At 42.7% G+C, this 72089-nt stretch overlaps 1 protein-coding gene across 1 annotated transcript; it reads left to right on the forward strand.

The window, feature by feature from the left end:
• The first annotated feature begins 10744 nt into the window (after window positions 1-10744).
• Window positions 10745-29050, forward strand: lmo4b (LIM domain only 4b). Its single transcript, XM_072438283.1, has 5 exons — window positions 10745-10839; window positions 14335-14572; window positions 21817-21913; window positions 24200-24355; window positions 28219-29050. Exons 2-5 carry the CDS (start codon window positions 14340-14342, stop codon window positions 28225-28227), a joined length of 495 nt encoding a protein of 164 aa, XP_072294384.1. The 5' UTR covers window positions 10745-10839; window positions 14335-14339; the 3' UTR covers window positions 28228-29050.
• The last annotated feature ends 43039 nt before the right edge of the window (window positions 29051-72089 follow it).

Raw genomic sequence — 72089 nt, forward strand, 5'->3', positions numbered from 1 at the left:
AACGTGCCTGTGCCAGTCCAACTACACATTGCCTGAGTGCAGCCTGCCGTAACAATAAACGAGAGCGTATTGATTTACAATGTATTGAGCCAAATGTGCTCTTACAGTGTGTACATAAACAAACTTCTGTAAGAGGGAAAGTGATCGACCTCGTTCAAACCTTGAGGAGGACTATTCAAAATAAAGACATTGCCCTCATTAACTCCAGGCAAAAGTTTATAATGTGGTTGTAAAATGAGTTAAACAGATGTCTATAAAAACCTTTTGACCTGTTTCCAGTGGCCAAAATCATCTGCTTTTAGTGTACAGTAATTGCATATTAATTTGGTGTAGGTTTACCCAGATGCCCTTCCCTGTACAACTCTCTGACCCAGATGTATTTTGTGGGTTTGTTTCGGAAAAACAAAAGCAAAAACTATAAACTAGTCACTGCATACACGTGGAATTTGTAGTGTGCTTAACAACCAAACTCATTTTATTTATTTGTGATGTTGTATTTATTTAACCTTTATTTAACCAGTGGATTCCCATTGAGATTAAAAGGCAGCATATGCACAGTTAGAGCAAACAACATTAACATTAAAATAACTTGGAAAAAAAAAAACATTTGCACATATTTGATGCCATCTCCAATGCTTTCAACTTGGTTTTTAAAGCATGTTGTGCCAGTCTACATGCAAACAGGGGCTGAGACGTTCAGGTGCAGCCAGTGATTTAGCTATAATTGCAAACAAAATGATTCTTCCATACATCTACCCCTTTTGGCAAACATAGATGAGCGACATCTCATTTAAGTTGAGCAAGAACTGCATAGCTCAAGTAAATTGCTCTCCTCAGTGCAATTTAACTCAAGCTCTGGTAGTTTTTACTTTATTTTTAACACAGCGGACCAAATCCAAACAACACGTGCTAGCATGCCTGGCAGTTAAATGCTCAACATAAATGAGTAGTCGCTTAACTGTCTGGTTCAATGTATGATAGCCGTTTTTATTCGAAATCATAACCACAAAATGTTGGGACTAGTGAAAAATGACTAGATACACATGAACGTTTGCACCTACTTGGTTTTGTAGCCCGGGACGAGAGAGAGATCTGTTTTGGGGCAAAGACGTATTGAGCTGGGTTGTTTAGCGCAGTCCAAGTTCAACGTAGTGGCAGACTTCTCCACATGTGCTATTGGGATCTTTGAAATTCGTAGTTGCCGGGTTTACGTGCATTTTGAAAAACTTCAATTGGACTCGGCCGTTCTCCAGTTCCTGTTATGCATGTAAACGGTGACTGCAGCTTAGTTAGGGCGCTGTTCTAGTTCTTGTTTGGTCCTGATCTAGTCCAGGTTTAGGCTCTGGTTTAGACTGATTTAGTGAAGTGAGCAGTATGTGAAAAATGAAATGATAAATACACACTCATGAAAATGAATGGTTAATAGCATTGCACATAGACATTAGTGAAAGTGATTGATACTCCGTTATAAGTCTGAGATGTTTCTAAATCATAGAGTGAAAACTTTTCTGTGAATGCACTTGTGGAGAGGGCGACGGCCACTGTTGTCAGACCAACCGCTCTCTTAACACAGCCTGGCTCACAACTTCAACTGCCCTTTGTCCTCATTGACTGGAATCTATTGAAAAGAGCATAGAAATGTGCCCATTTACTTTTTCCAAATTATTACACATTTAATTTCTGAAAATACTTGAGCTATTTTCTGAAAAGATGTCTTTGCTACCTCTTTACTATTGATTTTACATTTAGATTCCATTTGGTACGCCTCAAGCTGTGGCGATAAAGACAACTTGAATGGCCTGAATTGCAGCATAATTTCATCAAGCGTTTAAAGCTCTGTTAGTTGGGTACCTCCAGTCATTTAATAGATTTCATTTGGAGATCTGTCTTGTGATGAACGCGCACAACCTGGTTATCTCTATCTGCAGATAATCTGGGCCTCCTCCTGGGTTTGGCCGGGCTAAGTGAATACGACTGTTTAAATACCAGTGGATGTGAGCTGCGTCGTGCTCGAGGCGGACAAGGCCACTGCAAACTGCGGTAAACAATCCAGTATTAGGAGAAAATGAGCACAGATCCACCTTTCGATTGAGCACTCTAGAACGGTGCTTCAATCGACAATAAGCTCCTGTCTGAGGTGGCTGACTGGGAACTCGGTGTCAAAACAGGAAATCAGTCAAACATTTTATACAAGTTAAGAAATGGCGTTGATATGACTGGATAAATAACATGGTAAAAGGTGATTTATAACCCTACCCCAAATAAATTGTCTGTTTGCTGTAACCCGACCCAACATTTTTCAAGTGTGTCGGTCGGTAGGTAAATTCTTATTTTTTTTACTTTGAAGGCAAAAAAAAATATCCAAATTTGGTCATTTTTTGACTCGGAGTGACCGCCAGGGGTCAGGCTTTAACAGTCAATGACGGAAAACGTCTCGATTTTAAGATATTTCAATCGAACTTTTGTACGTCGTTGTCCTTTATTTTGGTAGCGAAGGCGAGCGGGGGGAACATGCGGTGGACACGGGCGCCACCATGTTTGTTGTGATGACGCTGCTGGGCATGTTTCCCACCCAGAATGCAAGTCAAATTTAAATGAAGCCACACCATGACGCAGAACGATATGTGCGGTGGCCAGGACAGTGGCGCTGACAGAGCCAAATCAACAAGTAAAAGACAATCTAGATTCCCTCCTGCAGGTCTGTTTATATGCGTTGCGCAATGCGTTATTTGTCCCTTGGGATGAAAGAAAGGATCACCAGCGGTATAAAATTATTCTATACGGCGCTTTAGGAAAGATTGGTCGGTGAGTCGGCAAAATATTTGAAAAATAAAAGAATTTGGTGGTTTTTTTAACAAAATGCTGATATTTTTTTTCAGTCGGCTAGTTTTATACCGGGTCGGTCGGGTTACGACAAACAGACATATTATTTTGCTCAGCCTAACATAGTGTTATTTGTTTACCAAATGGAATAGGGGATTTTTTACTAAATGATATGTGTGAAAACAACAGACATTTAGAACGATATTCTTATTTCAAACAAATTTACAGACAAAACCAATAGTACTATTTTAAAAAGTTAAAGGTGCCATAACATGCTTTTTTTCACATTTCGTAGTCTATCCTAAGTGTATAATTGATAATAATAAGGGTTGTGCAACACCCTTAACATAATAGTTAAGAAATATCACCCAGACCTTGGACCCCCTCACCAACCCGGAAATGCAGACGGCTTGGTTTGATAGTCGCCCCCACCCTTGCGAAGAGCGATCTGGCTCCCCCGCCCAACCCGTGACGTAGTCTCAGAGCGTGTGTGTGCCCCGCCCACCCGTGACGTAGTGTGTGCCCCACAGCTGTCTGCTCCGCGCTGCGCCGCTCCACGCGAGTGAGTGAGAAAGATAGAACTTCAGATCAACACTACTTTGAGCCTAAATAAATCTGGTGTTTATTCTACAGCGTGCGCAGAACATATATATCTATAGATCTATTTATATCTATATATATAAAAGTCTTATGTCCATCGCACTCTTATTTCCTGGTTTTTCGGTATCGGATAGAACTTCTCTCCGTTTATTTTCCTGGTTGCTGCATCAACTGCCACATAAACCTTCACCATTGTGATAATAGTAAAGAGTGCGATATCATTAATGACGTTTTGGGCCTCTTTGAACCGTGTTTTGTCGTAAATCGAAGCAGAAAAACTCCGGGGCTTGTATGGGGAGACGAGCCTGGAGCCAGCGCGGAGCCGGGGGGAAGGGGGCGGGAGGCGGCAGACGGGAGGGGGAGGGGGGTGGAGAGGGGGGAGGGTGAGGGGGGATGATGACGCATGCCTGTGGTTATGACGCGGTCTTGCAACCACCGCCCGTCAGTTTGGAGATTCGAGGAAAGGAGATAGTCTGTAATATAGCTAAACACTGCGGGAATCAATCAAAAAAACACTCTGGGTACATATATGAAGCACAAATAGCAATGTAAGAAGGTTAAAAGCTCTGAAAAGTCGATTTTGCATGTTATGGGACCTTTAAGGACTGTAAATTGGTACATACAACTATTTGTATGTGTCCAATTAGGTAATTCAAAATAACATTAATTATTAGTATTATTATTAAATAGACCAATGACAAAAACATAATAGATCCATGTTTTAGGTTGAGCCAAAACATTTCTACAAACTGTGCTTTACTTTAAAATCATTAAATCATGCACACGCATTCTTATTTTATGACATAATTTTAATTATCAAACAATAAACCGTATTTCTTAAATCTGTACGATACCACAGTCATGCTATTTTACCCTTCTCTTTTTGTTACTAATGTGAATAAACACTTTTTTTCATGAATTATTATTAAAAGCTAAAGTCCAAGTGCAGTTGCCGAATGTGAGATAAATATAATTCGATCTCATCTTGAGACTTTTGCCTTCACTTGGTTTAATTCTGACATCCTTGCTGACAACGAATACACTGCCAAAGGAAAAACATAATCTTTGTCAAAAATTCTCAAGGACGCTGACATTATTGTCCTAAGATTGTTTGCGAACGTGCATAATTGCGAGTCTCGCTGCCTCAGTGTCGCACAATGGGCCGTTAATAGACTGGCTGGCTGTGAGTGGCTTTTTCCCACTGGACCAGTGGATTCATTAGGAGCCCCACAGCCTCCTTTTCAGGCAGCGGAGATCAGCCCAGTGGGGAGCATCAACACTGGGTACCATGTGACGCTCTTGTGGCTGTTTAAACATGGCCTCCGCCTTCCACCAGAGCCTTGTGTGGATCCTCTTCACAAAACAGCTGCCGGGGACGTGCCACAAGTCTGAACTATCTGTGAGCAAAATGGGTTTGATTAGTTTGACGGTAACTTATCCCATGAATGTGAGACCCACAAAATTATGAAGATTGTTTTCACTTTTGGAAATCTGATAATATGATTGTTTATAGTGTGCCACAATGTTGATTTAAAACAAGTTAAAGAACAAATATTATCCAAGTTGAATTTTTGGAGCTTTTTAATCATGTTATAACGTTTTGTATTTAGCTAAAATGCTGTTTTTGAGGTCATCTTCCTTCTCTGAGCCTCACAAAACACTCAGTTTCAAATGTCCCAGATTTTTAAGTCCATAAATCACTGGCAGATTTATTCTGAGCATTTCTGCCATCAAATAATAAATTAACCTGCGTGTTTAAATTTGGATGTCGGGCGGTCAGTCAGTAGATGGCATGAGCAACACCAGTCCTGATGATGGATCACTTTACTAGGCATATACAGTAGTAGTAGAGGCCAGAGCTGGTTTTACAGTCACGGTAAAGCACAAAGAAGCATGCTAACAGTGCACTTCCATTCAATTCAAAATCACAACAGCTTCAATGGGCAACAATGAAAGCGAGAAGCAGATCAAATAAAATGTTCACAGGGAGTGAGCAGATGGAAAACTGTCCCAGCATCCCCTGTCCTTAGACCCAAGGAAAAACTATAGAAACTACGCACTTCCTGGTTTATAAAATATAACATTGGGTACACATCCTCTTTAACATAGTTTCCATTTACACAAGCAGGATTGACCGTCATCTCAGGTTTGATTTTAGAGTGATTTGATTGGTTCCAACACTATGGTAGGACTAGTTTGGCAGTAGAAAGCTTTCCAATATTTTCTCTACATCCACCTTCTGAATGTATAGTATTTTGCACAGTTTTAATTCGATTCCAGATGTAAACAAGGTTCTAAAACACATTTAATTGCACCGTGATGTTGTTGCTGCTCACGATAAAGGCACTTTACACTAGAGAATGTCAATACTTCTGACAATAAACCTAACTCTGATCAGAAAAAGAGTTCAATCATTTTCTTCAACAAAAATAAAAGCTTTTGTCGCATAGTTTGGTCTAAAGAGCTTAAAACAATCAGTTGTAGAATAATGCATGACATTTAAGTTTAAGCACAAAGAGAATGTCCCCTTTGTAAATCTAAGAGGGTGCGTTGAGCCAGCACCTGGGACTCTCCACTTCCTCCTCTTTCCTGCGTTTCAACCACCAGCTATTAATTCCTCCAAAAAGCCAACGTGCAGAATAATTCCTGCTGCCCATTAATGAAAAGCTCATTAAAACCGACCAGCAACAAACAATGCCGCTCCTGTGAGGCCCCTTTTCAAATCCATTTCATAATTTCCCTCTGTTTTAATCATTTATATCAATTAATCATTCCTTGGTGGAAAAGACATTCTTCCCCATCTTGCGTGTTTTTTGTTCGAGCGAGTGCGGCGCTTGATGAGAGCGTCAAAAGAAAGTGTTTGAGACCAAGGGGGCGCTCCTGTGTTTGCCAAAAGGGAAATCAGCTTGACGCCGTTCAATCTCCTCGGAGCTGCAAGAATAATTAAACAATTAACGTCAAGAAAAAGATTATCTTTATACATCTGATGTCTTTCTAATGAAGCCTGGGGCGCCTCATAATCACACTGTTTTGTCATGTAAAACCATGCAGTCTGGTGAATCCTAAATAAGTTTCAGCAACTTCTCACCAATGGCAACTTGTTGGTTCAAAGTGGTATTTGGAAACGCTGAATGATTGACAGTCATATTTACACTTTGTCACCAACACTACTGTTGGTGTTTAGTTCTCACTCTCACACGATTGAATTAGAAAATAATAATAATGTGAGACTTTTAAATGGCGATGACCTTGTTAATTCCATCACTTTAATGCCTCAAAATGCCTATATATGATTCAACAGAATACAAAAACCTACAGTTTCATTTAAAATCTGTTTCTGGAACATTATAAAACAGTAAGTACCTGTAATTAAAAAATGTCACCGAATTTTTTTTTGGGATTGGACATAACTTTAATTTGGACATTAATTACCACATGGTCAGTCTTTCTCATGCCATTTAACTGCCGTATTTTCCGGACTATAAGTCGCACCAGAGAAGAAAAAACATATATAAGTCGCACCTAAGTCGCATTTTTGGGGGAAACTTATTTGATAAAATTCAAGAATAGACCTTTAATCTTGAAATGCAATTTAAAATAATAACAGATTAGAGAACATGGTGAATAGGTGTACGTATGCTAACGCTAACACCTTCAGCTACATGAGGCACAGACAGAACTGTGGTAAGTGTCTGGTATGTTAACCTAACATATGAACAGTTATTCAGATAACTATAGCATAAAGAACATGCTAACAAGTTTACCAAAGCATCAGTTTTACCCCAAATCACTAAATCCATTGAATTCTTCTTCCTCTGTGTCACTTCTGAACAACTCCACAAACTCCAGAGGAAGAGGAAGTGCAGATTCTTCTTCTGCGTCGCTGAGAGCCTAGAGCGCCCTCTTGTGGCTGCCAGTGTGAAAATGATGAATGATATCACATATAAGTCGTTTCAGATAATAAGTCGCACTTATAGTCCGGAAAATACAATATTAATATTCAAATTTTTCAAAAAGTCAATTAGAAAAAAAGAATGGGAATTTGACCAGTAATGGGCTCCATATCACTGCTTTATTTATTCCATTGGTAAAATATTATTATGCTGATCGATATACAAATACATAGTGATGGGTACTAATGTCAGTATTGGTAATATCATCTATATATCGGACCAATATTCGTTTCATAGATCTAGAATGCAAAAAGAAGAGTAATGACACTAAACACATGCAGTTTTACAAAAGAGAAAAGTAGATTTGTGAATTTTACTGCAACAATTTTTGAAATACTGCTGTCACGAAACGACCGCCAGACAAATAAGCTGAAAAAGATCAACCATAAACATATTTGAATACAGATTGTAAGATTATGCGCTTAGTTGAGTCATATCCCTTTGTCTGTAAAGCAAAATAAACAATAAACAATACAGTGTAATGTGAAATGTACTTGACGATCATTTCAGTAATCGATAAGTTGCAGTTTTAACGAGTAATGCCCAAAATAACACCACAGATATTTGATGATCCGTCCCTTTGCAGTGACCATGGTCTATCCTTCAGTTTGGACTAAAAGAGAGTCATAAATAATTAGGTTACAGCAGGTTTGTGAAATAAAATGACTTATTCCCTTTGAAGTAATGCTGTTTGTTGATTTACTTGTAATTGCTTTGCTTACTGTCCTTTTGTTCTCTTTGATGTGATTTCATTTTTTGGGGGTTTATTTCTCCCATTGCGTTGCGAGTCTCCTTTGATGCCAGTCTCGCTTTAATGTTATTGCAACTAATTAGCGCCAACGGCACAAAACGGAAACGTCCAGTCGCCCAGTTTTACCGTTCAAACATCCCCAAATCGACAACCGCCACAAAAACCCGCCAACCCAAACACATCCAAATATCCTTCCAATATCAAACATCTTTCCATCCTTTTGTCCTATTTTAACCTCCACGACTTTCCATTTATCTCGTGCCTCCATCGTTTCTCCTGTGCAAATCTGTGCGACTAAATGAATTAGAGGATGTGAGCCAAATCAAGGTCTGGCAGATTAGCCTTAATAGGTGTTGAAACCAATGACCTGGAGCTTAATGGGGTTGTAAACGACACAAGGCCACGCTGCGATTTCCTTCGGTGACAGACGATGGCGCCACTACGCAGCTTTCGGGGCCCCTGGATATTTCCCAGAGGTTGCAGTCACCCTCGGTAAACCAAGTACTTATTGAATGTCAACTAATTAAAATGAGACGTGAGGTGCATGTAAGGCGGTTAATGTTACCGAGCAGCTTGCTTTCTTAAATAGCACCGTCTTATCTGAGCACGGTCAAGTACAATCACGCTACAGCATGCAGTTTGACTTAGAAAAGATCATGTAAATTGGAATCTTTGGGTATTTTAGAGCAATTGACTTTAAATTTAGATGTTAAACACTTATGTGTTTACAAAATTCTGGAATGGAGGCAAATGTGAAGTAGAAAATAATGTGATTTCAAAGGAGAAACTCGAATTAGCCACAGAATATCACAAATAAAGTCTAATTAAACCACTCAGATACATCATGTCAAGTGATGCTTTATAGACATTTACAGTTGTACTTTATAATATGTATTGTTAATTTAATAGGAGTTTATGATAGACACTTTGCATTTGCATTAGTGGAGGCAAAAGCAGTAGTTTGAGGTCAATTCTTGCAAGAATGTTGATAGTTTTTCATATGTACTGACAACTTTACGAGGAATTGTACTTTTTGCGAAGCATCGAAATTGGAGTTTGAACATTTGTATTGTTTCCCATTCTTGTTAAGGAAAATCAAACTAACTGACATTTCTACCCTGGAAATTAAAAAAAATGTTGTTTGTAGTTGAAAATAATATAAACCGTGTTGAAAATGTGTTGCCCCCAGTTGTCAACATTCTGATAACAGAGCATTTTAAAGGGTCTATTTCACTCATTTGTCCATGGATAAAATGGGTTGAATGAAAGTAAAACCTGTTAATGTTAAAAGATAAATGTTTAGATTGAAGTTTACTTAAGAGTGTGGCCTTGAATGTGGCTAAATTTACCACCATTTCAGATGTATTCAGAAACAATGTAAAAACAAATACGTAGTAATTTAACATCCAGTAACCAACAATTATCATGTTTTAAACTGAGTCCAGATGACTACAACTGAAGCTTTTTTCTACTATGGAACACGCCTGGACGAATGAAGGATTACACCAACATGTTTTAAAATGCTTTTCTTTAGACTTTTATGCGCGTTAACAATTATTTTAGCAGCCGACAAACCAGATGATTTCACGTTTACATTTTTAACCACGAAAAGGTTGATAAATGATAACTTTGATTTAAACGCATCCTTTACAAAAGAAGCTGACATGTTTGAAATCACCTTTTGACATTTTGATTAAAAATTGCCACTATCTGTGTGTTTTAGTCCAGATAACATTACGATTACCCAAACGCAACTGCGCCAATCGTCGACTAATCGTTGAGCATACCCCCTCCAACCTCAGTAAAAGAAGAAAAAAAAAACGGTTATAGCATTTTAATCACCTAATCATGTCCATTTACAGAACAGAACGCTGCAGAGTCTGAATGAGACGCTGCGTAATAAACGTCTCATAAAAGTCTTTGAATGCCCTTTTTCCTCCTTCTTTTTTCTAACTTGTTTGGGTCCCTCTGAGTGCACATTCAGCAGCTGCACCCGCACACATCCCTCTCTCTTTAGTCTACTTCATTGCCGTGTCTCCATCCCTCTTTCCCCCTGCGCCGCGTCCGAGTCAATTACGCCTCTCCGTGATTGGCTGGATCTGTTATTCCCCCCGAACGGAGCGCGCGCCCATTGGCTGCCGCCGCGTCGCCGTCACGCGTATATAAAAGCTATTTACTGGAGGTTTCTTTTCCTGTCAGCGCAGCAGCGACACATGTAGAAGCAGCAGAAGCAGCAGCAGCAGCAGCAGCAGCAGCAGCAGCAGCAAAACGAGACCGAGAGACAAGACAACGCAGAGGCGAGAGACGCGGACGCGGCACAGGACGCACGGGACGCTCCATCGCGGCTTCCGTCACGCGCGCGAGCTGTCATCCCACTGCTATGGACTTTCAAGCGATAGCGACGCGAAGAGTGACGAGGGGACGCGTCCAGTAGTGGAAATACTATCTGATCACTCCATTTGCAGCAGCGGAACGATCTCAAAACGCCCGGGCTTGAGCTTTTCTTTCCCTTTTTTTATCTTCCCCCCTCCCCACGTCTTTTTTGTTCGCGATTGCTTTCTTTTTTGTGCGTGTCTTTTTTTACGCACGGGACGCCGCGGTAGTTTACGGACGTTTTCGCGGCCAGATCGCACTTTTTCTGGACTCTTTGAAGCCCCGACGTCGTCCGGATCGTCAACTTTGCCACAGTCTCCGGTTTGACTCGAGAACAAGGTGGGTTTTGGTGGAAGTTTTGCGCCGCGTTTGTCGTCCCCACGTTTTATGGTCGTTTTGGTCCGAACGCGCAGTCGCTAATCCGTCTTTATCCCCTCTTTATCAGATAATTACCCGCTAATGTTTACAGCCTGCTTTGCCATCACGTCCCAAAGTGCACGCGATTTCACATCACAGACATGTTTTGATCTCTTTTTTTTTTTGTTGCGTCTCGACTCCAAAATTGCCTCTTCGTGTAATGACTTCCATTTAAGTTGAAAGAAAGCCCCCTCTTCCCTCTTCCCCTCATCACTCCTTGTCCCCCGTCTCCTCTCCGGGATCAAACTTGACCACGGATCGTTTAGTTTCAATCCACACATACACGAGTCGATTACAACCACGCGTTTTGATTCATCTCCACCGTTTCCACCTCTTTTTTGTTGTTGTTTTTTGCTGTTTATTCCAAAGGTTCCGCGGTCCGTCGCTAAGAGCCGTCGCTAATGGGCTTAAACTGAATGCATTTGTGCGTGTGCAGACCCCCTCCTCCTCCTCCTCCTCCTCCTCCTCCTCCTCCTCCTCCTCTCCCGTGCGTAACCCGGCTCTAATTAGCTCTACCTGCCTCTCAACAAAGATTTAAGCGTGATCCGGGCTCGCGTTTGTCTGCGGCTGACCACCAAATTGAAAAAAAAAAAAGGTGAAAGACATTCATTTTGCGGGCGAAACAACACATGCCACAGCGCGGTGCGTGATGGATTAGGAAAGAGAAATAAAAAATAAAAAAAATACAAATAAAACACTTCACGTCATTAGCGGTGACGTGACGTGACGTAAAGCGCGCGGGTTGTTTTTGCACTTATTACGCTGGATCGTTGGAGCGGACGCGCGGGAAGAACGCTGCGTAATTGCTGCGTAATTGCGCGTGTTTTTTTGTTTTTTTTGGGTTGCGCTCCGTTATCGTTTCCGCGCAGATTCATCCGCGCAGAGGTCCAAACGGAGCAGCAGAGGCGCAGATCAAGGGCGCAGATTAGTGCGCTAAATGACTCGTTGCTCCGTTGTAGCGGAACAGCGCGCGCCTCTGAACAGTTCCCCCCATAATGAGATCGGCTATTGTGCTTCGGTGCAATTTGCAGTCTGCAGCTGTTCAAAGACTACGACGACCAGTCAGAGCAATGAGAGGCTGAGAGGGAGAAGAAGAGGGAGAAGAGGGAGGAGAGGGAGAGAAGTGATAATTGAGAATAGCCTGGGCTGTCCTTGATGGGGTCGTGCGGTGTCGGGGAAGTCAACACATGACCTAAAAACACCCTGTGCAAAGTGCTGCTGCTGCTGTGGTGGAGGTGCAACGTGGGAATCTGGACCGGGCAGGGCAAAAAGTGCTGGAAATCAGGCTCGAGAACTAGTTTTGGAGCTAGATACTCGTTTGATTTGGAAAAAAAAGCGCATTATTATGACACAGTTTGGCCTTTCATGAGCAGTTTTGAAACCCTTCTGAGCTTTATCAGAGCATAACATCACACGAGGTAATGTAAAGATGAGTTCAGTTGCAAAAACAGGCTACATTTTGAGAAATTAACAAACAAGTAGGCTGTTTTTCTTGAGGTTACAGTCTTCTACAGGTATTTTATCAATGAACATAACGTAAACATTTGGCTTTTACACAAAGAGTAAAAGTAAAACTCTCTGATGACTTTATAAAATGTCACTTACGGTTGAACGACAATGAGAAAAATGATTGTCTCGAGTTTTTTTGTTGGAGTTTCTCGATAACAATAGTTAAAGAATGATCAGTCCAACAAAACTGTGTTAAAACATGTCTTTGAACATATTTGTTAAAGGTTTAATTATCAGAAACATGTGAAAAGTATTTGAAAGTTTTCACATTACAACAAAAGTTCACTTTTTAATCAGTTCTTTCAATAACATTACTTTATTTTATTTTAAACGATATACTCGATTTTCAAATGTTGCACATCTTCAAAACAACATTCACAATAAGCCTGAGTGAAGATGTGGCTGTTTACTGTGTTGACCTTTATTCTGTCACCCCTAGCAACGCCTATGTTCCAAAATGCGGCCCTCGCTGAACAAAGTTTGAACACTCCTTTTCTAAAATACCGAAAGCGCCGAAATCGGTCCAAGCCGACAGTATTTTTCGTATTCGTGACAACGCTAATGAAACTAAAGTAAGTGTTAGATGTTTCTCTGTTAGAAGGTGCTTCGTGATGCCACAAAAACAACTTTTCAGCTCACTGTTTTGGCTAAAAACTTTGCCTGAAGCTTAGCAAATCAGCAAATATATGTTTTTACTAGAAACATGCTCGTCCAGGTTACATAAAAACCTGTCGAGCTGCTTTGTATTTTGACATTGAGCATGTTCTAAGCTCTAAATCTAAAAACAAACATCATTATATGCGTTCAAATGCATATATAAGTACTGTATTCATGATTTTTGACAAATAGGACGACATATTCTCACCGTGTATCTTATTTGACACGGTTTAAGTTGTACAATCTCATGAAAACACAGAGTAAGACGAGCGTATCCGTTGTGCACTGTTTTCCTGGACTTGTTTTGTCCAAAAGAGGTAAAAAAATACAAAAAACATGTGCATTAGAAACACATAAGGAAAGGCAAACACAGGATGACTTAAGTTAGTGAAACTGTTTGTTCTTTTTGAAATAAAGTAAGACACTATAGAATAAGACGGATGTGATCAAGTTTTTGGAGCTAATTCAAAGTGAAGCTTGGTGAGTTTGCTCAGAATCTGTTGATTTCAAGAAAGAAGAAAAAAAAGCTAGAACTACCACTATTTCAATTACGACTCTGACTTTATAGATCAACAAGTTTAATTACAAGATCAAAGTTACTGGCATTGGGAAAGATCAAATAAGACATGCAACTGTAATAACAGAAAGTTAATTAAAACAACAAAAAATGTATAATGAAAAAAATAAAATTGACTAAAACGTGCTATTTTGACACAACAACACAAACACAATTTTAATTAAAACACTCTTACAATGGAACATTTTGTCAATTTCAACACAAAATATTTGTCTTTTCTTTCATAGTATTTTGTGGCCTCTTAATAGTTCTGAAATACTTCTTACTTACTGTTGTTTTGTAGATATGTTGACATCAACCCGCCAAGGGACTGAAGCCACGATTGGCTATAATCTTTACATATTTACATGCATAATGTTCATTAATGTGTGTTAATAAAATACAAATAGTTGCAGATCATTCTTAGATGATTCAGCAAAAGTCAAACTATTTATGTCCGTTCTTCAGTATCGATACGAGCTCAAATGAGTATGTAGTGTTAGTTCTAGTATTGATCAGTACCCGGGTAAGTCCAGATATACAAGTCACACGTCTACAGTATAAAACAAAGTACAATAAAAGTCAATAGAAAGGGTTAGAAATAGAGATGAACTCAACTGTGTAACGATTCCTGTCTAAAGTTTGTCCCGCACGACTCCTCTGACTGTCCCTGTCCTCCCCGTGTTGGTCCCCAGGCACCATGGTGAATCCAGGGGGCAACAGCCAGCCGTCGGTGGGCACGGGGTCACTCTCCTGGAAGCGCTGCGCCGGGTGCGGGGGAAAGATCGCAGACCGCTTCCTCCTCTACACCATGGACAGCTACTGGCACAGCCGCTGCCTCAAGTGCTCCTGCTGCCAGGCCCAGCTCGGGGAGATCGGGACGTCCTGTTACACCAAGAGCGGCATGATCCTGTGTCGAAATGACTACATCAGGTGAGCCGGACAACAAGGGTCTGGGGTGTTAACTGGGGTCTTTTTTGAGGGGTTTGTATCCGGGTTTATATATGTGGGTCAACAAAAGAAAGGACAAGAGGACGATCGCTCCGAGGAGGGATGGGGCGATTCTGTTTGGTCACGATTCGATTCTTCTCTTGATACGATTTGAGTGCAATTTCGATTTGGTTTAGCCTCAGAAGGAAAAAAACACAAAAAACTGTTCAATAAATTACAATATTGCTGCTTTAATTCAGTCTGTATGTACAATATATGCTGATTATAGGCTCTTAGAGAAGTTTTCAACATCAAAACTTTCTATTTTTTACATTTATTTGGATCCTTAACTCTTAGGGTGGAATTTTATCAGTATTTTTTTTATATTTTCTCGACATTATTTAGAACAGGATGGTGAAATTACATTGCAGAATGTTTAAATGTTGAGTTTGAGTTGACTGGTTTGTGTTTTAAGCAGTTTTTACTACCAGCCAAGTTTATTGAATTGGTTAAATTTGTTATTTGAACTTCGGATTAAATTATTCTTGTAAAAAAAAGTAAAAATCAAGTAATTTATCTGTCCACAGACTATTTATTTTAACTTATCTAAACACAAACTGTACTAATGTTAGTTAGAACTACTCAAAACTAGACAATCATTTGGAATTAAATCTGCTTAGTCTCACATTTTTTGCATTGTAACTTTAAACTACACTAAAGGCTTAAAAGTCAGTTTATCCCTTTAATTAAACGTACAACACTTACATCACCCTGACCTACACGAGCCAAACTGTTTCAAGACTGTTTGGGAACACAGAGTAAAGCGCTTGTAAAAACGGTAAGATAAATCATGGTAATCGTTGCAGGGAAGATAACATCTGCTTTTTTTCAACAGTTCTGATTAACTTTTGATAAACTGCCCAGCCCCGCTTATGTTTCTCGTAGATGTCAGCGTAAGTGGATCAAAGATAACTTGAGAGTAACAGCGCCACGTGAGCGTTTCCTCACACCCATTTGCTTCTTCAAACTTTAAAAAAAACGTCAAGAAATGAGTCTTGCGTTTGCCCCGTGAGACATTTTACCGACTTTTATGTTTTATTAGATTTATCACCTCTTTGGACTTGCTTCTAATGGAAAGGAGCATTTAATTAGCACGAGAGCCTTTTTAAATATTGTAGTAGGTGTGCCAGACAGACACCCAACCACACTCACCGATGACACGCTCGTTGGGGTAATGTAGAGCCCAGTGATGTGGCGTCGGCTCACTCAAACTTCTAACACTAAGTCCTCTCTTATTCACTTAGGTAATTAGTTAAACATGTGGGAGGCACTTTTGAAAGGCCAAACGCAAATCTACAATTAGCCTTTTGCAATAACGCCAAGCCCACCTTGCACTTATAGTTCAACTTCAGGTAGGATTTAAAGAGTAGTGACTAAAAGACCTTGTTTTTTCACAATTTTAATGACGTTCAAACTCATTTCCTGATGCCACAACACGTACACAAACTGTCATTTGTGTAAAATTCGACTTGGCATTAGCCGATTAACGTTGTGCTCGCGTGTTGACTGGAACATGTAAAGAATTCCAAGCATATTTCAAGTAGTATCTTTGCCTTTCATCACTCGCATTTGTAACGATGTAATGTGGCATAAGTTGAGTATATCCTATCAAAGTATGCAAACGCGTGGCTCTGATAAGCAGCAATCTAAAAAAAGAATCAGTTTTCCAGTCCCGCGCCGCACCGCTATTAAATCTGCACCAGCAATTTCAAAATGTAAAGCGTGTCTCCGCACATGCACACACCCATCTCAAAAAAAGGATGAAAAAGTCAATGGGTACTTCATTCATAATGGGACCGTAACGTAATTAAAATTGGAAAAGGGGGGTAACGCGTGGATACACCTTTCCACTTGTAATAAGAGCGTGCTTGGGTGGAAGAGCTAAAATGCATATTATGGAGCCATGAGATGTGAGCGGAGATAAAGATAGAAGCAGGGAGGAAAAAACACATCTGACAGTGAGTCTACACAATTAAATGCTTTAATTATAGTCCCCCTCCATTTCCTTTAGTCCTGATGGGTTTTATCTAATGAGATCTGGTCCCTGGCTTGTATCCGCTCCCAATGACGCGTCCGAAATGAATGAGCGCCACACTGCAAACAAAACATTTAATTAACCAAATTGGCTTTTGAGAGAGAGCAAGAGAGACAGATACAGAAGAGGGATTATTGTGAAGGCCATTTGCAGCGGTTTTTCTTCTCCCCCCGCGTCTTAAAGGGACAGAGCGGCTTTGGAAATGGATTGCTAAACAGCTCAAATGACATATATTTTCCAGAGTGGAGCGTATAATGAAAGCGCTCATCTGATTGATCAGGACGGCCAAGTTGAAATGCATCATATCACTGCTATAATGGGATGTAGTACGCCTGGCCTGGGAAGATAGCCATCACCCATCAATCAAGACGGGATATTTCACACAGCATAAACATCTGAGGCCATCGCTGGGCAAGCTGTGCACGCTGCCACTAAAGCTTTTAAAGGTCACCTATTATACTCGCATTTTAGACCCACTGGTTAGCTCTATCGTTTTGCATAGATATAAAAGGTTTACAGAATCCAAAAGGTCCTAAGCTGGATCCTTGGGGTCCCCCCAGCCTTCTCAAGACTGTTCTCACACAATTGCTTATTTGAATGGCACACACACAATCACATCACAAATGAAGCTGGTTGGATATAGATTTTTTTATACTAATATTTACTTACCAATATTTGCCAATACCAATATTATGATGTACAAATCCATTGCAAAGATCACAAAATGTTCACAAACGAACGCTTTGCTTTGTAAATGTAACAACAATATGTATTTATCTGGGATGTAGAATAAAAATATAGAAAAATATATATTTTTAGACTTTAATCGTGAGTCTGTTCAAAATGACAAATCTGATGAACTGAGGACAAACAGGGAGTGGCACATGGCCCACACAGACTGGGGCAGTGCACGGTTTTCATTCAATGTTGGGCCGCTGCCGATATCTGGAGGAATCCAACAATATTGCCAATATCGCCAATAAAACATCACCAACCCTAAATAAAGCTGTCAGAAAAGGTTCTGTTTTAAAATCATTTATTTTCAAAGCATCACTTCCACCTAAAATAAAGTTTCTATTTGCAGATCCTTGAAAACTTTCCCCTAATAGTGTGTTCTAGATTAATCCATGACATAAGTGCAGAGTGAAACAAAGGCCTGCCACACACATTATGGGCGTGGAATCCTTCTCAGGAGTCGTCCATCATTGGGCTTAATCTTATTGACCAGACCAAACCACATCATAATAATGCAGCTTTTATGCACCGCTTCTTCTTTAGCCACAGACATAAATATATATATTTTGATTCGAAGGTTCAAGATGAAGTAATATTTCTGAATAGTAAGAAATACTGTATAAATGAAAAAACTAAAACTGCTGATGTTACGGCTAAAACTAACACCATTTTCTAATATGTATTTGCCAAAACAGACAGATTCAATCAAGTATGAGAACATGATTGTTGATTTTAAGATTAAGTTATTGCACAATGTGAATCAAAGCTTTCAGATGACGTCTTCCTGACCTGTCTTTACAACTCTTCGGAGCGTTTATTTGGAATCACTCGGGGCGCTGGAGTCTTAAATGAGACCAACATTTTCCCTTTGGTGAAAAGTAAATTGCATTTTAACACCTTTAAACCAGGCTTAATGAACCCAAATAAAGAATATTAGTTTGTGGCGGGGAGCGTGTTCTTGTGACCTTTAATGTCAAACACACTGCTGAAGTTTGGCTTCTCAGTCAGGATCATGTTGTTTTAAGCCTGAGGTGATATTATTTCTCTGGGCTGCCAGTCCACCAAGAATTAATTTACTTGTGGCAGCCGGATTCAGGGAGAATGCTATCCCCTTAATTGAATAAGCCTAGGTAATTAAATGGCACTTTTCCAATAGAACGTGTGAGGTAAATCTAATAGTTGGTTATTTAATATAACTTTGAAGTCTGCCCACTCAAGCGCTCTGACAGCATAAGAGAATGTGAACTATTAGGCCCGGGAAAAGAGCGGGATCTCCGAAATTAATTAAACCGCATACAATTTAGGGGAAACGTTTGTCTTGATTTGTCATAACAGAATTAATTCAAGGCCTTCAATTCACTTGGGGCCAGATCTGTTACTCTGAATTATCCAAGTGTAATTTGGCTGATCCCCCCCCCTCGCCCCCCTCCTCGTCCACCGCCGTTCGACACCCACGGAGCCCCTCCCCCCTTCAAAACACATGCACGTACTCAAACTAAGTCGAGCCACGCCGCCCTCTCATCCTTACAATGTAGTGCCCCCCCCATCGCCGCTCCGCTCTCTAATGCAGCTCTTGCCATTATGCAAAGCCCCGCTTCAGTATCAATATGGCCTAGTGCTTTTAAGGTGCTTTGGCTGCTGATGTAGAGAGGCATTTTTAATGGACTGTGTTGCAGAAATCATTGTTGTGGGGTAATTTTACCCTACTCAAAGGCCTCGCTGAATGAGCTCTGCATTTACCAGACAGCCCATGCTATATTTCACCTGGCAGTCAGCGCTGAAATGAAATTCAATAGTCATCGCCTATGGACAACAGACAGCTCCAAATGAGTTTTTTTGTGTGTATTGTTTGTTCTTTAATTCAAGCCCAGTAGCATTTTAAAGTCAAATCCAAGAGGGAGGCAGAGACATAAATCAAGATAAAGCCGTCTCCAGTGTTTTCAAAGAGCTACTGATTTTTAGGGAGAAACCAGATGTGTCATTGCAATTAAAGAGTCCCTTGGCCTTAATTATACTGACCCAGGGTGTCGACTTCACCCCAGCGCTGTAGTTCACTGGCAGAAGAGGCCATTAGAGCCCAAGTTCAAACCGATATAGCAACTTAATTGAGCACCTAAAGGCTTGGGCTTCTTAAATCAAATACTATCAAGAGCCTTTCCCGTGGTAAAATAATTAACCTGGTATGAGTTCCACACTGTGGCGAAATACAAAGAGTGCGCTGAAATTGTCCTCCAGCCTTTGTTTCTGCACCTTTCAGAAGCAATTTAGGAGATTTAAAGGTGCAGCAAACGGAAGGCTAATGCGGGAATTGAAACTATATCCCACACTTTCCAAAGCAGAAGAAAACAATATGAGGAACATAGTTTATACAGGAACCGACATGTTGACCAGAGCAGGCATCTTGAGTCTCTGGACAAGATGTCAATAGTTCTCCATGATATCATATAATCACAGTATTTAGTGTTATTGATAGGTCTGACATTGGCTCACAAAAGTCCAACATAAATAAATGATCATAACACTTTTAGTCATATGCCAGTTAGTTTGAACGACTCTCCCAACCATCAGAACACAAACATTTGATATTGCGACATCTTTAGCCCGAGTTATGATAAGTAAAATATGAGTGTTACCACAGTGAAGAAGTGAGACTGGACACGATGCCTTCAATTTAAACCTCTCGTTTTAAATTCTGGGAACACATTTGCAGAGATGTTATCCTCAACAAAAATGTTTGAAACCAAGGCCCTGGTATATGGCTTTTCAGTCCCACGTCTGTCCCGTAGAACGCTCAGAATTGGCACTGTTGTGACGACAGTCTCCAGTTAATTAGTTTCTGAAATTGAGTTTTGATGGAGCCTTTCTAAATGATGCCAAGACAAGATTTTCTTCTGCCTTGGCTGTCTTATTGACAGCCATTTCAGTCGCTTTTGCAAAGAGGTCTGGCTTGTTGTTTGTTTGTCAATATATCTAACTGCTCGGGTTATGGCTTTTATGCTTGAAATATTCATTTGCCTGCTGCGGGATTTTGATAAATCTGTTCGTTAACACTTTAGAACGCTGCTCCCATTTAAAATATCTGCAATTTACTTAACAAGACATTTGACACATAATGACTTGGATTTTCTGTTGATTTCAAGGATATGTACAAATACCTAATTATAGTGTTGGATCGTAATACTTCAAGTTGAACTGACTGAGAAAGTGAGGTACATTTCTGTGATCACATTTGTCCCAAAGAGATGACCTTGGCCTCCTGAAACCTTCTGGATTCCTTAAGCCTGGAAACCTACACTAATATCACACACAGAACATTCTTGTACCATTCCCTGCCTTTTTCAGACAACGTGCAACAACAGCATCAGCGACAAGGACTGAAGGCTATTGGCTGAAAATTAATTGGACCTTGCTATAGACCTGTGTTCTTGTAGACATCACAAAGGTCAAGCAATAAGTAAATTGCAAAACCAGATCAATATTCTTCTGTAATCTATTAAATTGTAGCACGTCTAATGACACGTGTTGTTTTACATTCGTGCGGCTTGTTAATTCCTCTGTATCGCGAGCACTTCTCCGTGTGAATCCGTCAGTTAACCACTCCCCCCTATCCCCGTCCCCCCCCCCCACCCCCCCCCCCTCCGCCGTGCCGAGCATGTCAGATGCCGTGGTCTTATTTGATTGCTTAGGAAAAGTGCAGTGATAGAGCAAACACCCGGTGAGATATGATGACAAATGGGTCCAGATCCCAGTAAATTACTTTCTGCTCAAATCGAAATTTCATTCAGTTTGCTGCTCACCGAGATGAAGTAATCTAAATTGTGGACTCAGAAGGAAGATAGAAGGGAAGCTAGAGCAAGCATTTCATTATCAAGAGGCAGAGAGAGAGAGAGAGAGAGAGAGAGAGAGAGGAGGAGAGAGAGAGGAGAGAGAGAAGGTTAGGGACGAAAGAGATGAGCAGAAGCAAATCTAAAGTGTTGACACCATGATTGAAAAGGTTAACCCATGCACATTATATATCAAGCCGAGTAGCTACGGCTTTCTAATGGAAACACGGCAGTGACAGAGCGCTCACAGGAGTCCTAATGGCAAAAGCACTACGTCTGCGCCTGGATGTACAATCAAATCCTCTTAGGGCGTGATTGCTTATGTTCCAGGTTATTATTAGGTTGCAAAAAAATGGTCTCCAAAAGTAATATGCAGCTCCGGAGCGAGAAAGCACTGGAGTGGTGGCATTTTTCCGTCGATATTGTGATGGCTTTCTATTGCTCCCAGTTGTTTGCTTCTATTTATCTAAAGTTAGAGGTTGAAAATGGGGAAGTTGGCGCTGGGTAAAGTGACACAGCGGCCAAGTGTGTCCGGGCCAATGTCCCGTTCATATCTCTCATAACATATGTTTCCTTTTTCTTGTTTTTCGCAGATTATTTGGCAACAGCGGGGCTTGCAGCGCTTGTGGTCAATCCATTCCCGCAAGCGAACTGGTGATGAGGGCACAAGGCAATGTGTACCATCTCAAGGTAAACTCAATGCAGAGGAGTGAAGGATTCATTCGGATCTTTCTTCAACTCTTTCTTCAACTCTTTCGCAGACCTGTCGAAAAATATAACAACCTCAGCTGAACACCTTAAGCTCTGCACATGGCACATTCTTTTCTCTGGCGTTTTGACCTTTTGTTTGGACTGCAATAGTTTTACAGTGAGAATGTGTATTAAACCATTGTGTAGTAGAGCTGTAACAAGTATCGTATTGTCAAAAGTCACAATATATCTGATTGTAAGCTTTACTTTACATGCAACAGCTAAAGAAACAGAAGGAACTACATGGACCATGATCCTTTGCTCCATTTCAGTGTAGACAAAATGAAACAAAAGTTATTAAGCACTTTGATATTTTTAATTCATTGGAAAAGTAATTATTTACACCAAGTCTTGTACAGGACTTTATCAAAGGAACAAAGTATAATATATAGTTTGACGTTCCACAATATTGCAATAAATACTGTGCCGTGAAATGATGAATACTGTGATAAGATTGTACTGTGAGATACAGTTGTTATAAAACACGTCACACACAAACTGCTTGATATTTAGTGTATAAAAATATCACATCTACGGTTTTAAAATGCACAAGCACAGCAAAGTTAAACCTTTAAGTAGAAATATCGCATAAAAATACCTCTTGATACTTGAAACAGAGAAAATAGTAATATTTTCAATCGTTTTAATGCATTTTAATACAAAATATATCGGTATTGGCTCAATATTACTTGGTATCAAATCAATATGTAGAAATACCAGTTATCTCACATCATCAGCTCCATGTACAACCAAAATACTTTTCAAAACAATGACTGACCTTTCTATGATTCAATATCATCAAATCACATAAAAAAAAAACACAAATCATTTCCTCTTTGGCTTAAATAAAGGTGACGTGTCCAAACAGGCAGATGTGGCTGTCAACAGGAAGTGGAGCGCTTTAGTTTGAAAGTGCTGGTGTTGCGTGTGTGAAGTGGGACACTGCATGACACTGCTGAGCTGGTCCACACCTCGTTTCTGCTCCTCATCAAACATTCATGTGACACTCCATAGACATGTGTATGATGCAATATGTATAACGCCACCATGCACCAGGAGGGGCGGAGGTCACATGACTGCGCATGGCAACAACAGAAACAGACACATTATTAGCGAGATAAAAGTTGGTTGAACATGCTGCATTTTAGAAAGGAATGAACAGTGTATCGACTCCAGTATCGGTATCGGTAAAATATGTTTGTATGTTTACACAAATGATAATACCCAATGTACATTTTGCCATTATTTTCGCTAAAGCGTAAAGTTTGTGATCATTATTTAAACTTAAGATACATTTGTGGGCATTGTTGTTAACATTTGAATCGGCAAATATCGCTTATCGGCAACAGCAACAAGACAAATATCGAACCATTAGCTACTTTTTAGTGTATCATATTATTTAAATTCTATTGTTTAACTATGTCGTCCCGTCTATCGCAGACGAGTTATTTTTAAATACTTTCTCTCAAGTTTATATTTTAGGAATCTAAAGGAACTCAAACAATATATAAAACATTTCTGACAAGCATTGTAATTTGATTGGCGATTTACGTTTTATTTTCTGTTCATAGTTCAACTTTTAAATATAGCTGGGAGCAGGATCATTTCAGAGACGGGTGGAATTTAAATTGAACTGATCACGTGTGTTTCAGATGTTTAAAGAGGTCTAAAGTAAGATTAGCCCGTTTAAACATAATACAACAAATTGCAATTTAGATTTTATAGCTATTAAACTTGCAATCCTACTATATTTACACATTTTACCATCTTAACTGCTTAAAATAAAACCTCCTACTGTTCCCTGAATATGTATCATGACATAAAAAGAGACAGATTGTGGTAACAAAGACAAAATACCAGTAACAGTGGCGTTTATGATATTTGTACTAACTTGTTTAAGGGTATTTTAGTCAAAGTTATCAAATCTGTATGCACCAAAAAATAAAAAATCAAGTGAATCCATCTCTTGACATTCACAATTTACAGACTCCATTTAGAGCTGCACCGTGCAAGGATTTATATCACAACATTCAACATTTCATATCTCGCCAGAACAATACGATACGGCCCAGTTAGTATTTTTCTCAGTATCGATACCTTCCTAAATGAATATCTAGTTCCCGTCCTAGTCGCAGCGTTGATTAGTATGTGATTTCCTCTCCTTTTGACAGCCCTAGTCCCAGCGGAAAAGTACTATAACTCTATCCTACTGCTGTGTCTGTGCAGTGCTTCACATGTTCCACCTGCCGGAATCGCCTGGTCCCCGGAGACCGCTTCCACTACATCAACGGCAGCCTCTTCTGCGAACACGACAGACCCACGGCCCTCATCAACGGCCATTTGACTTCACTGCAGACCAACCCGCTGCTGTCGGACCAGAAGGTGAGCCGGCCCCCCTCGCAGGCACACGCACGCCGCACTGAAATATGAAGGCCCCGAGTTCATTTAAAACAGAGCAATGATGGAGTGGCAGAGGCCGGTGATCACTCCTCATCACACTGGCGGCCATTAACAGGGAAAACACAAACATCTGTCATTTCCATGCAACTTTTCTGGCGCCTTTGTATCGACGCGGCTGATTACTGCAAAGACCTGTAGTAAATCTTGCAGAGTAGAGATGAATTTGACTTCAAGAGCAAAAAAAAATGCAGAAAAAGTGAAAATGAAATGTTCTACAGTTGTCTTTTCATTTTCAACTCTGTATTCAAGCACAGTGGAAGTAAAATGTCAAGTAGAATAAGGCCATGATGTTTCAAAAGTGACAGTTTGACAATTCGATTTGACAAAGCACTGTGCAAAATAAATGTTTCTTCTACAAAAAAATGCTGTGATTAACTTGAGTAATTGATTTAACTTCAAGCATTGTCATGAAAAGTAAAGTCAATTACAAACTGTAACTTCAACACAAAAAGCAATGAAAGGAACCAAAATTGGCTTAAATTAATATTATTATTATTATCATTATTTTTACAATTATGGTCCTTCTTGTACAAACCAGACAAAGTTCATTCCAAATGCAAGTAATACAGCTGAAATACTGATTATAAGATACAGATAAGAAAACAAAAATAATTGCAATTGATTGACATGCATGACCCGTGACCCGCTGATGCCGGGCATTTCATTTGCACCATTCTCCGAGGGACTTATTAACCTCTTTAATCAATATTTCATTTTCTGGTTCCGATTGAGCTAGCCAGTGCTACATTTGGGTAGTCACATGTTTTTCCCATTTTAACTTCTCGTAGACGCCATGAGGCGTCTTTTGGAGGCAAACATAATCCAATACTAAATGCAACCTCATCGCCAAAACTTCCATTTACCATCGTGACGCATCCGTCCCATTAGCTTTGGCCACATTTAAAAAGTAAACTTTCGACTGCAATGACAAATGAGCTGTTGGTTGAAAAGAGCATTTAAACCCACGTTTGACTTCTCTGTCAACAAGCCTGGGATCACCTGTGCTAAGTTATTACAGGGAGGCCAGAAACATGTATCCGCGGCCCCAGGCGGCGGCAGCTCCTCCATCACAGACCTGTCATCATGGTTTCCCTCTGATTTGATCTGGATGCCTCCAGTGAAAGCGAAACAGAAGGCCTAATCATATACGCTGGATAACTTCATTCTTCAGGATAGCTTCATTGTGCCTGCAGGAGATGTAATCATTTTTGCTCCAACAACAAGCAGCTTTATTGATACCTCGGCCGCTCATAGATACGGAGGTTGGGAGCATGCATTTCACCTTGAGTGCTTTGTGAGTGGAAGTGTGGGACTACATTAACCCCCCTTCTCCGCACTCCTTTTAGGGCCTTGTCACTTTTACAAATCAGCTCTTAGTGCTCTCGCATTCAAATTGAAAGCATTATCTAGCTTAATTTTAAATGCCTGTTTAACTCCTCCCCGCTTGTCCATTGCACCGCAGCCGCACTAGTAAATATGAGGCTTCATTCTTTATTTATGCGCTAACATCAATTGTAGTGAAAAGCGCTGAATTATTGATGCTAAAACGCAATCTGAATATTGGCCCTGGTGCTTTAATTATAGCAGAGAGAGAATTATTAAATAAACAGAGAGGCGCGTCGCAGCAGGACTGTCTCAGGATGCTTTTGTTGAGTGAAATAAAGGAGAATGATCCTGCTGCTAAAGCGCGTTAGCGGCACACAAACATTCCCCTTTTCACCAAAAACAGAATTTGGACGGCCTCCGACTTCCAGCAGCAGAACAGCTTGCGGAGAGCGCTTCTCAAAATCAATATCGCTCATGTATCCTCAGCTGCACAACATAAATTGAATATAGAACACAGGCCGGGTTAGCGCTGGGAGAAGGCCGACTGAATTAAGCAGTTACGCTCGTTCAGGAAGAAGGTTATCTACAGACCGCCATAGTTCTGATTATGGCCGATTCTGCTCGCACATAATTGGTGCCGTGTGCATTCGCAGCATAGGACATTTGATGCTCATTTATTAAGCTTTCTTCTCGGCTTCTTCCTAATCTCTTTGTTCAGAGCAGACAAATTACCTCTCTCCTACAGAGCAGCTCTGACCCAGGGGAGTGAGACCCTCCCAGCGTCAGTCACTTTAATTAGCCCCCAAGTAGGAGTTTGCAATTACTAATAGACTCGAGCCCTCCTAGTGATTTGAAGGATGATGGGGAAAGTAAATCACTCCTCAGAATCGTGTAAAAAGGGCAGAAGAAAAACAGCAAAGATGAAAAAGTTGAAGTCAGACGGATAATTGTCTTTACTCCGCGGCGTGTTTCAGTTTCGCAGGACCCAAGCGCCTCCCACGGTTATGTTGCAGCGCCGTTATAATTACACCAAAGAGAATCGCTTCATGGATGCACTTTTAACTTAATGCAAAGTAAATGGGACACCAGATGGGTTTTAAAGCCTGGCTGATCAATAAATTAAACAAGGCCCCACTGAAGCCTGCGGTTGATGTCTCCGCGATGGCGCAGGGCGATCTACACACAGCGGTTTGAAGGTAGACTCAAGGCTAAGACGTTTTGTCCCCCGAGACGAGTCACAAAGTTCAGTCACAGCCCGAAGTCTTACCCCATTTAAACAGGTAAACTGATGCAGATATGTTTTTTTTGGTTTACTCAAAATAAATTGACAAAAAAAATAATAATAAAAAAAATAAATAAATAATAGTATGTTTTTATGCAGTATTTTTCATGTTTTTTTTTTGTTTTTTTTAAACTAAAATGTATAAAAACCTGTGTCCTTACTGCAGGTAGGCTTGCATCTCCACAGACCTGACTCTTACTTAGAGGAACCCTTTGTTCCTTTGGCCTTAAATCTTCATAGAATGGCACAAAACGTAACTATCACCATGAATAATGGTCCAAAATATTGTTTTAGCTTTCTATTTCCATAGAAACGTGCAGGTGACTTTCCACCTCCAGAAAGTTACTCGTTGTCACTTTAAATCTGATAAAAGTTGGCACGCTATATTCCAAAATAGTATATTAATCAAATATGTCCATGTCTGATTCCATGTTATGTTAATATCAAGGCATCACAGTATCAAAGTAGTGTTTTTAGAATGTCTGGTGAAAACCCTCTTATACTGGGCTGAACTTTGAGCTTTTTTCCTGAACATTCACACACATCCCACTGTGTGATGTCATCTGGTGTGTGTTTCATTAGGACATATATCTCTATCAGAGTCACTGTGATCATGTCTGCACAAGGGTTGGCACATACTTATTGACATTAGATAAACTAGATACTCATTTGAGCAAGGTCACATTTTGTCCTATTTCAGTTTTATGATGATCTTGAGCATGATCAGAACTAGTAAAAGACCGTGTGGTTACAAGGAAAGTCCTATTATTTTGTGTTGAAAATTACAGTCTGTATTGTCTGTTTTGTCTTTATTGTCGTATCAGTATAGAGTGTCGAGTTTGACATTTTACTTTTGAACACCAAAATAGTTAGTAAATAAAAGGCACATAAAACCAAGGTAATATTCAAAAGTGGGTGAGTCATATAGTGCATGTTGCCAAGGTTATCATGTCGTCAGAATCTCAGTGTGTCCCAGGTCTAATGCACAGTAAATGGGACACCAGATGGTTTTCAAAGGCTGGCTGATCAATAAATGAACGCGGGGCCTCGGCGGGGCTGGTGAAAGTTGACGTGTCAGCTCAGCGGTGTTTTGTGAATGACAGGTTGCCAGATTGTTCATCTTCTTTTTTTTTTCCCCTCCTCTTTCTTTCCTCTACTCTGTGTCTCTACCACGCAGGTTTGCTAGGCCGGCGGAGCGCGAGCGAGTGAGAACGCGAGCGAGAACGCGAGCGAGCAGCAGGATGTGTGCCTTCATTTTCGCCCTAACTCATTGTCACCCGAGACGGAGTGGATCCCAGGCCCTTTTGCCCTGAAGGAATCCTCCAACCATCCTCCAGTAACCCATACGCCGCCGCTCAGCCTCCCCCGCCCCCGATTGTGGCTACTGGATACTTGCACTTAATGCACCTGGATCAGGACTCTACAAGAGCGCGGAGCAAAAAAAAAGAAAAAAAGAGAAATGCAGAATCAGAAACTTAACAGACTCTTCGGAAAGAGAAATCAGAAAATGTGGACAAATGCAGACTTTTCGAAACTGCACATTTGTTAAAAAGACTTGAGGAAAAGCGGGACCTTGTCATGTTTTTCCTTTTCTATCCTCCCTCCAAAACGATGCGGTGTTTCTATATTTTAAAAAGTTGTCAAAAGGGGAATGGTTTTGTTTTTTTCTTTTTGGTGGTATATATAAAAATGGGTTTTAAAAATCTGTGGCTTTTTGTGCAAAACAAATCATGAGACTTTGGTGTATTTGTAAAAGTTCCCATGTATGTACAGTATGCATGTAAATGTCGTTGTTCCGGCGTGGCTACAGGACATCCCGGCTCCGGTTCTCCTTCTGTCCTCAAAAACAAACCCATGTATCCACAAGAACGATGCCCATAGTCACTGATGTAGAGCTCATCAACAACATATAAATGCTGAATGAAAGAGAATTTATTTGTGATATTTTCCGAGACATTTGCTCCACTATGGTGTATTTAAATAATTAAAAAAAAATATGGACAATTAAAGACTCCTTAACTTCATTGTAGCGCTTGAGAATTTTACTCCAAACTTGCAATTTACTTTAGTGGAGTTTACAGATTTTCTAATTATGGGTGCAGAGCCACTTAGCGCGCTGCTGTCATGATGTCTGACTGCCTTGTTTTTTAGCAGAGAAGTGTTTTCACAGCCACCATTATGTCTGAATGGCGTAATTACTACGAGATCCCATTTGCCACTCCACAAGAATTTATTTTCATGCAAAAAGCGGCTTTAGAATGGAAAAAAGTCTATTAAAGATGCCATTGAGTGTGCAGCCCAGCAATCATCAAGGCACATGATGAGCGCCTAACTGAAAATGGATAAACATGTAGGCACTCTCTCTGTTCAAATGACCGCTTGCTATTCATCACTCTAATACCTGACAGAAATAGAGGAAAATGTCCCTTTGAAGATTCAATTACTGCAGAGAGGGAGCGAGGTGTCTCTCCCTGGCAGCCACAAATTGAATGGGCTATTTGCAGAACAAATTGGTGTTTGAAGTCCTTGCAAGACCTAATAGGTCTGAAGGAGGAACCCGGTAATGGCTGATGCGTTATCTGCAGCGTCTGGGCCGCTCAAGAGCCTTCTGTGCGGCTGAAACAATAGAGCGAGACGCCAGAGACCTTCATGCAAAATCATTGGAAATTGGAGTCTGTGGTCAACACTGGAGAGTCCCGAACCACGCTCAACACTGGAGAGTCCCGAACATCGCTCAACACTGAAGAGTCCCGAACCACGCTCAACACTGAAGAGTCCCGAACCACGCTCAACACTTAAGAGTCCCGAACCACGCTCAACACTGGAGAGTCCCGAACATCGCTCAACACTGAAGAGTCCCGAACATCGCTCAACACTGGAGAGTCCCGAATATCGCTCAACACTGGAGAGTCCCGAAACACGCTCAACACTGGAGAGTCCCGAACCACGCTCAACACTGAAGAGTCCCGAACCACGCTCAACAGTGAAGAGTCCCGAAGATCGCTAAACACTGGAGAGTCCCGAAACACGCTCAACAGTGAAGAGTCCCGAACATCGCTCAACACTGAAGAGTCCCAAACATGGCTCAACACTGGAGAGTCCCGAACATCGCTCAAGACTGGAGAGTCCCGAACATCGCTCAAGACTGGAGAGTCCCGAACATCGCTCAACACTGGAGAGTCCCGAAACACGCTCAACAGTGAAGAGTCCCGAATATCGCTCAACACTGGAGAGTCCCGAACATCGCTCAACACTAGAGAGTCCCGAAACACGCTCAACACTGGAGAGTCCCGAATATCGCTCAACACTAGAGAGTCCCGAAACACGCTCAACACTGGAGAGTCCCGAACCACGCTCAACAGTGAAGAGTCCCGAACCACGCTCAACAGTGAAGAGTCCCGAACATCGCTCAACAGTGAAGAGTCCCGAACCACGCTCAACACTGAAGAGTCCCGGACATCGCTCAAGACTGGAGAGTCCCGAACATCGCTCAACACTGGAGAGTCCCGAACATCGCTCAACACTGGAGAGCCCCGAACATCGCTCAACACTGGAGAGTCCCTCAACACACTCAACAATGAAGAGTCCCGAACATCGCTTAACACTGAAGAGTCCCAAACATAGCTCAACACTGGAGAGTCCCGAACATCGCTCAAGACTGGAGAGTCCCGAACATCGCTCAAGACTGGAGAGTCCCTCAACACGCTCAACACTGAAGAGTCCCGGACATCGCTCAACACTGAGGAGTCCTGAACATCGCTCAACACTGGAGAGTCCCGAACATCGCTCAACACTGGAGAGTCCCGAAACACGCTCAACACTGGAGAGTCCCGAACCACGCTCAACAGTGAAGAGTCCCGAACCACGCTCAACAGTGAAGAGTCCCGAACAACGCTCAACAGTGAAGAGTCCCGAACCACGCTCAACACTGGAGAGTCCCGAACCACGTTCAACACTGGAGAGTCCCGAACCACGCTCAACAGTGAAGAGTCCCGAACCACGCTCAACACTGGAGAGTCCCGAAACACGCTCAACACTGGAGAGTCCCGAATATCGCTCAACACTGGAGAGTCCCGAAACACGCTCAACACTGGAGAGTCCCGAAACACGCTCAACACTGGAGAGTCCCGAACCACGCTCAACACTGAAGAGTCCCGAACCACGCTCAACAGTGAAGAGTCCCGAAGATCGCTAAACACTGGAGAGTCCCGAAACACGCTCAACAGTGAAGAGTCCCGAACATCGCTCAACACTGGAGAGTCCCGAACATCGCTCAACACTGAAGAGTCCCAAACATGGCTCAACACTGGAGAGTCCCGAACATCGCTCAAGACTGGAGAGTCCCGAACATCGCTCAAGACTGGAGAGTCCCGAACATCGCTCAACACTGGAGAGTCCCGAAACACGCTCAACAGTGAAGAGTCCCGAATATCGCTCAACACTGGAGAGTCCCGAACATCGCTCAACACTAGAGAGTCCCGAAACACGCTCAACACTGGAGAGTCCCGAACCACGCTCAACAGTGAAGAGTCCCGAACCACGCTCAACACTGAAGAGTCCCGGACATCGCTCAAGACTGGAGAGTCCCGAACATCGCTCAACACTGGAGAGTCCCGAACATCGCTCAACACTGGAGAGCCCCGAACATCGCTCAACACTGGAGAGTCCCTCAACACACTCAACAATGAAGAGTCCCGAACATCGCTTAACACTGAAGAGTCCCAAACATAGCTCAACACTGGAGAGTCCCGAACATCGCTCAAGACTGGAGAGTCCCGAACATCGCTCAAGACTGGAGAGTCGCTCAACACGCTCAACACTGAAGAGTCCCGGACATCGCTCAACACTGAAGAGTCCTGAACATCGCTCAACACTGGAGAGTCCCGAACATCGCTCAACACTGGAGAGTCCCGAACATCGCTCAACACTGGAGAGTCCGGAAACACGCTCAACACTGGAGAGTCCCGAACCACGCTCAACAGTGAAGAGTCCCGAACCACGCTCAACAGTGAAGAGTCCCGAACCACACTCAACAGTGAAGAGTCCCGAACCACGCTCAACACTGGAGAGTCCCGAAACATGCTCAACAGTGAAGAGTCCCGAACATCGCTCAACAGTGAAGAGTCCCGAACATCGCTCAAGACTGGAGAGTCCAGAACATCGCTCAACACTGGAGAGTCCCGAACAACGCTCAACACTGGAGAGTCCCGAAACACACTAAACAGTGAAGAGTCCCGAACATCGCTCAACACTGAAGTGTCCCGAACATCGCTCAACACTGGTGAGTCCCGAACATCGCTCAACACTGGAGAGTCCTGAAACACGCTCGACAGTGAAGAGTCCCGAACATCGCTCAACACTGGAGAGTCCCTCAACACGCTCAACACTGAAGAGTCCCGAACATCGCTCAACACGGAAGAGTCCCGAACATCGCTCAACACTGGAGAGTCCCGAACATCGCTCAACACTAGAGAGTTCCAAACCACGCTCAACACTGGAGAGTCCAGAACCACGCTCAACACTGGAGAGTCCCTCAACACGCTCAACACTGAAGAGTCCCGAACATCGCTCAACACGGAAGAGTCCCGAACATCGCTCAACACTGGAGAGTCCCGAACATCGCTCAACACTAGAGAGTTCCAAACCACGCTCAACACTGGAGAGTCCAGAACCACGCTCAACACTGGAGAGTCACGTACCACACTCAACACTGGAGAGTCCCGAACATCGCTCAACACTGGAGAGTCCCGAACAACGCTCAACACTGAAGAGTACCGAATAACGCTCAACACTGAAGTGTCCCAAACATCGCTCAACACTGAAGAGTCCCGAACATCGCTCAAGACTGGAGAGTCCCGAACATCGCTCAACACTGGAGAGCCCCGAACATCGCTCAAGACTGGAGAGTCCCGAACATCGCTCAACACTGGAGAGCCACGAACATCGCTCAACACTGGACAGTCCCTCAACACGCTCAACACTAAAGAGTCCCGAACATCGCTCAACACTGAAGAGTCCCGAACCACGCTCAACACTGGAGAGTCCCGAACATTGCTCAACACTGAAGAGTCCCGAACATCGCTCAAGACTGGAGAGTCCCGAACATCGCTCAACACTGGAGAGCCACGAACATCGCTCAACACTGGACAGTCCCTCAACACGCTCAACACTAAAGAGTCCCGAACATCGCTCAACACTGAAGAGTCACGAACATCGCTCAACACTGGAGAGTCCCGAACATCGCTCAAGACTGGAGAGTCCCGAACATCGCTCAACATTGGAGAGTCCCGAAACACACTCAACAGTGAAGAGTCCCGAACGACGCTCAACACTGGAGAGTCCCTCAACACGCTCAACACTGAAGAGTCCCGAACATCGCTCAACACTGAAGTGTCCTGAACATCGCTCAACACTGGAGAGTCCCGAACATTGCTCAACAGTGAAGAGTCCCGAACATCGCTCAACACTGGAGAGTCCCGAAACACGCTCAACAGTGAAGAGTCCCGAACATCGCTCAACACTGGAGAGTCCCTCAACACGCTCAACACTGGAGAGTCACGAACCACACTCAACACTGGAGAGTCCCGAACATCGCTCAACACTGGAGAGTCCCGAACAACGCTCAACACTGAAGAGTCCCGAACATCGCTCAACACTGAAGAGTCCCGAACATCGCTCAACACTGGAGAGTCCCTCAACACGCTCAACACTGGAGAGTCACGAACATTGCTCAACACTGAAGAGTCCCGAACATCGCTCAAGACTGGAGAGTCCCGAACATCGCTCAACACTGGAGAGACACGAACATCGCTCAACACTGGACAGTCCCTCAACACGCTCAACAAGAGTCCCGAACATCGCTCAACACTGGAGAGTCACGTACCACACTCAACACTGGAGAGTCCCGAACAACGCTCAACACTGAAGTGTCCCGAATAACGCTCAACACTGAAGTGTCCCAAACATCGCTCAACACTGAAGAGTCCCGAACATCGCTCAAGACTGGAGTGTCCCGAACATAGCTCAACACTGGAGAGCCCCGAACATCGCTCAACACTGGACAGTCCCTCAACACGCTCAACACTAAAGTGTCCCGAACATCGCTCAACACTGAAGAGTCCCGAACATCGTTCAACACTGGAGAGTCCCGAAACACGCTCTACAGTGAAGAGTCCAGAACACCGCTCAACACTGGAGAGTCCCTCAACACGCTCAACAGTGAAGAGTCCCGAACATCGCTCAACACTGAAGAGTCCCAAACATGGCTCAACACTGGAGAGTCCCGAACATCGCTCAAGACTGGAGAGTCCCGAACATCGCTCAAGACTGGAGAGTCCCGAACATCGCTCAACACTGGAGAGTCCCGAAACACGCTCAACAGTGAAGAGTCCCGAATATCGCTCAACACTGGAGAGTCCCGAACATCGCTCAACACTAGAGAGTCCCGAAACACGCTCAACACTGGAGAGTCCCGAACCACGCTCAACAGTGAAGAGTCCCGAACCACGCTCAACAGTGAAGAGTCCCGAACCACGCTCAACAGTGAAGAGTCCCGAACCACGCTCAACAGTGAAGAGTCCCGAACATCGCTCAACAGTGAAGAGTCCCGAACCACGCTCAACACTGAAGAGTCCCGGACATCGCTCAAGACTGGAGAGTCCCGAACATCGCTCAACACTGGAGAGTCCCGAACATCGCTCAACACTGGAGAGCCCCGAACATCGCTCAACACTGGAGAGTCCCTCAACACACTCAACAATGAAGAGTCCCGAACATCGCTTAACACTGAAGAGTCCCAAACATAGCTCAACACTGGAGAGTCCCGAACATCGCTCAAGACTGGAGAGTCCCGAACATCGCTCAAGACTGGAGAGTCGCTCAACACGCTCAACACTGAAGAGTCCCGGACATCGCTCAACACTGAGGAGTCCTGAACATCGCTCAACACTGGAGAGTCCCGAACATCGCTCAACACTGGAGAGTCCCGAAACACGCTCAACACTGGAGAGTCCCGAACCACGCTCAACAGTGAAGAGTCCCGAACAACGCTCAACAGTGAAGAGTCCCGAACCACGCTCAACACTGGAGAGTCCCGAACCACGCTCAACACTGGAGAGTCCCGAACCACGCTCAACAGTGAAGAGTCCCGAACCACGCTCAACACTGGAGAGTCCCGAAACACGCTCAACACTGGAGAGTCCCGAATATCGCTCAACACTGGAGAGTCCCGAAACACGCTCAACACTGGAGAGTCCCGAACCACGCTCAACACTGAAGAGTCCCGAACCACGCTCAACAGTGAAGAGTCCCGAAGATCGCTAAACACTGGAGAGTCCCGAAACACGCTCAACAGTGAAGAGTCCCGAACATCGCTCAACACTGGAGAGTCCCGAACATCGCTCAACACTGAAGAGTCCCAAACATGGCTCAACACTGGAGAGTCCCGAACATCGCTCAAGACTGGAGAGTCCCGAACCACGCTCAACACTTAAGAGTCCCGAACCACGCTCAACACTTAAGAGTCCCGAACCACGCTCAACACTGGAGAGTCCCGAACATCGCTCAACACTGAAGAGTCCCGAACATCGCTCAACACTGGAGAGTCCCGAATATCGCTCAACACTGGAGAGTCCCGAAACACGCTCAACACTGGAGAGTCCCGAACCACGCTCAACACTGAAGAGTCCCGAACCACGCTCAACAGTGAAGAGTCCCGAAGATCGCTAAACACTGGAGAGTCCCGAAACACGCTCAACAGTGAAGAGTCCCGAACATCGCTCAACACTGAAGAGTCCCAAACATGGCTCAACACTGGAGAGTCCCGAACATCGCTCAAGACTGGAGAGTCCCGAACATCGCTCAAGACTGGAGAGTCCCGAACATCGCTCAACACTGGAGAGTCCCGAAACACGCTCAACAGTGAAGAGTCCCGAATATCGCTCAACACTGGAGAGTCCCGAACATCGCTCAACACTAGAGAGTCCCGAAACACGCTCAACACTGGAGAGTCCCGAATATCGCTCAACACTAGAGAGTCCCGAAACACGCTCAACACTGGAGAGTCCCGAACCACGCTCAACAGTGAAGAGTCCCGAACCACGCTCAACAGTGAAGAGTCCCGAACCACGCTCAACAGTGAAGAGTCCCGAACCACGCTCAACAGTGAAGAGTCCCGAACATCGCTCAACAGTGAAGAGTCCCGAACCACGCTCAACACTGAAGAGTCCCGGACATCGCTCAAGACTGGAGAGTCCCGAACATCGCTCAACACTGGAGAGTCCCGAACATCGCTCAACACTGGAGAGCCCCGAACATCGCTCAACACTGGAGAGTCCCTCAACACACTCAACAATGAAGAGTCCCGAACATCGCTTAACACTGAAGAGTCCCAAACATAGCTCAACACTGGAGAGTCCCGAACATCGCTCAAGACTGGAGAGTCCCGAACATCGCTCAAGACTGGAGAGTCGCTCAACACGCTCAACACTGAAGAGTCCCGGACATCGCTCAACACTGAGGAGTCCTGAACATCGCTCAACACTGGAGAGTCCCGAACATCGCTCAACACTGGAGAGTCCCGAAACACGCTCAACACTGGAGAGTCCCGAACCACGCTCAACAGTGAAGAGTCCCGAACCACGCTCAACAGTGAAGAGTCCCGAACAACGCTCAACAGTGAAGAGTCCCGAACCACGCTCAACACTGGAGAGTCCCGAACCACGCTCAACACTGGAGAGTCCCGAACCACGCTCAACAGTGAAGAGTCCCGAACCACGCTCAACACTGGAGAGTCCCGAAACACGCTCAACACTGGAGAGTCCCGAATATCGCTCAACACTGGAGAGTCCCGAAACACGCTCAACACTGGAGAGTCCCGAAACACGCTCAACACTGGAGAGTCCCGAACCACGCTCAACACTGAAGAGTCCCGAACCACGCTCAACAGTGAAGAGTCCCGAAGATCGCTAAACACTGGAGAGTCCCGAAACACGCTCAACAGTGAAGAGTCCCGAACATCGCTCAACACTGGAGAGTCCCGAACATCGCTCAACACTGAAGAGTCCCAAACATGGCTCAACACTGGAGAGTCCCGAACATCGCTCAAGACTGGAGAGTCCCGAACATCGCTCAAGACTGGAGAGTCCCGAACATCGCTCAACACTGGAGAGTCCCGAAACACGCTCAACAGTGAAGAGTCCCGAATATCGCTCAACACTGGAGAGTCCCGAACATCGCTCAACACTAGAAAGTCCCGAAACACGCTCAACACTGGAGAGTCCCGAACCACGCTCAACAGTGAAGAGTCCCGAACCACGCTCAACACTGAAGAGTCCCGGACATCGCTCAAGACTGGAGAGTCCCGAACATCGCTCAACACTGGAGAGTCCCGAACATCGCTCAACACTGGAGAGCCCCGAACATCGCTCAACACTGGAGAGTCCCTCAACACACTCAACAATGAAGAGTCCCGAACATCGCTTAACACTGAAGAGTCCCAAACATAGCTCAACACTGGAGAGTCCCGAACATCGCTCAAGACTGGAGAGTCCCGAACATCGCTCAAGACTGGAGAGTCGCTCAACACGCTCAACACTGAAGAGTCCCGGACATCGCTCAACACTGAAGAGTCCTGAACATCGCTCAACACTGGAGAGTCCCGAACATCGCTCAACACTGGAGAGTCCCGAACATCGCTCAACACTGGAGAGTCCGGAAACACGCTCAACACTGGAGAGTCCCGAACCACGCTCAACAGTGAAGAGTCCCGAACCACGCTCAACAGTGAAGAGTCCCGAACCACACTCAACAGTGAAGAGTCCCGAACATCGCTCAACACTGAAGAGTCCCGAACATCGCTCAACACTGGAGAGTCCCTCAACACGCTCAACACTGGAGAGTCACGAACATTGCTCAACACTGAAGAGTCCCGAACATCGCTCAAGACTGGAGAGTCCCGAACATCGCTCAACACTGGAGAGACACGAACATCGCTCAACACTGGACAGTCCCTCAACACGCTCAACAAGAGTCCCGAACATCGCTCAACACTGGAGAGTCACGTACCACACTCAACACTGGAGAGTCCCGAACAACGCTCAACACTGAAGTGTCCCGAATAACGCTCAACACTGAAGTGTCCCAAACATCGCTCAACACTGAAGAGTCCCGAACATCGCTCAAGACTGGAGTGTCCCGAACATAGCTCAACACTGGAGAGCCCCGAACATCGCTCAACACTGGACAGTCCCTCAACACGCTCAACACTAAAGTGTCCCGAACATCGCTCAACACTGAAGAGTCCCGAACATCGTTCAACACTGGAGAGTCCCGAAACACGCTCTACAGTGAAGAGTCCAGAACACCGCTCAACACTGGAGAGTCCCTCAACACGCTCAACAGTGAAGAGTCCCGAACATCGCTCAACACTGAAGAGTCCCAAACATGGCTCAACACTGGAGAGTCCCGAACATCGCTCAAGACTGGAGAGTCCCGAACATCGCTCAAGACTGGAGAGTCCCGAACATCGCTCAACACTGGAGAGTCCCGAAACACGCTCAACAGTGAAGAGTCCCGAATATCGCTCAACACTGGAGAGTCCCGAACATCGCTCAACACTAGAGAGTCCCGAAACACGCTCAACACTGGAGAGTCCCGAACCACGCTCAACAGTGAAGAGTCCCGAACCACGCTCAACAGTGAAGAGTCCCGAACCACGCTCAACAGTGAAGAGTCCCGAACATCGCTCAACAGTGAAGAGTCCCGAACCACGCTCAACACTGAAGAGTCCCGGACATCGCTCAAGACTGGAGAGTCCCGAACATCGCTCAACACTGGAGAGTCCCGAACATCGCTCAACACTGGAGAGCCCCGAACATCGCTCAACACTGGAGAGTCCCTCAACACACTCAACAATGAAGAGTCCCGAACATCGCTTAACACTGAAGAGTCCCAAACATAGCTCAACACTGGAGAGTCCCGAACATCGCTCAAGACTGGAGAGTCCCGAACATCGCTCAAGACTGGAGAGTCGCTCAACACGCTCAACACTGAAGAGTCCCGGACATCGCTCAACACTGAGGAGTCCTGAACATCGCTCAACACTGGAGAGTCCCGAACATCGCTCAACACTGGAGAGTCCCGAAACACGCTCAACACTGGAGAGTCCCGAACCACGCTCAACAGTGAAGAGTCCCGAACAACGCTCAACAGTGAAGAGTCCCGAACCACGCTCAACACTGGAGAGTCCCGAACCACGCTCAACACTGGAGAGTCCCGAACCACGCTCAACAGTGAAGAGTCCCGAACCACGCTCAACACTGGAGAGTCCCGAAACACGCTCAACACTGGAGAGTCCCGAATATCGCTCAACACTGGAGAGTCCCGAAACACGCTCAACACTGGAGAGTCCCGAACCACGCTCAACACTGAAGAGTCCCGAACCACGCTCAACAGTGAAGAGTCCCGAAGATCGCTAAACACTGGAGAGTCCCGAAACACGCTCAACAGTGAAGAGTCCCGAACATCGCTCAACACTGGAGAGTCCCGAACATCGCTCAACACTGAAGAGTCCCAAACATGGCTCAACACTGGAGAGTCCCGAACATCGCTCAAGACTGGAGAGTCCCGAACATCGCTCAAGACTGGAGAGTCCCAAACATCGCTCAACACTGGAGAGTCCCGAAACACGCTCAACAGTGAAGAGTCCCGAATATCGCTCAACACTGGAGAGTCCCGAACATCGCTCAACACTAGAGAGTCCCGAAACACGCTCAACACTGGAGAGTCCCGAACCACGCTCAACAGTGAAGAGTCCCGAACCACGCTCAACACTGAAGAGTCCCGGACATCGCTCAAGACTGGAGAGTCCCGAACATCGCTCAACACTGGAGAGTCCCGAACATCGCTCAACACTGGAGAGCCCCGAACATCGCTCAACACTGGAGAGTCCCTCAACACACTCAACAATGAAGAGTCCCGAACATCGCTTAACACTGAAGAGTCCCAAACATAGCTCAACACTGGAGAGTCCCGAACATCGCTCAAGACTGGAGAGTCCCGAACATCGCTCAAGACTGGAGAGTCGCTCAACACGCTCAACACTGAAGAGTCCCGGACATCGCTCAACACTGAAGAGTCCTGAACATCGCTCAACACTGGAGAGTCCCGAACATCGCTCAACACTGGAGAGTCCCGAACATCGCTCAACACTGGAGAGTCCGGAAACACGCTCAACACTGGAGAGTCCCGAACCACGCTCAACAGTGAAGAGTCCCGAACCTCGCTCAACAGTGAAGAGTCCCGAACCACACTCAACAGTGAAGAGTCCCGAACCACGCTCAACACTGGAGAGTCCCGAAACATGCTCAACAGTGAAGAGTCCCGAACATCGCTCAACAGTGAAGAGTCCCGAACATCGCTCAAGACTGGAGAGTCCAGAACATCGCTCAACACTGGAGAGTCCCGAACAACGCTCAACACTGGAGAGTCCCGAAACACACTAAACAGTGAAGAGTCCCGAACATCGCTCAACACTGAAGTGTCCCGAACATCGCTCAACACTGGTGAGTCCCGAACATCGCTCAACACTGGAGAGTCCTGAAACACGCTCGACAGTGAAGAGTCCCGAACATCGCTCAACACTGGAGAGTCCCTCAACACGCTCAACACTGAAGAGTCCCGAACATCGCTCAACACGGAAGAGTCCCGAACATCGCTCAACACTGGAGAGTCCCGAACATCGCTCAACACTAGAGAGTTCCAAACCACGCTCAACACTGGAGAGTCCAGAACCACGCTCAACACTGGAGAGTCCCTCAACACGCTCAACACTGAAGAGTCCCGAACATCGCTCAACACGGAAGAGTCCCGAACATCGCTCAACACTGGAGAGTCCCGAACATCGCTCAACACTAGAGAGTTCCAAACCACGCTCAACACTGGAGAGTCCAGAACCACGCTCAACACTGGAGAGTCACGTACCACACTCAACACTGGAGAGTCCCGAACATCGCTCAACACTGGAGAGTCCCGAACAACGCTCAACACTGAAGAGTACCGAATAACGCTCAACACTGAAGTGTCCCAAACATCGCTCAACACTGAAGAGTCCCGAACATCGCTCAAGACTGGAGAGTCCCGAACATCGCTCAACACTGGAGAGCCCCGAACATCGCTCAAGACTGGAGAGTCCCGAACATCGCTCAACACTGGAGAGCCACGAACATCGCTCAACACTGGACAGTCCCTCAACACGCTCAACACTAAAGAGTCCCGAACATCGCTCAACACTGAAGAGTCCCGAACCACGCTCAACACTGGAGAGTCCCGAACATTGCTCAACACTGAAGAGTCCCGAACATCGCTCAAGACTGGAGAGTCCCGAACATCGCTCAACACTGGAGAGCCACGAACATCGCTCAACACTGGACAGTCCCTCAACACGCTCAACACTAAAGAGTCCCGAACATCGCTCAACACTGAAGAGTCCCGAACATCGCTCAACACTGGAGAGTCCCGAACATCGCTCAAGACTGGAGAGTCCCGAACATCGCTCAACATTGGAGAGTCCCGAAACACACTCAACAGTGAAGAGTCCCGAACGACGCTCAACACTGGAGAGTCCCTCAACACGCTCAACACTGAAGAGTCCCGAACATCGCTCAACACTGAAGTGTCCTGAACATCGCTCAACACTGGAGAGTCCCGAACATTGCTCAACAGTGAAGAGTCCCGAACATCGCTCAACACTGGAGAGTCCCGAAACACGCTCAACAGTGAAGAGTCCCGAACATCGCTCAACACTGGAGAGTCCCTCAACACGCTCAACACTGGAGAGTCACGAACCACACTCAACACTGGAGAGTCCCGAACATCGCTCAACACTGGAGAGTCCCGAACAACGCTCAACACTGAAGAGTCCCGAACATCGCTCAACACTGAAGAGTCCCGAACATCGCTCAACACTGGAGAGTCCCTCAACACGCTCAACACTGGAGAGTCACGAACACTGCTCAACACTGAAGAGTCCCGAACATCGCTCAAGACTGGAGAGTCCCGAACATCGCTCAACACTGGAGAGCCACGAACATCACTCAACACTGGACAGTCCCTCAACACGCTCAACAAGAGTCCCGAACATCGCTCAACACTGGAGAGTCACGTACCACACTCAACACTGGAGAGTCCCGAACAACGCTCAACACTGAAGTGTCCCGAATAACGCTCAACACTGAAGTGTCCCAAACATCGCTCAACACTGAAGAGTCCCGAACATCGCTCAAGACTGGAGTGTCCCGAACATAGCTCAATACTGGAGAGCCCCGAACATCGCTCAACACTGGACAGTCCCTCAACACGCTCAACACTAAAGAGTCCCGAACATCGCTCAACAGTGAAGAGTCCCGAACGACGCTCAACACTGGAGAGTCCCTCAACACGCTCAACACTGAAGAGTCCCGAACATCGCTCAACACTGAAGTGTCCTGAACATCGCTCAACACTGGAGAGTCCCGAACATTGCTCAACAGTGAAGAGTCCCGAACATCGCTCAACACTGGAGAGTCCCGAAACACGCTCAACAGTGAAGAGTCCCGAACATCGCTCAACACTGGAGAGTCCCTCAACACGCTCAACACTGGAGAGTCACGAACCACACTCAACACTGGAGAGTCCCGAACATCGCTCAACACTGGAGAGTCCCGAACAACGCTCAACACTGAAGAGTCCCGAACATCGCTCAACACTGAAGAGTCCCGAACATCGCTCAACACTGGAGAGTCCCTCAACACGCTCAACACTGGAGAGTCACGAACATTGCTCAACACTGAAGAGTCCCGAACATCGCTCAAGACTGGAGAGTCCCGAACATCGCTCAACACTGGAGAGCCACGAACATCACTCAACACTGGACAGTCCCTCAACACGCTCAACAAGAGTCCCGAACATCGCTCAACACTGGAGAGTCACGTACCACACTCAACACTGGAGAGTCCCGAACAACGCTCAACACTGAAGTGTCCCGAATAACGCTCAACACTGAAGTGTCCCAAACATCGCTCAACACTGAAGAGTCCCGAACATCGCTCAAGACTGGAGTGTCCCGAACATAGCTCAACACTGGAGAGCCCCGAACATCGCTCAACACTGGACAGTCCCTCAACACGCTCAACACTAAAGAGTCCCGAACATCGCTCAACACTGAAGAGTCCCGAACATCGTTCAACACTGGAGAGTCCCGAAACACGCTCTACAGTGAAGAGTCCAGAACACCGCTCAACACTGGAGAGTCCCTCAACACGCTCAACACTGAAGAGTCCCGAACATCGCTCAACACTGAAGAGTCCCGAACATCGCTCAACACTGGAGAGTCCCGAACATCGCTCAACACTAGAGAGTCCCGAACCACGCTCAACACTGGAGAGTCACGAACCACACTCAACACTGGAGAGTCCCGAACATCGCTCAACACTGGAGAGTCCCGAACAACGCTCAACACTGAAGAGTCCCGAATAACGCTCAACACTGAAGAGTCCCGAACCACGCTCAACACTGGAGAGTCCCGAACATCGCTCAACACTGAAGAGTCCCGAACCACGCTCAACACTGAAGAGTCTCAAACATCGCTCAACACTGGAGAGTCCCGAACCACGCTCAACACTGAAGTGTCCCGAACAACGCTCAACACTGAAGAGTCCCGAACAACGCTCAACACTGAAGAGTCCCAAACAACGCTCAACACTGAAGAGTCCCAAACATCGCTCAACACTGAAGAGTCCCGAACATCGCTCAACACTGAAGAGTCCCAAACAACTCTCAACACCAAAGAGTCCCGAACAACGCTCAACACTGAAAAGTCCTGAACATCGCTCAACACTGGAGCGTCCCGAACATCGCTCAACACTGAAGAGTCCCGAACCACGCTCAACACTGAAGAGTCCCGAACATCGCTCAACACTGAAGAGTCCCGAACCACGCTCAACACTGAAGAGTCTCAAACATCGCTCAACACTGGAGAGTCCCGAACCACGCTCAACACTGAAGAGTCCCGAACAACGCTCAACACTGAAGAGTCCCGAACAACGCTCAACACTGGAGAGTCCCGAACAACGCTCAACACTGAAGAGTCCCGAACAACGCTCAACACTGAAGAGTCCCAAACATCGCTCAACACTGAAGAGTCCCGAACATCGCTCAACACTGAAGAGTCCCAAACAACTCTCAACACTGAAGAGTCCCGAACAACGCTCAACACTGAAAAGTCCCGAACAACGCTCAACACTGAAGAGTCCCAAACAACGCTCAACACTGAAGAGTCCCAAACAACGCTCAACACTGAAGAGTCCCGAACCACGCTCAACACTGAAAAGTCCCGAACAACGCTCAACACTGGAGAATTCTAAACAACACTAAAATTATAAAATAAAATTGTAAATTTGGCTTTAGTTCATGTTATCCAAAGGTCATCAAAGAGACAGTGCCATAAGATGTTATGCAAGCAGTAAGTCTAAGATTTATCAGACTAGTTTAGCGCTTACAATACATTTCGACTGCACTGCTTTCACTTAAGTGGAACAAAGTAGCGCTGCACGGTTTTGACCAAAAAAATCAAATCCCGATTTTTTTCTGTTAAGTATTTAATACTCAAGCTTAACATGTTAAGTCAAAAAAGTTCCAGACAACTCCCAAACATTACTCTAGACTTTGTCCTTATGAGACCTAAAAGTATGTTCATAATTCCTGCAAGTCTGAAACATCAACAAAACGCACTGGAGCAGTTAAGAGCAGAGCCGCATTTAATCCAAAGCAGATCAATGATAAATATGCTTTTCTGCAAATGCAAAAACAATATTTACCATAAAATATGACGAGGGGATAATGGCGCTTTTTTCACGGCACATTTAAACTGGAGCTTTGGCTGGAGACTCCGCGGACCACTTAGAACAGGAATCTGGGGGAATCGCTATGTAAATATCACGGAAAGAGCAGGGAGCGCTAATGCTTCCATGACTGTAAAAACCTCACTTAGCTTAACCATTTGATTTAAGGCGTTTGGGTTGACGAGCAGCGTTCATTTCACCTGATCTGCATTCTCATTCCAAAGGCGACATTTTGGGTTGAGTTTTGCTTTGCTAATCCATGTGATAACGACACTATTTCCAGCTACATTACATTAGGCCTGTTCCATTATGAAATCCTCTTGGTTTCTATAAGCTGTTTACAATCCGCCGCACACAATCTCACAGATATGTCTGGTTGGGCAAAATGGCTAGCAATGCACGCTGACATGTCCATTGATAGTATCTTATAATCAAACAGACATTTACAGAGGTGTATTCAATCATTGGTATAACAACTAACTAAAGCAAAAAAAGATTTCTGCTTCAAGCGCACCCTGCCCAATGATATCTCAAATCACACAGAAAAGTTACACGGGGCTAAATGCAGCCCTCAGACAAATATTTCTTGATCCTAAAGCTCCCTGGTACATTTTTCAAATCATTTACCATTAACGTTTGTATATATATGTATCTGGAGGGAGACAAACGTACCGGAATTAAAGGAGACATATTATGTTTGTTGGTCTTTCTTCAGAAACTTGAACTAAAACATACGTAAATCATCTTTTTACATTTTATTCATTGTAAGTTGCAAAAGCAAGAAGTAATTGTCATTTACCGGTATGTTATTATTTTCTGAATGTGGTTATGTGACATTTTACAACCAAATACATGCATCACTCAGAGCCTCATTTTTCTTTCAAATAATCACAACTAAGTACAGGGATGTGGGCGGGGATAGGGGGTAGATGAAAACAGAAATTTCCTGAGCACTTGAGCCTCAACATGCAGGAAGCAATCAAAATACAACTTTGAATAAACTACTTATGATGAAACGCTGTTGTAACAAGTTCAAAAGCTCATTAAAGTTGATTTTGCGTAATACGTCCCCTTTAAGGTTCTGAGATAAAAAAAATTAAAAATGTTTAGGGCTTTAGTTTATGGTCCTCTGCTACAGGTCCCTCAATGAAAATGCTTTAATGTGGATAAAGTGGATGTTCTAGTGATATTTTCTGAGTTTCATGAAAGGACATTTGTAACATGAAATGGGGAGAAAGAGGATATAGACATTCAGCAAAACATCAAGGAATTGTAACCCATAACACCACGGCAATCGCATACACTCACTTTCTGTCAGTTTCACTACCAAAACTGTTACTTGAACCGTACTTCTACCATTCCTCATTAGAATGTTTATTTGAGTCATTTAAAACCCTGGAGTCAAAAGATTTATGTTTTTTCAGCACCAATATTCTGTCCTAATCTTTTTTCTTTTTGTTGTACCTGGACGCCTCACCCAACCCTAGTGGTGAACTGAGGAAATACACGTGGAGTGACTACTATGTTGCTGAAAATGTCTGAGAAGTTAAAAGAAGCTTTATTTGTTCCACAATGGAGAAATTACAGTGTTTCAAAGCACAGTACATGAAATACAGGAAAACAACAAAAACATGATAAATAACTTTAAAAACAGACTTGAATCTACTACAATGTGGAGCAAAAAAAACAAAACAAAAAAAAACAGGAGGAGACAATGCAAACCCCCCACTGAAAGGCGCGCACACACACACACACACACACACACACACACACACACACACTCTTTCCCCTAAAAAACATACATCTGAAGTTGTTTTGATGAGATAAGTCTTCCAGTGAGGGCTAATGGATCTCGCCCACAACAACAAAGCACTCGTAAATGGCACGTCCACCTCGGGGAAATCACGGCTCCTTCTGCGATCTCACCAGGGACACCACAAAGGCAAGCAACTGGATTACTTATGATTCGTCAACTTGTATTATTTGTAATTAGTTTAGCTCCAGATTTGCTTGTCCTGGTGTGATTAGTGAGTTTGTGTGGCTGGGCAGATTCCTGACAAAAATTGGTCAACTAGATGTAGATTATTCGGACAAATTCCGATTGTTTATGTGTTAATTGGGAGTAAAAATAGAAAGTTATTTAGTCTGTAGCAATACAAACGGAAAAAATAAGCTTTGATCAGTAATTATTTAAGTTAAAGTACAATATTGTGCAAATATTTTGACAAATATAGCTTATAACTTTGAAGTGCATATGACAGGTTAGACATGTCTCTAAAACAAAGCTGTATTTAAGATTTTGCAACAACAACTACAAAAAATCTTTTTGCTGTGTTTTTTTGTTTAAATGCTACTTCCTGGTTAGACAAGGCGGCAGATGTGAGGTGAATCCATAACTGTTACCATGCAACCATATTGTAAACAAGGGCCAAAACTTGTCTAAAGCGCACAGAGACCAATGAAATATATAATAATTAATGTGTGGATGACATTGATAGAAGTTTTCTAGTATTGCTTTCAGTATTTTTTTTTTTGTTACAAGTTTTTTACCCTCAAATTGACACTTGACTGATGTAAAATGATGATAATATTTACACCACAGGTAATATTCCACCAAACATAGTCCTAATCAGAAAAGCCTTCCATATGCATATTATGTCCACAATGTTTTCATGCATTTCTTAAATACGAAAACTAGATACTACTTTGAGCAGGCCAAGTATCGATACAAATATCTACCTGTATCTATATGTATCTATACATCTCTATATACATGTAAATCTATATACATATTGTCCATTACATGTGGTGTTATAGACCCTCGCAGTGATGTGTTTAGACGTGCTGTGCACACAGTCTGGTACATTTGAATGAAAATAAAAAACATTCATTTTGTCATTTTTATATGTTCATCACATTTGCCAGCGAGTAATAACTATTAATATGTAACTTCAGCCTCTGGTTTCTAAAGGTCACTTGTGGTGAAACAAACATAAGCATCATAATTTTTTTATTAGGAGTTTGTTAGCATGTATGCTGATTTTAGTGCTAAATACTAATGGTAACGATCTACACAAAACACTTGCACGAGGTCATGTTTCCCAACAAGGCTCTGGTGTCACTCACGTGTGAGACTAGAAGGATCTTTACCCCTTTGCTCATATTTCTGCTCTGGCATCTCATACTTAAGAATGTATCATTACTTCATGTCAGTGAGGCCTCACGGATATAAAGTCCCTTCTCTCACACTAATGTTGAAAAGTGAAAAAGAAACAGTTTGTTTCCACATTATTATCATCCAAAATGTCTCTTGGATTGGATAAAATGATCTGTCAATCACTTGCAGTTGCTTCCTTGTGGTTCTCATCCAACAAAATACCTTTTCAGATTAGCAATATAGTTACTTTTTATTACTCTTTATGGAGTAGGTTTTCTTGTAACAACGCAAATAAAAAAAAACAATCAACATGAAACCCTGAACGTCAAATTAAAAAAAAAAAATATGAAAATACCAACGTGGCATTTTCTAGAACCAGCCAAATCCAGGCCTATTTTAAACCAACAACAAACCTCCTGCTGGCATCATCTTGGCAACGAGGGGGGGGCCATTCTCTGCGGCTGAAACTCAAGTACTCAAGGATGGCTAATTGCTAATGTCAAAATAGCACAGGCAGTACGCAGGGAAATGTCACATTATGCCATCTGTCGGTGGCTAAAATCAATTAAGCCAGTGGATTTGAGCGTTTTCAGCACATCACCTTTGCTAATTGTCTTTAACATTTGGGGAAGATTTAAAATAGAACTTCTCTACAAATTTTACTTTCTTAAACTGATGTCACTATCTTGTGTTTGGATCAGAGGAGTATTTCAGAGCAGAGAAACATTAAGAGGAGAGGGGTTAGTTAGGGGTTATCTTATATAATGCAAACTAGAGTTTTTTGAGCTGTATCGTTTTGAGCGGTTTTGTTTCACGTTTGAGTAATCTTGCGTAAGGGTCAAAGTTAATGATCCAAGGTTTAAAAGATTAAAATAGACCATTAGGGTGCACGTTTGAACCAATCCAGATTTGCTTTGGTCATTGTTTAGTGAGCACAGGCCAAAGTATAGTTCCTTTATATAGGATGTATATAAGTCTATACGTTTTCATGGTGTGTTTGTGAGGCGTGAATGCACCCAAAGACGGCAGATTTGATAATCCAATGTTAATCAATAATTACTTGGCCTTTATAGCAATGCTATAGAAAAAGTTTGAAAACATTTGTCAACTGAACAAAGACCTTACACTTTCAAATTGTTGGCACTTTCAACTGTGTGGAAGCAAAAATCTAAAATTAACAACTTTTTCAAACCTTTTGTGATGATGGAACATGCCTGGATTATTGAGGGATTACACCATGGCAGGAGAATACTCCATTGTGTTACTTAAGTAAAAGTACAGATACATGGGACAAAAAATACTCAAGTCAAAGCAAAATTTGCATATTACATTTATTATTTAAAGGGACATATTTTGCTGAATCAAATTTAATGAGCTTTTAAGCTTTTTCCAAACGTCTTTTGTCATCATTAGTTTACTCAAAGCTGTATTTTGATGGATTTGAATAATCATGATATTGTCCTGCTCAAGTGCTCAGAAAATACCTATTTTCACCTACCCCCTATCTCTGCCCACATCCTTGTGCTTAGTTGTGATTATTTGAAAAATTCAGACCCCGAATGATACTTGTAGGATTCTAAAATGTCACGTTGCCACTTTTCCAAAACACAAACATGTAAATGACAATCTGCTGCTTGTTACAGTGAAATGTCACCACGAGGAGGCGGGGCTTATCAGGTCTGCAGTTTTAAACAGGAAATCAATGGATTAGATTCTATTACTAAGCTGCTTTTTGTCTTTTCAGTACATTGAATGTACTTTTAGAATAAAAACATATTTCACAACTATTAAAGTGTCAAAAGTAGAGATATTGGTAAAGAATTGTGGTGTTTTTGGTCATTAGAAGCAACTAAACGTATTTCTTAATTTTAGAGTATATTTTTTGTTTGCTCAAGGCCCGAACTGAAGCTTATTATGTTAAGACAGAATCTCACTATGAGCGTGCTTCAAAATAAATACCAACAACCCTTTCAGCAGGTTAGAAAAGAAAAAAAGTACAGATACTTGCTCTCAAAGTGAAAGTATCCACTGTAAAATGAAAATGAAAAGTAAAGAACAGATACCTACAAATTGTACTTTAATCCTTTTGTTCTTCATTACTTTCCACCACTGGGCTACATTACGTTCTAATAGCAGTACAAACACACATATCGAAACAAGGGAGAAGTGGAGACAAAATAAAATACAATCTTTTTATTCTCTTTTTGGACAAGGATGGAGTTAGCAAACCTGGGCTCCTCATTATCTTACACTAGACACTGACATGCAGAGATTGCACTTTGTTAGCAAATTAAATACTTTGTACAATTCCTACAACTTTCTTCCCTGCTCAAAGCTCCAATACAACAATGTTCATTTTGATTCCGCGCCTTAGACTTGCACATCTCGAACAAAGCTTTCTTGATACACTAATTGTTGCTTCATTAGCCTACACGGTGCACTGTTTCTTGGCCGGGCCTGATCTGATTTTGCCAGAACCTGCTAACATCAAGCCTCTCATCACATCCCTAATTACATTGATTAGGTCTGTGGGGGTTTGCCTGTTCCTTTGTTCCTCCGAGCTCATAAACCATTTATTACATTCAACACAAACTTGGGAATGGGATGCATGCTCGTCACTGCCAGTTTTCTTCTGATTATACTCTCGCCTGAAATATAATGATGCAGCCATGATTAGCCGCAGTAAACAGGGTGCTGTTCCTGGTTAACCCGTGTAACATCTATTCGTTAGTGAGGCTGGGATGGATGTTGGAGTCATAAAGTGGGTTTTATGCGTTTCTTGTTTTTGTATTAAAAAACAAAAAAACAGACCAGATTGTCACCAGAGCAGGGAGAGATTAGTACATGGGCTAAAACACGGAGTCATTTAATCTCACCATTGTAAAGAATCCTCTGAAACTAATTAGACTTGTGGTTGGAGGTAGTTTATCTGTCGACTTTGCGATGCTGTGTGGAAGTATGAACGTATGAAGTACAAATAAACATGGTGCAAAAACAAGCTGGTTTGAGAGGCCTTGAGAAGGTCAGACTCTAAAGAGGAGACTATATTAAAAGTGCAGGTTTTGAAATACAAAACAGCCTTAGTGGACGAGCAGAGTGCAGGTATCTGGAGGAGAGCGTATTAGGTGACCTCTTTATCTAAATGGTATCTAAACTAAAGCCGCGTGGAGCGTCCAGCGAAACGTGAAGCCGCTCTAAAACACTGTAATGGTGTGAAACGGCCTGATAATTGTCTGCTCTCAGCCCTGCGTGGCATCAGCAAACACCTTAAAATAGTGCCCTGGCCCGGCTCTTAGCGAGCTCGGTGTTCAGTAACACTGAGAGGGACATGCAAATATTGGTAAGGCCATAATTGGCAGTCGTGTTGGGCCTGAAGTAGCAGGTAACTCTAGCCCGTCCATTATGAATGCTGTGAACTGCGGGCCAAGGAGCACTGGTGAAGCTGTGCTTTTTACTGTTAAAAGGCTTGAGTTCTGATCAAAAGCAGCTCAGTTTACAGGAGACGTCCTTCACAGAGCAAATGCACTGGTAATATGGAAACTCAGCACCTGCACAGTGCTGTGCTCCTGCAGCATGGGGGCCGTTAACTCTCCAAACAACTGCCTTTTCTCATAAGAATTGACTGACAATAACAAATAGATATCTTATTAATGTTTCTATAATTTTATAAATTGTTGACTTCAAAATAAACTGTTAATGCATTTTTATTTTTGCTGAAACAATAAAGAGATGAGTAATGAGATTCCTTTTCTGATTGATATAAATGTTTATTTCCTCTGAGAAAATGGAAAACATGTGGGCTCTGAGGCTTTTATGGTGCGTTATTGAAATATGAGCGTAAATACAGAGAGATGACACAGTTAACACGGCCTCCCTCCCTCCCTCCCTCACACTCTCTTTCCCTCACTGACTCCTGAAAAGCATTCCTTGTTCCATTTTCCCCCATTCTCCTCAAGAATGCACTAACAATAATAATGCATTAAGTGGCTGAGTACTCTAAACACTGTGTGCTTCCTCTCACCAGAGTGCAGAGCGCTCACTGCTGTTGAAAGCATCTTACACCGAGTCCCACTCAGACCCCATTCCCTGCACCCCCCACCAGCCCACCCGAAAAGCCCCTCCCTCACCCTGCACTCTCCTCTGCACACAGACATCTACACAGCCCAGGTCTGTTTAAGAAAGGAAGATTCCTCCGCACAGTCCCAAAACTATCCCAGTCAGACTTTGAGTTAAGCCATGTCATTTACATCCAAAAACATTTTTTGCTGTACGATTAATAAACTGACTTTTATTTACACTCTCCCCAATGGAGCTCAACAGTCCTGTCCATGTCAAACTGCAATGGTTCCGGAAGTAAATTCATCATTTCAATTGTCCCATAGAGTTGTACAAAAATGCAAATATTAAGAGTTTAAAAGCATGACGGAGCAACTATGTGGTAACTAATGTCCATAACACAGTTGTTTTCATTCCAAGAAGCATTTATAAATCTTAAAGGTTTTGCTAAATGTTTTAATAACATGGTGGTTTACAGTATACAGTTTCAGAAACACATTTAAAATAGAATGATAGGGACAATTAATGGAAAACCGAGCGGCAGGCGTTCACTGTGGAGCTCCGTTGAGTTTGGTCCAGTTTGGGTCAAAGCAGAAAGCTCTGTTGAGTTACATTTTTCTGATACAAATGCTTCTTAATGCAAGTTGTAACAATATAAAAGTCCACAATTGAAACCAACGCTCAAAACAAGTCACATATTTAGAAAGTACAGGTGTGTCACATGACCCCCGCGCCCTCTGTGTCTGATATTTGGGAGCGTGCGTGAGCTGAAGTCCCGTCTGAGTTGGAGAGACCTCCCTGCTGCTGCCGGCGGAGCAGCGCTGAGCAGCGCTGAGCAGCGCTGAGCAGGGGGTTAAATCCTGGTAAGAACACCAAAAGGTCACCAAATGCTCGTGTTTATCAGGCGTCCTAAACGGAGCACGGCGCATTGATTTTCGCCCTTCTGCTTCAGCGCCATCTCAAACACAACCTGCTTATTATCCCATACTCCTCTCCTCCACTGAGACGGGTAAACACAGAGGGATGATGGGAAAATATGACTGCCATCTTGTCCGAGTGTGAGCACTTCCAAACATTAGCCCCTCCATTTGCGGGTCATTTAAGGGATTTATAGTTAATGGGAAACAAGTAAGACAATGAAAATGAAAGTAGTTAAAATTATAATTGTAATTGTTGTTTGGTATTCACCCTGGCCATTTCATGAGGTGATTTTGCACTTTCAGTTACTAGAGATACAGTCCCGACGCAGTCAAAAGAACCCTGAAGTTGTAAAGTTCCAAGTACAGATTGAAAAGTAGGCCTTTCCTGATGAGCTAAAAGGACTGTGAGGACAAAAGTAGGCCGCACTTAAAAAGGGTTTCAACACGTCCTGATTCATGGATATTCCTTAAAATAGGTGTTAAAAGTTTACTAAAAATGCATTGAAATTCCATGTTCACACTGTCCTCAATATAAGAATACAACTGTCCCATGATTAAGTCACATTTTCAGCTCCTCAGATTCAGGAGTCTGGAGGTTCAGAAGTGTAGATCCCCCCCAAAATGACTTTATGTTGTCAAGATACACATATCTGTATCGATACACGTATTGCCAAGAAGTCCATCACGATATCGATATATTGAGGACAGCCCTCGTTACAACCATGCAAAATGATAGGTCAATAGGACCTTTTGGTGAAAATAAATTGTGGTGAACAAAAAACAGTTATGTCAAATTATAATCTACTCTCATCACACTCAAGGTAAATAGCTTTTTTCCCTCACTTTATTTGTATAGATTGCCGTTTCCTTGCTAAATGTAAATTAATCTTTCTATCCTTAAAGGTCCCATAACATGCAAAATCGACTTTTCAGAGCTTTTAACCTTCTTACATTGCTATTTGTGCTTCATATATGTACCCAGAGTGTTTTTTTGATTGATTCCCGCAGTGTTTAGCTATATTACAGACTATCTCCTTTCCTCCAATCTCCAAACTGAGGGGCGGTGGGGCTATTATGTTATGGGTGTTGCACAACACTTATTATTATCAATTATACACTTAGGATAGACTACGAAATGTGAAAAAAGCATGTTATGGCACCTTTAAATAAGATGTATTTGAGTGCGTGTTCTGAAGAAATACATTTTTGTGGGGTTGGGGTGGAGTTGAAGGGTCCTTTATCACCCCTACAGTTTTCAAACAAGCTAGCTAAGCCCAGCACAGACACAGCAATAACAGAGAAACTGTTTGAAATAAAATTTGACTCTGCAATAACTCTTAAACCCTCTAATTCTGTCTGAATGTTGCGAGTCAGTATTGAATGAATGCGCAGGACAAGGACTTCAGATTTACTGCTTTTGAAAGAAATGTTCAAACTTTTGATCCACAAATGTTAAACCCTATCAATATTTGAGATTGGGTCTTCACACTTGCCGTATTAATATTATGGCTTTTAGTATTTTCAACAATCCCGACCTTAGGGTTGAATAATGGCACCACTTTTTTTAAGAAGAATTTGTCTTGCCACTGATGAATGTGTGTGAATAGTTGCTTGATGTAAACATAAATGAACTATATAACTGTGTCCATTTACCACCTCAGGACCCAAACCACACTTTGAGAAACATTGGCCTGTTCACTAAACACACAAAGCTCTGGGGAGATTCTGTGCACCCGAGGGAGATCCACTGCCTTTGATTTGCTTAAATACCAGTGTGATGTGAGAGGGAGGAGTACAGGGCCTTTCCATGTTAGCACTGTCCACTAATTATGACACTGTAGCCTGGAGACGGGCGGCGTTCCATTGTGGCTGTCTGATTGGATTATATGGTGGGTCTGTGGATCCAGGGGAAGTGGAATATGGAAATCTAAAAAAAAAAAAATATGAAGTTTGCTTGGCAACTAATAAAGTATGCAAAAGAAACATGCAAAGACATAAAAGAAAGGCTGTGTCCAAATGTCCCACATCATTCTCTACACAGGACTATAGAGGCCATGCCATTGCGTAGTGCTATCTGAATGGACAGTGAGGGAAAAGTTGTACTTTCAAAATTTCCCACAAAGCACAGAGAAAATGAGTTTATAGCGATGGTCACTAGGACTGGTCAAAACACCTTTTGTTCTCTTTAAAAGGACACATGTAATGCAAAAGTTTTTTTCATCATCAAAAACTTACCCAGAGTTGTATTTTGTAATTCACACTAGTTTGAAAAATACTGTTTAGAAAGTCCTTTTCCCTCCAAGTGTCAAAAACACTCCATTCTGAATTCCCCCGATGTGTGATTTCATTTTACCTCTGAAGTGGCTCTGAGATCTTCTGCCCTGTTTTTAAGTCCATAAATCATCACCAGACTCTGAGCAGAACTGTGACTGATTCCAACCATCTTAATAATTGGAAAAACAGAACTGGGAGCCAGTAGTGCCATATTGATATCGATCATGATACCAGTTACTTTATTTTAACATAAAATACTGTTGATGTATGCACTAAATTACTTTAAATTGTGTATACTTCTTCTACAACTAAATACACTTGCTTAACTCTCTCAGAGCAGACTTCTGTCCCTGCTCTCTTCTCTCACCACAGGCTGCACTCTGCACACTCAGGCACACTCACCTTTTACTTGAACGCTCTTTGGGTTATTCATTTCATTCTAAGCACCGCCCACTTTTGCCTCTTTTTGCCGCGGGACTTCCGCTGTAATCACACTTCCGGTCGAGCGGGAACTCTGTTCACTTAAGTGGAGAACGAGAGAAAAGTAGACTGTGAAAAGTCAACAATGGAGCGACTCCCTGAGCAGGAGGAGCCCTATGTGAACTGTTACAACATCATTGAGCAGGAACGAGATCTGAAAAATCAAGTATCCATGCAATACCAATCCTAATTTTGGTATTGATATTTCGGATGGATGTGCACAACCCTAGAGCAGAGTTTATCACGTGGATGTATTATATTAACTGGATAAGGCCCGCCCACTCTGCCTGCGATCCAAATTGAGTAGTGGCCATTCCGTTGTACTGCAGCCTCACGGCCCAGATATCCAAAGTGTTCAGCCTGTAAAATTACCGACAGTGCTGTCTAAAATTAAAATAGAAGGAATTTCATTCTTTCACCACATTTTTGGCTTCATGGTGAACAGTGCATGGAAATCTGCTGTCAATGTGCGTGCAAAGCATCATGGGGAAAGGCCCAGAGCTAGCTCCACAACCAGGAAGCAATGCAGAGATTTTTTTGGCGACATGCACCAATGAGCACACGCCATTTTACAGGAATGCTAACAAACATTAGCATGCTAACAGCAAACTTGCTGCGTCTCAGTGAATCAAACGCTCTTTAATTACATACAAACAGCGCACTGCGGTCTCATTTCCCCCTAAAAGCTGCTTCTCTGTATTTCTTTTATTACATGAGAAAAACAAAGAGCGTGTCCAGCCCCTTTTAACTGTGCACAACATGAACGAATGAAAGCAGATGGAGGAGCTTTTTGAATGCACTGTTGACCAGTGTATCTTAATAAACCACTCACACATGTTTTAGCTTCTTACCTTAGCTTTAGCTGTTAAAAGATCAATATGATTTCCCATCTCCGGCAAAAAGATGAATAATTCAGTCTGTTAGTGTGAGATCCATCCTGACTAAAAGTTGTATGATCAGTCCGTAAATACAAGTGTGTTAGTCGGATTTGATTGATAGCACTATAAATTTTAAAAGTGCAAGGCTATACTATATATATATTATAGTAGATGATGAGTTGGGGACTAGAGTGGACATTCACATTAAGACAAAGACCGGAATACAACAGTAGAGAAAATTGCTTTAGAAGTGTCTTATTTTGTATTTTACGTAGATTAAAAAAAAAAAAAAAAAACATCACAGAAACATACATAGCACTAAACTGATGAAATTATAAAGTTATAAAAGTAGAACATACAAAGCTTACAACTAAGAAAGACCCAACGCCACAAAACTGAATGAGCTAATGTGAAGCTATCTCTAATTATTGATACAGTGCAGTGGTCGCCCGGAGTCCTGTTTCTCCTGCTGCAGCTGTCAGCTCTTGTTAAACAGTGCACATTATGGATGTAAAGAACAACATCATCTGTAAACCTCCGGGAGACACAAATGCAAAGTGGAATGGCCCATAGTGTTATTTCCGCTCGTCCCGCAGTCACTGACCTATGCATGCAATTAAAGGACCAGCCCAAGCAGCACCAAATACAGCCCAGAGACATGAGTGTCCAACACTCGGCCCCTGGGCAACACGTGGGCCTGTGGGAGTGTGAATCTGGGACAAACATGGCGGAAGTGTAAAACAAAGGCTAGTGAGGCTATTGAGTTGGAAAGATATAATTTAGGCACACAAAAAAAGGCAAAGCGATAACAGTAGGTTAAATGATGGTGAAAGAAAACTGGCCATGGTTAATTTATGTGGCTTATAGCGCATTTAAAACAGAGTGTACTGCAGCCAAAGTAGAGGATAAACACGTACAAATGTAAACAAGAAATAACAAATAAAAGTTTATGGCTAAAAACTACAGAAGAGAAAATTATATCACCAGAACAATGTATGTAAAAGTATTATAATGTCATCGTCAAATATTCATCATGCTTAAAATAACCATTTGTCATAAAAATCAATCAAAAGCCTTAATCAACCAGGAAGGTTCTATGGCAAAAAATAAACAAATAAAAAGGTCAATGACAAAATAAATGTAATGCTCTTAATAGATTTGACGGTAACACTGTATAATAACTACACTTTTATTAGTCTTAATAAAGCACGAACAAAGACTTGAAGAATTAAGAAATAGTTTATTAAGAATGATTCAGGCTTTGTAACTACTTCATTTATACTCTAACCTTCTAGTATTTACTAAGCCTGATTTTTTCTTAATAAACCATGTGTTCATTATGACCTAAGTCTTTGTTCATGCTTTATTAAGGCGTAGTTATTGTAAAGTGGTACAGAATAAAAACATAATAACACTAATAAACTCAAAGTTTCTGTGCATTGCATTCAATGTCAATAAAGGAATATCTTATCTTATTCACTCACTCACTCGTAACCCAAACTTTGATGGTTCAAATGTACTGCTCAAGGACACAACAACAGTAGGCTTAGTTTAGTCTTTATTTGTCAGGGACCACGTATAAATGCATTCATCTTGCAAAAGTAAAGGTGGTCTGAACCAGATTTAGCCACAGCTACTTTCTAACTGCAGTCCCTGAGCAGGTGTACACATTAGTAATATGTACGTTCATACAAATATATAAAATTACAAATACAGTTGATTTTCAGACTGTTTGAAAGTTTGTCCCAGTGTCTGATAGATAAAAACGAAAAGGCCGACAGTGCAAAGGCAGAGGATCTTTTTGGGATTGTGCAGTTCTGGTCTGGATGCAAATTCTACTAATAAGACAAGGAGCAAAGGAGCACTCAATAAACCTAAAACAAATACATGAAAAAGAGTTGAAGCATGCCAGCCGCCACAGGACATCAACACCCTGAAACCCATGATTCAATAAGACCCAGTTAAGGACGATGCGTCTGATAGCCCTGATGCTATCCTTATTTATCAGAGCGCTCTTTCATTCACTTGACTGCGACACCTCTGGCCCGCGTCCTGCTCCCTCTCTCTGCGGACTCTCTCTTCATGTGTCAGAAAAAAAGACTTCCCATCCGTGACCTGGCAGCGCCCGAGGACAGCGACTTCACAGGCACTTTCCTCCGGGACTAATGTGTTTTCAGAGCGGCCACCATCTCTCTCCCTGTTTAACGAGCGCAGTCATAAATAAATGCATGGCCCTAATTAGTGTGTGGCGTGTGGCGGGGCAGACGGCGACGGGGCGTGGGGAGGTGGCCTTTGGAGCAGATGCCTCCGCCTTTCATCTAAATCTATTAAGCCGCCTCTCACAGAGCGTTCCTTGGCTGCGCGCGAGCTGATTGGACGCCGCGCCAAACACGGGCCAAAGAGTAATCTCATTTTTAAGATGATTAGATAAGAGCCATCAAATTAAGCTAAAATTCTACTTTTTAAAAGCATGGATGTCAGTGCTTGCTCTGGAAGCAGAAGCACTGTTTTGGCTGGTGAAAACATTTAATGACTGGCTGTGGCTCATTTGGGCCTGTGTTGTGGAGCCCAGGCTTTGTAGTGGTCAAATTATGTCGACTTTGTGAAGCACAGTTTTGCTCAGCCATCAAATTTCAGTGTCCAAATGATCATTAACGACTCCACAGTGGCTGTCATTAAACACGAGTTTGGCTTTTGTAGGTACGACTTGGCAAAACTACTACCGGAAAATATTTTTGACTTTCATTTGCACTTTTTTTTGGGTCAAATTATATTTCCAGCACATTGAACAAAAACATTTCCAAGGGATGAAGTTAAAATGTTGATGGACATATAATGAGTGTTTCTCAAGCTGTGGGGCTAGTGCTACGCCGACATTTCTTTATTTAGAGACAAATCTATTTTTGCTTTTTTTTGTTAACAATCATTTAGAACTGTATCGAAGGATTAGTTTAATTTAAGACCTGATTTAGTCTGATTTGAGTTAGTTAAACCCTAATTTAGATTTGCGTTCGGATCTGGTTCCAAATATTGCAAAGTGTTAGAGAAACAAAACAAATACAATTTACTACACAGCACAGCACTGACTCAAATTCTACTTTTTAAAACAGAGGATGATGTTAATGTGCTTGACATCAAAGTTAAATCACTATTTCGGCCGGCAGAAACAGTTAATGACTAGCTGTAACTCATTTGAACCTGAGCCGAGGTTTTTATAGAGATCAAATTTTGTTGACTTTGTGGAGCCCAGTTTTACATTTCGCAAAACTATTCTTGGCAGATTTTGACATATTTATCAAAATCTCACTGCGGGAAATCGTAATGTTTATACAATAGTGTAACAGCTTAAGTGGGAATGGACAGACAACTTTAATCATTATTAAAGTTAAAGGTATGCACACCTACTGGTATAAAAAAGAACTACAATCACAATTAAACCTGTGTTGCCAGTGACACATCCAAGTGTTTCTCCTTCTCAGTTTGTGGACATACCACGGCTCTGTCTCCAGAAACTAACCAACTACTTGATGATTGGTGCAGGAGCTGGGCTTTAGTAAGTGACCATTCAGATCCGAGAAAGGACAAAACAGAGGTTTAAACGCACTGAATTTCAGCTTTGAAACTGGCAACGCAAATGAGAGACTCATGTGAACTCATAACTCTGAGTTCTGATTGGATAATTGTCTTGAGATCCAGAACACCAAATGGAAACATCAAAATTGGGTCTATGTTTTTGTAATTCAGAATATTTCAGCACTACATACATAAGTAATGTTTATGACATTACTTAATACCTTACCCTACCTTTATAAGTTAGTTGTATTATTTGCTCTCCTCTTAGAGCAGTCTTGGTCAGGTTTTGGTCCAAATACTTAACATTTAGGGCAATATTTCCCAAAGGTGTTTTGCACTGATGTCAAATATAATTCTAATGTCCATCTGCGTCTATATTCACTACTGTTGTGTTATGCTAGTTGGCAAATGTGATCTCAACAAGCTTGGAAAGTTAAGGTTACAATGACATAGAAAAAAACCCCTTTGCTTCTATATAAAGTGTGTCACAATCCACTGATCATAAAAAATGGGCCTCATAACCAGCCCAGCCGAGCCTCACTGGTCACACTGCACCTTTAATAACAAGTCTATTATATAATACCTGTCCAGATATGGGGTAAAAATAGGTTGACGCTCCATCACGCAGTATTGTTGGTCCTTTAATGAGAGTGTTGTGAAGTGGGCAGCTGCTCTGGAGACAGGAGCCCTGGCAGTGTGCAGGTGGCCACAGGAACATCACTGAAGAGGCTGATGGCTGCGGGCGACGCGTGACTAACTCTCCTCTGTGCACTCGGAGGTGGGGCGCGGCGGCAGGAGAACAGAGGCTCCTCCCACTGGCTGCGACAGACACAGCCCAGACTGACTGAACCAGGCTGTCTGCAAACGGGAGGAGGAGTTACGTTCTAAGAGTTGTTGTAGGAATGCCTTCATTTGACTAGATTTGATAAGATATAATGTCTAACTAGATTGATGTGAGAAGACATTTCATAAGCTTTGAAGTACACACAATATGCAAAATTGCCCTTTTTCAGAGTTACATTATTCCCTCCTCAAAAACATATCTGTAGTTGTTTTTAGCTTCATTCATGCTTGAACCTTAGAAAACACTCTAGATTTATTTCAACACTTTATAGTTTCCTAGTTTGGGGAAGCTCTGAGATCTCTCACTGTTTTAAGTCATAACCAAACTCATTCTAAGCATTTTTGCAGTCAAATCACATTCACTACAACTGCGTGGCATGTCGGGCCGGCTAGGTTTGTGTATATTTTATTAGTCCACTCTGATGCCAATATATGGAGTTCTAACACCATTTCTGTCATGTGTGCTTTCAGTACATGTTTTAACACTTTCCCTCCTTGGAAGGTCTTTTACAAACAAACAAGGTTTACATATACGCTATATCTCAGCAGATGCAGTTGGCTGATACTGGTAACTGATAACTGGCTAAATATTTCATACTTCTACATGAGTAATGTTGGTAACATTACATTAAAGTCCTGTAGGCTTATGGGAAATTCATGTTTTATAGTGTACAGTGGTGGAAGAAACTATATGGATGAGGGTATACAGGATGAAAAAAATACTTCAGTAAACACAAAAGTATTTCATAAATGTACCTCAGTAGAAGTAATGAAGTACCCTTCAGTACATATTTTTAGAACTATTAAGAGCCCAAATAGAGTGGTAATGTAGACGTCTGGACAATGAATCAACTGTTTTTTTGGTCAACAATTTATTCATTCATTCATCTTTATAATTATTGTTGTTTTCTCAAAGACCTTGCCATATTGTCACCATGAGCGTGCATTCAAAAAAGTCCAATTCAGAAATGTTGTGGCCTAGAAACTACAGCCCCGCCCCCCCATTCACAAATGATAGTAAAAGTACGGTAAGACAAATGTATTTAATTGCAGTACTTTTGCATTTCGTTACTGCCCACCACTGGTTTTACAACACCATGCCAAAGAAGTAAAAGAAACTCAGCCCCAATTCAGGCATAAACATAAGCTTATTGTTGCCAAGAGAGGACATGATACCCAGTTTGATGCGCAGAGATTATCATAAATTCAATGAAGGTGTATGGACTAGACAGACGGAGCTCACCACACCATGACATCAGCTGGTGGAATGGAGCATTTTGAGCTCTTGAGAGGGTCACCATCTAAATATGCAGGATCACATGAACTACGCCACAACCTTCAAAGGGTGGGAAGAACCCCTCATCTAACATTATAGACATTACTGAGTGTGAATAACCTGTCTTCCCTCTGACCATTGTAAACAGTTAGCATTTCGCTGCCTCACTTTACGTCCAACATTAGCCTGAAACAATTTGCAGAGAGTGGTCCTGGCTGCGGATTGTAAAAATACATTAGGAGCCGACATTAGTAATATTACAGCAGCCGTCCCAGCCATATGTGTGCTATGGTCTGCTGAGGTCGCCCACTGAAGGGCACCTTTTCAGCTGAAATTATTAAGTGCTTCCCTTCTAATCAGATGAGACGTCCCACACACTGCTCATGCACATAGCAACCAGTTTATTTATAGGCTCCAAACTGAACTGACCAGTTGGTTTAATTTAATAGTGGGCAATAGGATTAAACAGGGAAACAAATTACCTAAGTGGGGGTACCAAAATCTTTTAACAATGATGGAAACCACGGACATGATGTCTCTCCCAGTATTATTGGGTTTTAGCTGGTGCATCTGTCGGCTATAGGGCTGGCTTCTGTGCACGAGGCCCAGATTGTGCCCAGACTGGAGCGCAGATGCTAGCGGCTAACGTGACGCGCAGTGTCAGAGCTCAACACACTGTGGGGTCACAAAAGGGAGCACAGGCGTATTATATCAATCATAATTCAATTTGAGTAGAGCTCCATGACACAACATATTGGTTTTCAGTGGCTTCTACAGACAATCTTGGTGTAATAACAGTGACACTACCTCACATCCGACTACGAAGGGGGATAAATGTAGACTGATACTGTTTGTGCTACTCCCAAGCCTCGATAAAAGGAGTGGGGTTTGAGCAGAGCAGTAAAAACTACAAGAACAATCCCGGATGCAAGGTAATGAAGGTTATGCAGGTTATGAAGGTTATGAAGGTTATGAAGGTTATGAAGGTTATGCAGGTTATGAAGGTTATGAAGGTTATGAAGGTTATGCAGGTTATGCAAGTTATGCAGGTTATGAAGGTTATGAAGGTTATGAAGGTTATGAAGGTTATGAAGGTTATGAAGGTTATGAAGGTTATGCAGGTTATGAAGGTTATGCAGGTTATGAAGGTTATGAAGGTTATGAAGGTTATGCAGGTTATGCAGGTTATGAAGGTTATGCAGGTTATGCAGGTTATGAAGGTTATGCAGGTTATGAAGGTTATGAAGGTTATGAAGGTTATGCAGGTTATGAAGGTTATGCAGGTTATGAAGGTTATGAAGGTTATGAAGGTTATGAAGGTTATGCAGGTTATGAAGGTTATGAAGGTTATGAAGGTTATGAAGGTTATGAAGGTTATGAAGGTTATGCAGGTTATGCAGGTTATGAAGGTTATGCAGGTTATGAAGGTTATGAAGGTTATGAAGGTTATGAAGGTTATGAAGGTTATGCAGGTTATGAAGGTTATGAAGGTTATGAAGGTTATGCAGGTTATGAAGGTTATGAAGGTTATGAAGGTTATGCAGGTTATGAAGGTTATGAAGGTTATGAAGGTTATGAAGGTTATGCAGGTTATGAAGGTTATGAAGGTTATGAAGGTTATGAAGGTTATGCAGGTTATGCAGGTTATGAAGGTTATGAAGGTTATGAAGGTTATGAAGGTTATGCAGGTTATGAAGGTTATGAAGGTTATGAAGGTTATGAAGGTTATGAAGGTTATGCAGGTTATGCAGGTTATGAAGGTTATGAAGGTTATGAAGGTTATGCAGGTTATGAAGGTTATGAAGGTTATGAAGATGTGCCTCCACCAAGACAATGTAAATTTGTACGGAACAGTTTGGTAATCTTCTTACCCTTTGGAGGTCATTGTGTACAGAGAAAAGTGTCAAATATCTGCAATGGTACAGAATGGAACCAAGCTGTTTTATTATTTATACAAACTATTAACATGCAAATTGCCCCGCGATGCTCAATCCAAAATAGACGACCAGGTCTACATCTTTTCCTGAAACAACATACTTGTGAATGCTATTTGCCTGAACCATAAGCCCCTGCCCACATGTATGTGGATATAATTTACCCTGGAGAGTTCTCGGCCCCTCATTAAAGACATCACATGTGTTTGAATGTCCCACACGCCGCCCCTGCACTCATCAGAGCAGCTGCTGTCAGGCTAACGGCCTATTTGTGATTCTGACACACAATCTAATCTAACTGTAGCCAGCAGGGGCAGTATATACACTGGTTGTTCCATAACAGTGGTCAGTTAAAATACTTATTTTAACTGTATTAATCACATCTCAAACCATGATATGTGTGATTTCATTTAAGTGCTTTCAATCATGTTCTCCTCATCACAAACATACCTGGAGTTGTGTTTTGTTTCATTCTTAACTCCAGCTTCCTCTTCAGAACTCTAAACCTCTCCCTGTTTGTGTTCACATCACACAAGTCATTCTCTGTAATGTTCCTTGTCTTTTTATCTTCACAGGACTTTTATCAGATCCTTTCAGAACTCCAATCGCTTCCAAGAATCAGTGTAAGAAGTGCACAGCAGAGCTTGTTTTTAGCACACTACTTTCTTTTTTCTTTTCCTTTTTTTCTTTCATTCTTTAAACATATTTGTTTATTATTAGTCGCTATGTGACCTCCCAAGAAGGAGATCGTGGGTTCGATTCCCGGGCCAGACCAACATCACATGATCTCTCTGGTCTGGAGTCTGCATGTTCTCCCCGTGTTACCGTGAGTTCTCTCCGGGTTCCCCGGCTCCTCCCACCGTCCAAAGACATGCATGTGTTAGGCAAAATTGGCAAATCTAAATTGAACGAGAGTGAATGTGTGTGTGTGTGTGTTTATGTCTCTCTGTGTTAACCCTGCGACGAGCTGGCCCCTGTCCAGGGTGTCCCCCGCCTAAGGCCCAAAGTCACTGGGATAGGCTTCAGTCCCCTGCGACCTCTAACGGGAACAAGCGGTAGAAAATTAATGAATAAGTGGCTCTTTCCAGATGGTCAATTTTTACCCATGGATTGTACATTCCCTCCACACAACCCAACCAGGGACCTCTGGTATCACACTGCAGTCAACATTTAACATACATTTGCCTTCATACTTCAGGTCAGACCAATAAAGTAAAGCTCAGATTTAAGCTGAATAAGTCAACAGATGCAGGTCTAGCACCATGTGTTGGCTCTTTGTATAACATAACATACATGTACATGTTATAATTCACGAAGGCTGGAAAAGGGGCAAAAACAAGGCTATGTAATCGTAAATCACATTCTAACAAAAATTATTGCTTGATTTTAATTTGATCAGTTTATATGCTTTTATTCTATTATTATTCATTGTTTTTGTTGAACATATCACCATAAGATTGTGAATAATGACAATCCAACTGAATCTAATCTTATGATTCTGAAAGTTCAAAAATGCCTTGAACACAACCACACAAGTGTTTATGTTAACACTAAGTAGAGGCGCGTTAACGTGCCGCCAAAGTGGCGCAGTGCGAATGAAGCGAGCGGCACATGTAGTTTCATATACCATTCACACACAGCAGATGAATTCCATTCATATAGAATAATAAACGAACACGAAACATGTGCGACTTACCCTTTTAGAGTCAGAAGAGGTATAATGGTATATCCACAAAAGAACCTCGATTTGAACCTCATCTCATCTGCGCGTCCAGCGCTGAGAATTCACACAATTTTCAAGTAATAATAAGCGCCATAAAGTTTAGATTCTGCTCAAGGGTATTATTCATATAGAAGCTCATTTCACCCATAAAACGTGTAGATTGTCCTGCATTTATGGCAGTCTGTGTTTATATACCTTTGGATGAGTGTATGTCGTGGGGATGAAACAAAATACATGTGTTTGCTGCGGGTGTGGAACTCAGAATCTCCAAAAATAATAATAATAATAATAATAATAACTTTTATTTATATAGCGCTTTTCAGTGACCCAAAGACGCTGAACATATATAAAAAGGGGGGGGGGTATTTACAGACAGGGGGGACAACACGTACAGAACACATTAATATACAGATAAAATGAACAAGACAGAAGAAGTAGAGAGAAAAAGATGGGGATGTAACAGGGGGTAGAAGTGTAGGCAATGGGGTAGAGGAGGCTAGGGGTAGGGGAGGTCATAGGCTTGGGTGAAGAGGTATGTTTTTAGGCGGGATTTGAATGTTGTGAGTGAGGGAGAGTGGCGGACAGGTTGGGGGAGGGAGTTCCAGAGTCGGGGTGCTGTTCGGGAGAACGCTCTGTCGCCAAAAGTTTTGAGTCGGGATGTTGGTGCAGTCAGGGTGAGAGAGGAGGAGGATCGGAGAGCTCGGGAGGGGCGGTGGGGGATGAGGAGGTCAGACAGGTAGGGGGGGGCAAGGTGGTGAAGAGCTTTGAAGGTGAGGAGGAGTATTTTAAAGTTTATGCGCTTCTTGATGGGGAGCCAATGGAGAGAGCGGAGAACGGGAGTGATCTCTCTTGACGCGTGAATTTGTATGAATTTTCGGGCGTTAGGAAGGACAAACTTTTCAAACAGGGAACAAAAAAAATGGTGTGCTAGTCCCAGGATAAACTTTATGTTGGTAAATTGTCAAACGCAGCAATATTGTTTCTTTCATTATTTCATGTTTTAATCACATAAAAACACATGTATAACTTTATGCTAGTGAACGTTTGAGAGTGAATCGTTTTTTTTGTCTTTTGACTACCTTTGCCTTACAATTGCACAGAGCTTGTAACCAAAGAACACAAACCGACACAGGATGACGCCATGCAAAACCACATCATTAGCACCGTTACTCTTACACATAAAAAATATTGCATATTGCCTCTTTAAACACTGTAAACACACACATTAGTTCATATGATGGAGCGCGCGTCATCCAGCAGCCAAACTGGTGAAAAGCTCCAAGACGAAGTAAACCATTTCTCCTCTCAAAGACCCTCCCATGACAGTTTTTTTTATTATCAAGGAATGCAATTAGACTTCAGCCTTAATATCTCAGCGCTGTCACATTCTCAAACCACTCGGCTATGCTTGCCAACTGCAATCAGAAATAGCTCTGTCCCTTCAACTTAATGAAAAACATGCACTTGGCTATAAACTTGTAGTCATCCTCTATCCAATCACATTGTCTTGAGTAATTAAAATGATTAGCTTAATTAGCTTAATTAACTAAATTTGACTACAGGACATGGCCATATGGTGTGGAAAAACAAAGATGGGAGCTAATTAAAGTTAAAATAATGCAGCTTTTAATTAACTCAACCCTTAGGCATCAACATTTTCAAATTTATCCAAGCCGATAATTAAAAAGTCCTCTTGCCCAAGCAACATTTCTTCGCTCAGCTCATTAAATCGGGAAATAAATTAGCAACATGACGCTCCAAATATTAATTCCTGCACAAGATGACTTCACTTTCTAATGAAATTAATTAGCTGCACTGGACCCTCCATCAGATGCCAGGCGCTGTCCGTGAGCGCAGACCTCGTGTAATCTAGAGCGGGGCCAAGAGCCCAGAGGCACGAATTTACAATTGTAATGAAACCTCTTTAGCTGTGTCTCTCTTAATATACGCAATGAACATGTAGATCTATTTATGCCAACGGCCCCCAGTCCCATCTATAAAGGCAAAACCAGCTAGTTGCAACTTTCTTTTTCAATAAGACCGCTTATAAGTCAAAGATGAGCGATGCCAGGAGCGGTGCCAGGATGGGGAAGGGTCCACAGGCTGTGCAGGCTGCAGTGCCAGCCCCATTACACCCCCATCACTGCACTGGCACGCTCAGGGTGACACTGAGGAGGGGAGGAGGGGGAGCCAGGCACGGGGGGCTCACCAATAAAGGTTATTTTGTTTGTGTCATTTACTCCACACAAATTTAAAGTTTATAGGCTAAGCTGAAATCAAAATTCAAATTTACGCCGTTTTGTTAAAGGGTGCGACAAAATATGTGGCCTGACTACGACTGCAACAATTACTGTAACTGATTAATCATCCTCATATTTTGATAAACATTCATTATCTTGACACAGACTCTAAAACACATATAATCTTTATATATCTTTAGCAAAATTACATTAGCAATATTACATTAAAATGTCAAAAACTAGATTTTAATTGTAAATGTTCTATATAGAAGCCTTCAGTCACCATATTGCCACCTTTATTGGTAATGAATTTAAAAAGTCTCAAAATAATGTGTAACATAATTACAAACAATGTAACAATCTGTAATGAATTACATAACCTCTGGAGTTAAGTATTGCTCAAAAGGGTTTCAATTATATATCAAGTGAAATAGGGTAGGCATAATAAGCCTTGGCTTCTGCCGACACCTGGTCAAATAACATTAATGTATCTCTAATTTTGGTTTGTGTTTGAAAAAAAAGAATATAACACTGAAAGTTGGGTCATCCATCTCACAGATGACTCACTTGCCATTTCATTTGCATAAAATAATAACCAGTTTACCACTTTCCACATGTGGCAACATTACTCAAATATTAACATACCATTGTTTCCTTTAAAGGGGACATTTTATGTAAACAACCTTTAATGAGCTTTTAACCATGTTTTCTCATCATTGATTCATTCAATAATCCAGTTTTCACCTACCCACTATCCCCGCCCACATCCCTGTACCTAGTTGTGATTACTGGACAAAAAAAGACTACGAAAATATAACATGTAAATAAAAATCGGTTGCTGGTTACAATATTATGTTCTGCAGTTTTGAACAGGAAGATATTGAACCTGTTCCAATGGCGGTTCACAACGAACAAAAGCAAGATCTACTTATGTTATAGTTCAATACCAAGTACCAGGGGAAAAAAGCATAACATGTCTCCTTTAACATCTTAAAACATTCAAATGGAAACACGTTAAGTTAACTATAGATTTTCTAATAGATGAATGTTCACACGGCGCAGAATCTGGAGGCACAGGTTACTGCATCAGTGCCAAAGCAGGTTAGCCCATATTCAAACAGATTATGATTAAGAAGATAAGATCAAGATGAAATTTTAATGACCCCCAGAGGGAAAGTGCATAACATTTTATTAATTACAGCAGCTAAACCCAAAAGTTTGTCTGTGAAGGAGGAGAACTTCAGCACAGGAGCAAGCTGCAAAGCCACTGACGGCAAATGACAAACTGCACTCTGCCGTGCTGAAGCCTGGTTCAGGTAATTACGTGCAAATGTCTGATAGAAACATAATGTCTCATAATGTCCAACGGGCTCAAGTGGATGTTTAATGTCCGGTCGTGGCTTTTATCCTAATGGAGGCTGTCGACAGGCTGATAATAAGCATCTATATATAATGGTACACGGGCAAAAGCTAGCAGGATCATCTCTTTGTTAGTACGCCGCTGTATTTTCTATAATTAAGTCGGCTCAAGTGGCGCTCGGTGACACTGATCAATACGATGCACTTTGTGTTATGTAGAGGCTTAAGTATGGAGCAAAAAGGCTGCTGATACGGGAGTGTATGTATAAAGCAGTGCTGCTGGCGTTTATGCGCAATGGCTTCATGGGCTATTCATATGTAGTTCTTAAACAGGTTGGTGACTTTGTTTATTTTATATAGTTCTCTTGAGGAAATTGTACCTCCCAAACTAAAGTGTTACTAAGATTGTTCATTTGTTGTCTCATTCAAATGTAAAGGTGTATTGGGTATGTATAAATAACCTTTCTAGGGCACATCCTTCTTTCCTGAAGCGAGTTTGATTAGTGTCCACTGTGAAGTACTGCAGCTCCGGCCCAGACTCACCAAGCTGCTCGTGTTTGGCGTGCGCTGCAATAGAGGTGAAGAGAGACTCAATGTAGAACTGCACCATCCTCTGGGATTAAATCTATGGTCCACTTTGCTATTTAACTGTCATATTGCAGATTTGTTGACCTGGTTTATGGTTCATATCAATGTAATTACTGGGCTCATCCAAATGAAACAAAAACTGACAAACAGTTCAACATCTTGTCAGTATTTGACCCAAAATGTGACTGTTGTTAGAACTTTAAGCCATAAGAGTAAGGGCAGATTTGTGGAACATAAATTATAGACAGTGAATCTCTCATAAAGCCACCCTAGCCCAAGACCAAATTCTAGCATCCTATTGAAAGTCTATCTCTGCAAAACGTTTGGTCTTGTTCTAGTCCTAGCTTAGCCCTGACCTAGCCTAGGTCATGCTTCAGATTTAGTTCCAATTTTCATGTGTGAATATGCATATTTCATGTGTTGAACGCACCTCACCTTGCTTGGTTGTGAGAGTCATAAACAAACCGCTATCTTAAATCAGTTCTTATCCTCCAATCACAACAAGCCACACGACACATATACACTATAGGTAGATGAAGCCCCCTCCACAGTGTGAAGCTTGTTACTGCCTATTGTTATACACACACACTCCCAAAACCTTTATTTTATTACTCTGTCAAAACGCTCTGCTCCTTTTGTGTCGGCCGTTCAAAAGCCAAATGTGCTGTCTTTTAAATTGAGATAATTATGTTTACTGCCCTGAGAGTGGCTTTTCAGTCAGACAACAAACTCCGGCACTGAGGCAGAAATGAAAAAAAAAAAAAAATGCTTTTGGTTCTGTCAGTTTTTCAATAATTAATGCTCTCTCCTCTGGCATTTTTGATCCGACATGTAAATACCGTCCTATCCGATTATGCGCACCATTGATGAATATGACAAAATCCTTAGAGAGGGTCCAACTGGTGCCGGGTTTTTGGACAAACATTACAATACACTAATGACCACTGCGTTTGATGTCGGTCTGTGTAGGAGACTATGAGAGAATTTGAAATTAAAGGTAGACATTTTGGCAAGCACAACATCGCTGAGTTGCTAGCGAGACGCGGCTTGAAGCTAGTTATGTCCTATATCAAAAGACACGTCAACATGCCCAACAGCTAGCCCTGCCATTTGGACAAATCTTTAGTTACATTTTTCAAGCCCTTCCAGTCTTAAACCACCATTAAAATGAAGGGAGGAGAGAAAAGAAAAAAAATGTGTTTTCTAGCGGCCTTCGTTATTTCTTGTCCTTGTTAACTTGATGGTTGTAAACAAGCAAGCTGCTGACAAAGTGGTCAAGAATGCAGACACAATTAGCGCTACAAAGAAATGTCTAGATATCAACGCGCTTGTGCATTGACCTTTCAAACAAAGCACTGTAAAACACCCAAAACATCCCAACCTTCTGCTGCAGCTGCCCATAGTGAGTCGCACTCATTTATTTCAGGTGGTTTTCATATGTTGTTGGCGCTTTGAAGAATGATAAATCTGCCGCCTCTAATCACGGTGCTCCAGGCTGCGATTCTTGCCTTAGATATTATTAATAACTGGAAATACAGTGGCGGCAGTAGCAGTAGTTATATATTGGGTCACATATCTTTCCTGTTGTGATTGTTTATTTGATTTTCGGATACAGATTGAGAGCTTTTTTAATTATCTCGAAGCAGATTATATACAGGGGTTGGGAGATAATTGTGTGGCCTGATAAACTGGTGGCTGATTATGGAGAGAGTGTGTCGTTTCATATTGCTTTGATAATGAGTCAAAGATAAAAGGATTTACTGTGTAGTAACAGCAGGGGGCGCTGTAATTTGGCTTTTCTCTGTTGTGTCTCATTTCTGGTTGTTATGTTGGTTGGGTAGAAGGCAAATGGTGTCAAAACATGGCATTCT

The sequence above is a fragment of the Eucyclogobius newberryi genome, unplaced genomic scaffold (genome assembly GCF_026437365.1).
Source record: "Eucyclogobius newberryi isolate DKJ021-1_F unplaced genomic scaffold, fEucNew1.0.hap1 SCAF_9, whole genome shotgun sequence".
In the NCBI taxonomy this organism is placed as follows: Eukaryota; Metazoa; Chordata; class Actinopteri; order Gobiiformes; family Gobiidae; genus Eucyclogobius; species Eucyclogobius newberryi.

Excerpts from the sequence above, each read along its gene's own strand:
- lmo4b (XM_072438283.1), top strand. The coding sequence starts at position 14,340 with ATGGTGAATCCAGGGGGCAACAGCCAGCCGTCGGTGGGCACGGGGTCA. Across the intron at positions 14,573-21,816 it reads TGTCGAAATGACTACATCAG|ATTATTTGGCAACAGCGGGG; the intron begins GTGAGCCGGACA and ends TGTTTTTCGCAG. Across the intron at positions 21,914-24,199 it reads GCAATGTGTACCATCTCAAG|TGCTTCACATGTTCCACCTG; the intron begins GTAAACTCAATG and ends GTGTCTGTGCAG.